At 45.2% G+C, this 72,089-nt stretch overlaps 1 protein-coding gene across 1 annotated transcript; it reads left to right on the plus strand.

The window, feature by feature from the left end:
• The first annotated feature begins 3,054 nt into the window (after positions 1-3,054).
• STYX (serine/threonine/tyrosine interacting protein) lies at positions 3,055-47,828 on the plus strand. The gene is made up of 10 exons (XM_077269714.1): positions 3,055-3,406; positions 12,764-12,796; positions 13,179-13,232; positions 13,440-13,537; positions 14,726-14,786; positions 27,965-28,001; positions 42,178-42,268; positions 44,652-44,724; positions 45,604-45,697; positions 47,141-47,828. Exons 1-10 carry the CDS (start codon positions 3,350-3,352, stop codon positions 47,212-47,214), a joined length of 672 nt encoding a protein of 223 aa, XP_077125829.1. The 5' UTR covers positions 3,055-3,349; the 3' UTR covers positions 47,215-47,828.
• The last annotated feature ends 24,261 nt before the right edge of the window (positions 47,829-72,089 follow it).

Here is a 72,089-nt window from a genome sequence, read left to right on the forward strand (position 1 = left end):
ACACCCCTAACCCTAATCCCAACCCTATTCCCAACCTTAAATGTAATCCTAACCCTAACTTTAGCCCCAACCCTAACCCTAACTTTAGCCCGAACCCTAAATGTAGCCTTAACCCTAGCCCCAACCCTAGCCCCAACCCTAACCCTAGCCCTAGCCCTAACCCTAACCCTAACCCTAATGGGAAAATGGAAATAAATACATTTTTTAAATTTTTTTAATTTTTCCCTAACTAAGCGGGTGATGAAGGGGGGTTTGATTTACTTTTATAGCGGGTTTTTTAGCGGATTTTTATGATTGGCAGCCATCACACACTGAAAGACACTTTTTATTGCAAAAAATATTTTTTGCGTTACCACATTTTGAGAGCTATAATTTTTCCATATTTGAGTCCACAGAGTCATGCGAGGTCTTGTTTTTTGCGGGACGAGTTGACGTTTTTATTGGTAACATGTTCGGGCACGGGAGATTTTTTGATCGCTTTTTATTCCGATTTTTGTGAGGCAGAATGACCAAAAAACAGCTATTCATGAATTTCTTTTGGGGGAGGCGTTTATACCGTTCCGCGTTTGGTAAAATTGATAAAGCAGTTTTATTCTTCGGGTCAGTACGATTACAGCGATACCTCATTTATATAATTTTTTTATGTTTTGGCGCTTTTATACGATAAAAGCTATTTTATAGAAAAAATAATTATTTTGGCATCGCTTTATTCTGAGGACTATAACTTTTTTATTTTTTATTTGATGATGGTGTATGGCGGCTCGTTTTTTGTGGGACAAGATGACGTTTTCAGCGGTACCATGCTTATTTATATCCGTCTTTTTGATCGCGTGTTATTCCACTTTTTGTTTGGCGGTATGAGAATAAAGCGTTTTTTGCCTCTTTTTTTTTTTTTTACGGTGTTCACTGAAGGGATTTAACTAGTGGGACAGTTTTATAGGTCGGGTCGCTACGGACGCGGCGATACTAAATATGTGTACTTTTATTGTTTGTTTTTTTATTTAGATAATGAAATGTATTTATAGGAACAATATATATATATATATATTTTTTTTTTTGAATTTTTTGGGGAATTTTTTTTTTTTTACACTATAACATTGCCCCAGGGGGGGCATGATGTTATAGTGTAAGATCGCCGATCTGACACTTGGCTGTGCACTGTGTCAGATCGGCGATCTGACGTGCACAGCTCCTGGAGGCTTCCCGGCGCCTGCTCTGAGCAGGCGCTGTGAAGCCACCTCCCTGCAGGACCCGGATGCCGCGGCCATCTTGGATCCGGGCCTGCTGCAGGGAGGAGGAGGTAAGAGACCCTCGGAGCGCGGCCGGGTGTCAGCTGCGATAGTCAGCTGACACCCGGCTGCGCTCCCCCCGTGAACGCGGCTGATAGCGCTGGACTTACTATCCCGTCGGTGGTCATACGGGCCCACCCCACCTCGACGGGATAGTACGTCCGATGTCAGAAAGGGGTTAAAGCCAGAAAGTTGCCATATGAAATTACTTTAGTTTTGTGCCATGTCTGTGACCTGCTTTTTTTCTACAAAATTAAACAACTGAATGAACACCGGTGATTCCATAGTTTTTGCCAGGGGTTGTATGTGCGCAGTGTGCGTATAATGTGCCGTCAGTGCTAGTTCAGTATAGATACTGCCATATTGCGACATATTGTGACATCAGACTTATGAATTCAGTGCAGATGGGGAAAGTCACAGCTGTAGAGGATGATGGGCCGTCTGTGAGCCATAAATACAGGGATCTGGGTCATGTACCGCACATAGTGTGAACGAGCCTTTATCATAGCGACCGCATGGAGATATCTGTGAACTTCAGCAGCTGAAATGAAGTAAATGAGGAAAAGTGGTTCATAGGTGGCCGTATAATGAGGGCAAGGTGCAGAAATAACACCCCAGACCCAAAATGTGCGCTGTGGTGGCAAAACTACAATTCTCAGCATCCAACAAAAGCTGTGAGCTGCAGGAAGTTGTAGTTCTGCCACAGATTACGCTACGTTCACATTTGCGTTGCGTCGGGCGCAGCCGTGGCGACGCATGCGTCATGCGCCCCTATATTTAACATGGGGGCGCATGGACATGCGTTGTCTAGCGTTTTGTGACGCATGCGTCATTTTTGGCGCAACTGTCAGGGCGCAGACAACGCTGCATGATGCGGTTTTTGGCGTAAAAAAAATGAACGCGTGCGTGACAAAACGCTGCGTTATGCATGCGTTGCCGACGCTGCGCACAACAACGCAAATGTGAACGTAGCTTTAGAGAGCATCTCCTAGGAGGATCAGGACAAATGGTGGGAGTTGTTTTCTTAGAGCAAGCTTTGTTCTCCAACCTGTGTCTTGACTTGGAAAACTACGACTCCGAGCCTCTCCTGACCCATCTAGGTGGCGTTTCCCCACTTCTTTGGGTATGTTCACACGCTGCGGGTCCGCAGCAGTTTCCCATGCGTTTACAGTACAATGTAAACCTATGGGAAACGCAATCCGCAGTGCATATGCTGCGGAAACGCAGCGGTTTACATTCCGCAGCATGTCAATTCTTTGTGCGGAATGCGCAGCGGTTTTACACTTGCTCCATAATAGAAAACTGTAGTGGAGTCAGCACAAAAACCGCGGTAAATCTGCAGGTAAAACGCAGTGCCTTTTACCTGCGGTTTTCACAAATCCGCTGCGGAAAAATCCGCAGACCTCAAGAATACGTGTGCACATACCCTTACTCTTGTCACTAAAGATAAGAGTGAGGACTCTGGAAGTTGTGGGGAGCTCTGACCAGAGCCTGGCAGCACCAGCTGGAGAGCCACAAGCTGAGGAGCATTGTCCTGTGTGGTTGGGGCATGCTGGGAGTTGTAGTTGGGCACCACCTTGGAGGTCACTGCCTCAGACGTGTGATGTGCCGCATTCTGTCACTAGTCAGCCAATGGCCTCACCACAATCTGTGACATCTGATCTACAGCCAGCCAGCGCTTATATCCTGACAGATGAACTACATGTCCCGTCATGCTTTGCCATACATTAGTGCGGATAATAGTGATGGGACTTGTAGTCCCCAAACGCCACCAATAACATAGCAGCGCCATAATACTAAGCCCGCCATCAGGCGGTAATGCTGCGCCAGTTACTAATCGATATGGAAGCGTTTAGTTGAAAAATGATAATAATGAAAAACGTATATAAAGGACGACAGAGACGCATGCGTGTGGCGTCATCAGGCTGCGCAGAGGGACGGGGAGCGCGCACAGATGAGGTGGTGACGGGGGCGAGCGGGGAGGTTGTGGAGAGCAGCATGGCTCGTGTGGTGACGGGACTGGCGACTCCTGGCCTCGTAGTGTAACAGCGGGACGTAGCATGGACGACGTGAAGCTGGAGTTCCCTTCCCTCCCGCCATGTAAGGAGGACGCGGAGGTGAGTGCGGCCCGAGCAGGGTCATGTGACCAGGAGGAAGCGGTGACACAATGTAGCATGTGTCAGTCACAGTGTGTGTATATAGCATTACACCTGCAGCACACTATGTACCGAGCGAGCATTGTAGCTGCTCTTTGCGACTGACTGAAAGCCGGCAGCTCCCTGGAGGATTCCAGTTTGTTCTCCTGGTAGCTGAGCTTTCTGTAATGCGCATGCACCGCATTGTAACCCTTTGCCTGCAGATCTGCCCTGCCGATTGTGTTTGGTGACAGCTCCGCTCCCCTTTATTCCGTGGCTCGCCCTTGGCTGCTATGTCTGCCCCTTCTCTTGCTGGGTGGTGTCCTGGCCTCCAGCAATCGCATATTAACATATGACTGTCAGGGATTCCTCAGAATCCTCAGTTTGCAGTGTTTCTTTCTTAGGTTTGTTTTCACAGGACTCCACAGCAATGAAGAAAAACACTGAATTCTGCTGTAAACTGACAATCTGCAGACTGTGCAAATCCACCGCATCAATATTAAGTCAATCCTTATACACTAAAAACAAGCAAAATGCAGTAGGATTATTAGTCTATTTACCCCAGAAAACTTGCTCTTCAAAGTTGTGACACTCTGCTGCTTTGCACTTTTTTTTTTTTTTTTTTTTTACCAGTCTTTGCTGTTTTTCTAAAGTTGTTCAAAGCATGGCTGAAGTGGTGGGGTGAATGCCAGCCCAACAGACTTTAATGTACAACAAGGTGAAGTATAGCAGAAACCTGCTCCAGAATAGATTTGACTGTGGCGCGGGATGTGAGTAACTGGCACCATTTGATTTGCGGTGCATTAGTCCATTTGTTAACGTTATAATTTTCTTCCAGGCTAATGTAGAAAAAGCCTGATTCGATCAATCTGCCACAATTAGTAAATGAGTGCTACCTGCTGTATTTTTCCTGCTGCCATAGGCCCCAGGAACTGTTATAAAATAGGGAGCCTTGCAGCGCTGAGGTCCTGGGTTCAAATCTTTACAAGGAGTTTGTATGTTCTCCCCGTGTTATCGTTAGTTTCCTCCGGGCACTCCGGTTTCCTCGCACACTCCAAAGACATACTGATAGGGAATTTAGATTGTGAGCCCCAATGGGGATGCAATGATGATTTATGTAAAGCGCTGTGGGATTAATGGCAAGGAAAATAAATACATGGAAATGTATTGATATGACACAGAGGCTGTAATATAAATGTATACTGCTAATAGGAATACCAGAATGTAGAACTGGATGTCTTCCCCTCTGTCACTATTCCATAATATCCGGGAAAGAAAGGAGAGGTTTGAGGATGATTTCAGCGCTTGCTGATCAATGATGAGACACATATCCCAGACTGTCAAATTCATAGTGGTTTATTCCACGCGTTTCAAAGTACAAAAGACTTCATCAGGAAAGACCACAAGTATCAGATATGATCTGGGATATACGTCTCATCATTGATCAGCAAGCACGGAAATCATCCACAGACCTCGCCTTACTTTCCTGGATATCGATAGTCTTGTCATTTACTGACATGTGGATCTGCTGCAGCTGATGTGTTTTATTACATGCTTTATAGATACTCCTAAAAGGTGAGTGTAATTTTGATTTTTATCACCTGCCATACCCCTTGGATAAGACCCTATGTTGCGCTGATCTCTCCTAGAGTTCTGTGACTATTCCATAGTACAAATTATTTACATTAAATGGAAATTGGACGGGATGAGGCAGGTGTAATGTCTGTGAAATTAACCCCCTTTTGGGTGTAATAATACACCTATGTCGGACACCCTCCCTTTGATGTGGGCTCCGGCGGTGAGCCTGCTTCTTTTCCTGCACATTTCAGCTGTTTTGAACAGCTGACATGTGCGGCTAACAGCTGCGGAAGGAATCTTGATCCTCCCGTGGCTGTTAACCTGTTAAATGCCACTGTCAACTCTGACAGCGGCAATTAACACACACTTCTGGCAAGCGTGCCGGAAATCCCATCCATCAGTGACCCCCGTCACGTGGTCGTGCGTTACCGATGGGTTGACATGACAACCAGAGGTCTCCAGCAGACCTCTATGGTTGTCACTGCCAGATTGCTATGGGTGCTGCCCGGTGGTCGGCGCTCATAGCAAGTAAGCAAATCTGCTACATACAGTCTATCTGATCATCGCCTGTATTTAGCAGAGCTGATCGTCCCATGGAGACTATTGAAGCATGACCAAAGTGGGGAAAAATGTTATTAACCCCTTCACCCCCGGAGCGGTTTTCGTTTTTTGCTCCCCTCCTTCCCAGAGCCATAACTTTTTTTTATTTTTCCATCAATATGGCCATGTGAGGGCTTAATTTTTGCGGGACGAGATGTACTTTTGAACGATATCATTGGTTTTACCATGCCGTGTAACAGAAAACGGGGGAAAAAAATTCCAAGTGCGATGAAATTGCAAAAAAAGTGCAATCTCACACTTCTTTTTTGTTTGGCTTTTTTGATAGGTTCACCAAATGCTAAACAAACTGACCTGCCATTATGATTCTCCAGGTCATTGAGTTCATAGACACCAAACATGTCTAGGTTCTCTTTTGTCTAAGTAATAAAAAAAAATTCCAAAGTTTGCTTAAAAAAAAAAAATTGCGCCACTTTCCAATACCTGTAGCGTCTCTATTTTTCGTGATCTGGGGTCGGTGAGGGCTTATTTTTTGCGTGCCGAGCTGGCGTTTTTAATGATACCATTTTGGTGCAGATACGTTCTTTTGATTGCCTGTTATTGCATTTTAATGCAATGTTGCGGCAACCAAAAAAACGTAATTTTGGCGTTTTGATTTTTTTTCTCGCTACGCCATTTAGCGATCAGTTTAATCCTTTGTTTTTATTGATAGGGCGATTCTGAACGCGGCGATACCAAATGTGTAGGTTTGATTTTATTTTATATTTTTTTATTTTGATTGGGGTGAAAGGGGGGTGATTTGAACATATATATATATATATATATATATATATATATATATATATATATATATATATATATATATATATATATATATATATATATATATATATATATATATATATATATATATATATATGCATGCACTACACGATCGCCTCTGCTACATAGAGGTGAAGCACAGATGACCTCTATGTAGCAGAAATGCAGCATTGCTTTGAACGCCGACCACAGGGTGGCGCTCAAAGCAATCGGCCATCAACAACTCAAGGAGACCTCTGGTTGTTATGGCAATGCACCGATGACCCCCGATCATGTGACGGGGGTCAGCGGTGCGAGCACTTCCGGCCGGGAGCGCTAGTTAAATGCCGCTGTCAGCGTTTGACAGCGGCATTTAACTAGTTAATGAGTGCGGGCGGATCGCGATTCCGCTCGCGCTCATTGCGCGCACATGTCAGCTGTACAAAACAGCTGACATGTCGTGGCTTTGAGGTGGGCTCACCGCCGGAGCCCACCTCAAAGCGCCGGTTCTGCCAGCTGACGTACTATTCCGTCAGCTGGCAGAAAGGGGTTAAAAAGAATTAAAAAACAAACGTTCAGTCACCCCCCCTTTCGCCCCAATCAAAATGAAAAAAAAAATCACATACACATATCGCTGCGTTCAGAATTGCCCGATCTACCAATATAAAACAAAAATTAACCCAATCGCTAAACGGCGTAACGGGAAAAAAAGTAAAAAACGCCAGGATTGTTTTTGTTTTTTGGGTCGCCGCTACATTGCATTTAAATGCAATAACATGCGTTCAAAAGATCGTATCTACATTAAAATGGTATCATTAAAAACAACAGCTCGGCACGCAAAAAAATAAGACCTCTCCCAACCCAAGATCACGAAAAATGGAGACGCTATGGGTATCAGCACAGGTTGGAAAATTTTTCTTTTTTTTTTTAACGAACTTTGGAATTTTTTCACCACTTGGATAAAAAAAAAAAAAAAACTGGGTACCTTCAGTTCAGCTTACCTGAAGAGATCCTGATGAAGATGGTCCAGGCCCGGCCAGTCCGATTCGGGCAGCGGGGAGGCCCCTGCCACGGCTGGTGCGGTGCCCTGAAGCCACCACGGCTGAGACCAAGGGGTCTTGCAGGGTGAGTGTGGGGGCTCGGCTGCCACACCTGTTTTCAGGTGCAGGGCTTCTGGATTTCTGGCCGGCACACGCGTGGAGATACGCCGAAGCGTGTCTCCGGCATGATGGAGAACCGCAGCAGCCTCCACAACGGCAGCAACCTAAGAGGCATGTTTCTGCAGGCGAGAGGAAGTTCCAGCAGCCATTCTACTCAGCACAGCAGAAAATCTGGCACGGTGGACAATTCTCCATCCTCAAAAAGCCCCTTAATGGATCTTATTCCTCCTCCAGAACCGATGCCCGCATAAGCGTCTGATTGGTGATTGGTCTTTGTGAAAGTTCACCTTGTAATTGGGGTTCCCTTCTCTTTCATAATTCAGGGAAGGAAGAGATTAGGAAAATCCAAGCACAGATGTTGCCCCATGTGTAACAGTTACCAGTCACCTGGGATAAGAGACTATGCCATTCCTGCATAGGATAGGTGTTATGTGAAAAAACCCCAGACTTCGCCTCCGAGCTAAGATCTTTGATCAAATTGGAGGTCGAAAGTGCCTTTTAGTCCCTCACACAGGCGATAAGGTCAAAGAGCAGAAAACCACCAAGTACCCCCAGTTGAGTCCTCTAGCTCTAAGGAAAAAGCCTCTGATATATCAGACTCTTCCTCGGACGATGGAATGGGTGGGGCGCCACTATTTTGCTCTAGAGGTGGTAAAAAAACGTAGTTAAGGCAGTATATCTATGTGGGTGATAGACCATCGACCCGAAAAAACAGTACAGGATGTAATGTTTGGGGGATTGGGCCAGAGGAAGCGCAGATCATTTCCCCTGAATGAAAACATACAGGCCCTGATAAAGAGTGGGAGAAACCTGAAGAATTCATCAGTTCAATCCCTGAAAAGGAAATACCCCTTCGAGGATACAGCATCAACATCAAAGCCCCAAAACTAGATGTCGCTGTTGCAAAGGCCTCTAAAAAAGAAAAAAAAAATAACCTTCCCTTTGAAGACATGGGGAACCTTGAAAGACCCACTAGATAAAAAGGCTGATGCTTTTCTTAAAGGGGCATGGGAAACATGGGGGGGGGGGGGTAATCTTAGGTCTGCTATAGTGGCTACCTGCACCTCTGGATCCTGATGATATGGGTGGATCAGCTTGAGAAACCGCTCCGGAATGGAGTACCCAGGAACAAAGTGTTAGAGTCCATCCCCTTGATACTGGGGACAGCAGCCTTTTTGACAGATTCTTCAGCTCACTGTCAGATTAGCATCCATGTCTGCAGCTCTCTCGAACGCAGCCCGCAGAGCATTTTGGCTCAAATGCTGGCCGGGAGACTTGCAGACCAAATTAAAATTATGGTCAATTCCCTGTGAAGGAGAGGTTTTTGTTTGGAGAGACGTTGGATGACGTCCTTCAGAAGTCAGGGGATAAGAAAAAAGGGTTCCCTAACCTGACCGCTCCCACTTTCAGATGGTCCTTTTGGAGTAGAAAATTCTTCTGGAGGAGGCCCCCGAGAGAGCACAGTAGATGGGATGAGGGGAAGAAGACAAGGGATTCCTCTTCTGAAGTTCCTCCCGTGATAGGAAGCCCTTGAAGTGACTGTCCCTGGTGGGGGGCAGACTGCCCTGTTTCCTTCCCTTTTTTTTTTTTTTCTTCCGGCCTGGGAAAAAATTTCAATTAGTCCCTGGATACTAAATCTGGTCAGGGCAGGCCTTCGGATAAACTTCCATTCACTCCCCAGAACTTTGTCGTGACTCCCCTATGATCCTCTCTGGAGGAACAGAAGGCCCTGGAGTGCAAGGTTTTGGACCTTGTAAGAAAAGCTGTTCTGCAGGAGGTCCCCCCTCGAGAAAGGAGGGAGGGATTCTACTCCCCATTGTTCCTGGTAAACAAACCATATGGGTCATACTAGACAACTATAAACTTGAGGGGGTTGAACGGTTATGTAAAAACAAATTCAAGATGGCGTCAATAAAGTCGACTGTCCAAAATACTGTTTCCAAATTGCTTCACGATTGTTCTGGATCTCAGCGACACGTACTACCATGTCCATATACAGACTCTCAAAGGTTCCTCAGAGTAGCGGTCTCCATAAAAGGAGAAATAAAGTGTTTCCAGTACAAGGCCCTTCCTTTCGGGTTATCAATAGCCCCTCGAGTATTTACCAAATTGGTGGCAGAGGCTATGGTGCACCTGAGAGAACAGGACATTTTGATAGTCCCTTATTTGTACGACTTTCTGGTAATAGGCGACTCTGCTCAACTTTGCAGAGAACAGCTTAGCCGAGTAATGACTACCTTATTAGACCTGGACTGGCTTCGAAGCCTAAAAAGTCAAGGCTCGAGCCAAAGACTACAAAAGTTTCTAGGACTTATATTGGACTCTTGGAAGCAAGAGTGCTGCCTTCCAGTAGAGAAAAGGGGGATGATTATAGACCAGGTATCAAGAGCCTCAGAGCCCATCCATGACTTTGAGGAAGGCCATGTCCCTGCTAGGTTCCCTTACGGCTTGTTTGCCAGCAGTTCAGTGGGCCCAGATACACACCAGGGACCTCCAGTAGGAGATTTTAAAGAACCAAGCCTCATTAAAAGGTCACTTAGAGTGACACATGACTGTCTTTGGCTACTATTCGTTCCCTAAGTTGTTGGGGAGATATGAGCAATCTGACCAAAGGGGTCCCTTGGGTAACAAAAGTGTTCCGATTAGTTACCATGGACGCAAACCCCACTGGATGGGGGGGCTCACCTTGGCGACAAGGTTACTCAGGGGATCTGGAAAGGCCAGGAGCTCGAGGAATACTCAAACCAAAAAGCTATTAGCAAGGAGTTATGCCCTGTTAGAATTCCTGGATACCCTGTAAGTTCATAATGTGTGAATATTTTCGGACAATCGGGTAGCTGTGGCCTATCCTAGCAATCAGGGAGGAACCAGGTCACTGGCCCTAATGAACATAACCTCCCAGATTTTCAGTTCCGCAGAAAGCGATCTCGTGTCCCTATCGACACTACGCATTCGGGGGGGTAGAGAATCACAGGGCAGACTTTTTGAGCCGCACTCAATTAAGACAGGACGAGTGGGCTCTGAACGAGTCTGTTTTCGAACACTCTGGAAATGTGGGGCCTCTTGGGCATGGATCTTTTTGCCAATATCAAGAACGAAAAGGTAGTCTCTCTTCTCCCTAGATCCCAGAGGGGACCGTCCGGCTCTAGATGCCTTTATGATCCCATGTAATCAGATCCTGGCCTATGCCTTTCCCTTGTTCGTTCTCATCCCAGCGGTCCTAAGGAAGATCAGGGAGGACAAGGTGAGAATAATACTGATGGCCCCCCTTTGGCCAAGAAGAACTTGGGTCTCCTGTCTGAGGATGATGTCCATCACCAGTCCTTGGGTTCTACCAGAATTACCAGACCTTCTTTCTCAGGGACCGGTGTTCTACCCTTAGGCAGCGAGCCTACATTTGACAGCATGGAATTTGAAAGGGCGCTGGTGAGGGATAGAGGGTTTTCACCAAATTTGGTCTCCACCCTGCTAAAGAGTAGTAAAATTGTCACCACGAGGTCTTATGGTAAAAACCTGGGGGAAATTCCTATCCACCTCAGGGGTGAGAATCTAGGATGGGATTCCAATTACAGCAATCCTGGAATTTCTGCGGGAGGGGTTGGTACGAGGCCTGGCGACCAGCACCTTAAAAGTCCAGGTGGCAGTCCTAGGGGCCCTATTTAATCAAGACAAGGGAGGCAATCCTTGGGTAGCGCAATTTTTATTAGAACCTCTGCAAGATCTAGGCCAATTGTAAGCCAGAAATTAGCGCCATGGGATCTAAATCTAGTCCTATCAGCCCTAACAAGTCTTCCATTTGAACCTCTGGATTCGGTCCCTCTCAAGGTCCTGTCACTTAAAACTGTCCTGCTTGTGGCTTTAAAATCAGCCCAGAGGGTAAGCGATATACAGGCCTTATCTGCGGACCCTCCCTTCACTAAAATCCTAGAGGATAGGGTTATTTTAAGACCTGACCGTGCTTACTTACCCAAGGTAGCATCTCGATTCCACAGATCCCAAGAGTTCCTGCCTGCCTGCCTGCCTGTCCTCAAGAGCCACCAACAGGTCATGTTTTCAGGATTTCCTTAGTATTGAAGAGGTGATAATTGCATCACCTGGACAATACTAAGGAAATCCTGAAAACATGACCTGTTGGTGGCTCTTGAGGACCGGAGTTGGGGAACACTGCCTTAGATGTTAGAAGATGTTTGGTTCAGTACCTAGAGTCCTCCCAGGGGTATCGGAAGGAAGGATCCCTGTATGCTTTCAGGGGCCTAGGAAGGGACTCAAGGCCTCCAAAATTACCTTGGTGAGATGGATGAAAGATGCAATAGTTTTGGCCCACTCATCTAGTGGGAATATCGCCCCGGAGAGCCTGAGAGCTCATTCTACAAGAGCGGTGGCAACCTCCTGGGCGGAAAGGTTGGAGGTATCAATAGAGCAGATCTGTAAGGCTGCCACTTGGTCATCACCTTCTACTTTTTTTCAGGCACTATCAGCTGGACCTAGCCTCTTTTTCTGACCTAACCTTCGGGAGAAGGTTTTTTTCAGGCTGTGGTTTTTTTCAGGCTGTGGTCCCTCCCTAAGTTGCAACTCTGTAAATTTTCTCCATGGTGCTGTCATGGGGGAAGGAGAAAGACAGACCTAGCTACTTACCGGTAACAAGATTTCTCAGAGCCCATGATAGCACCTGTTTATTCCCTCCCGTCACGTGTCGGTGAGCACGCTTTTACGGTTTGTGGTATGATTTATATATAGACACTGTCTTTTCTGATGAGCAGTATGATAGCTATATAATTGTCATTAACCTGGAGGTCCTCCTATGCTCTGTAAACCAACTGATGGGAGGGAGAGGTACCGCCCATTTATCTGTAGGTTTCCTCTCCCTGAAGGGCGGATCCCCTCTTTCCGTGGTGGTATGGGCTCTGAGAAATCCCGTTACCGGTAAGTAACTGTCTTTTTTTTGCAATTTCACTGCATTTGGAATTTTTTTCCCCATTTTTCAGTACACAATATGTTGAAACCAATGGTGTGGTTCAAAAGTACAACTTGTCCCGCAAAAAACAAGTCCTCACATGGCCATATTGACCGAAAAATAAAAGTTATGTCTCTGGGAAGGGGAGCAAAAAACAAAAACGCCAAAATGAAAATACCTCCGTCATGAAGGGGTTAAAAGTGTCGGGCAGCTGTCAATGTGCCGAATGCTGATAAATAAGTTAGTCCTTACCCAAATTCTATCATATCTGTATTCTTTTCCTTTCAGGACTGGAGTTACCCGATGAGAAGGGAGATGCAGGTACAGTAGATTTTAGTGTGTGTGTGTTTTTTTTTTTTTTTTTTTTTTAATTATCCAAGTTCGGACTGTCCGTAGATCTCCTGACCTGAACTCTATACCCTCACGTGTGACTGAAGCTGTGGGGTTCAGGTCTGGAGACCCTCAGCTATCCTGTACATATAATGGTCTGTACTCAGAACAGTAGAGTACTATGTGCGCAGCCTGTTGCAGTTTTACTTATAGCAAACTGGAAATCATGCCAGATGACTCGGCTCTGCTATATCTGCAGATCCTCCTTTTGTCTGGGGGGTGTGGGTTGGGGGTGTTCTTATTTGGTAGATGAGGTGGGATTTCCTTCTGTAACTTATTTATCTGCTTATTCCTTTTTTTTTTTTTTTTTTAGGAAATTTTACCTGGCTTGTTTTTGGGTCCATACTCGGCAGCAATGAAGAGCAAGGTATGTATTTCCAACGTGGACCTATATTCACTGTAATATTGGCAGCTTATTGCTGAAATTTTGGCCCTGTTAAAATTAATGATGAAAACACAACCCCTGGATAGGAGAGGCGCTGTTTTTCTGTTTTCATGGCTTGTTTGTTTGTTTTTTTATTTCTTTTTATCACATCCCATGTGAAGTCTTTAATCAGATGATCATTTATTGCAGCTCTCTATACTCCAGAAATCCGGCATAACACACATAATCTGCATAAGGCAAAGCATCGAAGCCAATTTCATCAAACCAAATTTTCAACACCTTTTCCGGTAAGTGCTGATTTCTTGAAGTGTTATCTGACTGTTAGGGATGTCATCTGGAAACTGTTAAACTTCTCCTTCCAAAATTGGGCACCCTCTGCACAAGACACAACCAAATATATTTGTTTCGCTCCATCTGATGTGTTACAGGGGGGCTCACATAAAGCTGGAGTTACACTAAACGACTTACCAACGATCACGACAAGCGATATGACCTGTCCGTGATCGTTGGTAAGTCGTTGTGTGGTCGCTGGGGAGCTGTCACACAGACCGCTCTCTCCAGCGACCAACGATCAGGGGAACGACTTCGGCATCGTTGAAACTGTCTTCAACGATGCCAAAGTCCCCCTGCAGCACCCGGGTAACCAGGGTAAACATCGGGTTACTAAGTGCAGGGCCGCGCTTAGTAACTCAATATTTACCCTGGTTACCATTGTAAAAGTAAAAAAAAAAAACACTACATACTCACATCCTGATGTCTGTCACATCCTGATGTCTGTCACGTCCCCGGCCGGCGTCCACAGGGTTAAAACTGCTTTCGGCAAGAGCGCTGCTAATGCACGCGCTGCTGCCGAGAGCTTCCCGGCACTGACTGTCAGCGCCGGCAGTAACAGCGGTGACGTCACCGCTGTGCTCTGCTTTACGGCCGGCTCTGATAGTCAGTGCAGGGAAGCTCTCGGCAGCAGCGCGTGCATTAGCAGTGCTCCTGCTGAAAACAGTGGACACCGGGGGACGTGACAGACATCAGAATGTGAGTATGTAGTGTTTTTTTTTTTTTTTTTTTTTAACTTTTACAATGGTAACCAGGGTAAATATCGGGTTTTTAAGCGCGGCCCTGCGCTTAGTAACCTGATATTTACCCTGGTTACAAGTGAACACAATGCTGGATCGGCGTCACACACGCCGATCCAGCGATGACAGCGGGTGATCAGCGACCAAAAAATGGTCCTGATCATTCCCCAACGATCTCCCAGCAGGGGCCTGATCGTTGGTCGCTGTCACACATAACGAGATCGTTAGCGGGATCGTTGCTACGTCACCAAAAGCGTGACGTTGCAACGATATCGTTAGCGATATCGTTGTGTGACTCAGCCTTTAGGCTCCAGATGGAGCATCAACTGGTACAAAACTGCATCATGGTCCTGTCCTCTTAGACTTGATTCTTGTGCCCTGACTTGTTTTAACCTTTGTTCGCAGTTATTTAGTCCTGGATATTGCAGATAATCCTATTGAAAACATCATTCGGTTTTTCCCTATGGTAAGTACTTCTGTCTGCACAGTCCACCTATTATCTTAGTTGTCGCGGCAAATACAATGCCTTTTATTATAGACATCGGCTTTTTTATGACTGGACTTTATCTATATGGACTTTAGACGTGTGTTCCGAGTTGCAGCCTGAAATCCAGTGATCTGTGTTTTTTTTTGTTTTTTTGTTGTTGACCACTTCCGGTTTAAATTCATATTTGAATGGAAAAATGGAGCCAACCTTGCTGGGTTCTCCCGTGCCAGGGTGGGGACCATATACTAGGACTGGTGTAATCGAGTGAAAATATCCAGAGGAAGGGGTCAGGAGGATGCGCCAAATCCTTCTAATGGAAGGGATCGGAGGAGGACGTGATCTATTGTTTTAATGTGTAGGCAGTGCACAATCAAGACAACTGCATCCGTGTACAACGGTGTCCAACTAAAAGTATCCGAACAGTTTGTCATTCCTTAGCACACGTGGGCTAGAACAGCAGAAAACCACCAGTTTCAGTACCTGTGCGGTCTAATGGAAATTGACTCCATAGAGGATAAAAAAGCATAAATTGTATCAAATTGCTGTTGTGAAAATTTTCATTCACTGCCTTAAAGGGAATCTGTCACCTCATTTACCTGCTATAAACTGAGGCCACTGCCTATAGGGGCTTATCTACAACATTCTGTAATGCTATAGATAAGCCAGCCCCCCCCCATTGTCACCTGAAAGATACGAAAAACAAGTTAGATTATACTCACCCAGCGGCGGTCTGGGTCCGGCGCTTCCCTTCTTCATGCGATGACGTCCTCTTCCTTGCTTCTGTCACGGCGCAGGCGTAATTCTCTACCCTGTTGAGGGCAGAGCAAAGTACTGCAGTGCGCAGGCGCCGGGAAAGGTTAGAGGCCCGGTGCCTGCGCACTGCAGTACTTTATGCTGCCCTGTTGAATTACGCAAAAGCCGCGACACGAAGCAAGGAGGAGGACGACCTCTTATAAAGATGGGAGGCGCCGGACCTGTGACTCCCATCAGACCTGAACTGGGACCACCACTGGTGAGTATAATCTAATTTGTTTTTCTCATCTTTCAGGTTACATCAGGGGCTTATCTACAGCATGCTGTAGATAAGCCCCTAATGGCGGTGGCTGCAGTTTATAGCGGCAAAATGAGGTGACAATGTCCTTTAAATTCAAGATCGCTTCCACAGTGATGCCAGGACATGAGTACCTAGAATTAACCATTTGATGGGCTTTGTTAACCCATTTCCAACACTTGCAGTATATGTACATCATGATCGGGAAGGACTTCCCAACCTATGCAGTACATGTATGTCATGGCAATCGCCCACTCGCAGGGTGCTTTGTGCCAGTGACCACCAGTGGGTGTCAGCTGACACCCGCACTGCTTCTGGCACTTTAACCCCTAAATGATGTAATTGGTGAAATTGCAGTATTTAGAAACCAGGCAGAGGGAAGAAAGCCCCTCTACTTTTGGATCGGAGATGTCATGAAGACATCTGGGTCACCAGGCACTAGGAAGTTAGTTAGATCATGCGCAGTGCGAAGAAATTAATCAAATTCTGTACTCCAAAATCCAAATGCCCCACTCCCTTCTGAGCACCACAGTGTAACTAATCCATATTTAGTGCTCACAGGTTTGTCATTTCTGTAGCAATGAGAGCTCGGCTAATTTGAGTGCATGAGCTGGACTGCAATGTACTGGTCACTGCAACGGCAGTTTGCAATTTTCACTGCGCAACATCAATTTTTTTGGAAAAAAATCATGGAGTCAATATTGACACCTGTGGATAAATTCCAAAAGGGCTAGAATTTCCAAAATGGGGTCACTTGAGGGAGGATTCTGCTCTTTTAGCACTCAGTTTGCAAAATCCATAGACAAAACCCCTATTACAGAAAATTCTGCTCTAGGATGCCTTCTGTATAACGGTACTGCCTAGCCATATGATGAGACTCGGGAGGGACAGAGCGCTATCTGCCAATAGTGCTCCTTTTGTCCTGAGTCTCACCGTATGGCTAAGCAGTACTGTACAGCCACATTTGGGTTATTTCTACATTCAGCAGAAATTGTGGGACAAATTTTGGTGCCATTTTTACCCATTTCTCAGTGTTAAAATATAAAATCTGATGGTGTTGATTCTTAAATCTACCCAACCGTTTACCAGGGAGTACCACTGGCGGTTGAACAAGTTCCTGAGTAAAGATCCAACAATTCGGAAAACTTTTATTGAACCATCTCGCTGACTTTTTCCATCTGAATGAGGGCTCAGTTTTTTCTCCTTCAGTTCCGTGGGAAGCCTACAAGGCTGTCATGAGGGGTTATTGTGTTAATTAATGTTCCAGATTAAAAAGATGTTAAATTTGAATTCAACAAATTAACTTCTCAATTGATTAAGGAGGAGCGTCGGTTAGCAGTCTCTCCCTCTGTGATAATCTTGAATATTATAGCGACTAGAAATAAACTAAATGATCTTTCAATGCGTAAAGTTGAAAAACTTCTTTATACGAAGCAAAAATAGTACGAGAATGGTAATAAAGCCCTTGCTCTCTTGGCTAGTTTACTGAGGGAGCCCTGAACTCTTATCTCCAGGCTCTGAGAGGAGTGGATGGCATGATCCACTATAATCCAACTGTATTTTCGGAATTAATTTATTTCTATAGCAAATTATATAATTTACAAGTTACTCCCCCTGTAAAGAAGACTGATAGAAATATATATTAGATGGAATATTTGACAGCTCTTCTGAATGCTAAAGTGGAGAATTTTGATTTCGTATGGGCCCCATGGGATTACTATTGGGCTCAGAGAAATATTTAGGTCATCTTTAATTCATTGGCCCTTCCTCTTCTCAGATGTTAAATTTTCCCCCTTCCTTCCCTTCCTTTTTGTGAGTGTCGTGTCCTTTTCCGTATGAGGATTTTCCCATGATGATTTTTTTTTTTTACTTTTCTATATATGCTTTTTGTTGTAACTTTCTAATTAAGGTATAATGGTGGATTCTTGGCATCGGGACTCGCTCGGGATTATGGGTGTTTGACCCATTTTATATTCGTTATATAAGCATCTTATTGTCCTAGTGAGCTCCTTCCTCTGTGTTCCCACACTGCCTTGTCATTGTAACGTTTCAATTTCATATGTCTTTGATTGTAACTGTCTGGATTTTTGTCCATTTGTTAACTTAAAAAACTTTAATAAAAATTTACAGTTTAAAAAAAAAAAAAAAACTCTTAATAAAATTTTGGGGATTAAAATATTTTTTTTCTTCATTGCCCAATGGTATAAATTCTGTGACCCACCAGTGGCGTCAATATGATCTTTGCACCCCTAGAGGAATTCATTGAGAGGTTCAGATTGTAAAATGGTGTCTCTTGTGGGGGGTTCTGCTGTAATGGCACCTCAGGTGCTCTGCCAATGTGATGTCACCCTCCAACCATTCCAGCAAAATGTGAACTCCAATATGGCGCCTCCTTCCTTCTGAGCTTTGCACTGTGCCTCGAGTAGTATTTCCCTACATATGGGGTACGGGTGTACTCAGGAGAAATTACACAACAAATTTTGGGGTACATTTTCTCCTGCTATACGTATGAAAACAAAAAAATTGGGTCTAAATTAACATTTTGGTGGGAAAAACTGATTTTACTTCACTGCTGAGTTATAAACTTAAAGGCAGATGGGGATTCAAGGTGCTCAATACACATCTAAATACATTGCTTCAAGGGCCTAGTTTCTAAAATTGTTACTTGTGGGTTTTTCCACTGTTTAGGCACATCAGTGCCATCAAAATGAGACATGACGCCGGCTTACTACTCCATCAAAGTCTGCGTTCAAAAAAGTCACTTATTTTCTTTGCCCTGCCGTGCGCCTAAACAGTATTACTGTGTTGCCTCGCTAGGAGGCGACACTATGCATAATCTGAAAAAGATTAACCGTGGTCCTCCTCTGCAGTATACACCCCTGGATGGCGTCAGCCTTCTCCAGTTTTTGCTTGGTGTCGCATAGGAGGCACACCTAAAATTTTTCTTTTCTTTACTCCGTTTTTCCGACGGGATTACAGATGAAGAAAAGAGGGTCTACTGCGAGACTCCCGGCATGGCTCCTTCCTCGGCCCCCTATCACTAGGTGCCCGGTTGAAGTGGAGATGGCTATCCCCCATGTCGCTCCTTCCCCAGTCCCTCGGGTGCTGGTTCGAAGTCGAGACCCCCCTCCTTCCCCAATTCCTTTTGGTTTCTGGGTTGAGGTCGAGGCGAGGATAAAGCCCCCTGATGGTCACACAGCACCCTCCCTAATCCTGAGACGCCTCAGGTAGGGCTGTACAGGCAGCACTCTGCAGCTCCCAGCAATGGGCCAGCACACTGCGCCTGCATCCAGGGACCCCAGCCTAGCTGCGGGCTCCTGTCGGGGCTGGGGGGAGTGCAGGCATGGCGCAATACACAGGGCTCCCTGCGCCTCTGTCTCTGCGGCAGCACCATTTCTATACTGCCCCAGGGGGACCCCACACCGGGCCCCCATCCGCTTATAGCCCCACCGCTATCCTGCCTTTAAATCCGGGGGAGTCCGGTTCAGATCCGACCCCCTTCTGGATTTTCACGCCGGCCTGGAGCCCTTCTGGGCATCAGGCATCTAATTTAGGCCCCGGCTTCGGCCTAGCTGAAGCTACCGCCTCCTCTCCGCCCCCCAGATAACAAATATGACTCTACAGTGTCATAGAGGGCGCGTTTTTACACAGTTCTGCCGCCTTTTTCCAGCTCTCCGCCCCCTCCCCCCCCCCCCCCCCCCCCTTCCTCTCCCTCTCAGCGGCCATTTTCTGCTGCAGATTAACCCTTCATCTCCCGGTCTGCAGGACCAGGCAGCCAGTCTCCAGGGGGCACAGGACTGTGGTTCTTCGGCGCTGGACCTAGGGGCACACTGGTGGGGTAATATCACAGCTGGGTTTTTTACTCAGCTGTGAATCCATATTCCCTATAAGGCTCCCCTATAGGCTTCTCTGCATCACTATAGGGTCCTCCTACATAGCTAGCCCTTCCTCTGTGCACTATGCCGGGCTCAAGGTCCAAGAGAACCAGGCAGAACTGCTATTATGCATTCTGCACAGCCTGCGGGACCGCTCTCCCCAGTGGCAGCATGTACCCGCATTGCCAGAACTGTATACAGACTAATGTGTCAGAGCCCCAAGAAGCCCCTGCCACTGCTTCGGTGTCGAATGCCACGCCGGAATGGGCTACTCAGATGTCGCAATCTATATGACGCAGTCTATAGATATCCTAACCTCCACATTGCTTCAGGCTCTGCAGGGTCATGCCTCGGCTATGACCGTTACCCAGCAAAGGGAAAGCTTGACTCAGGATCAAGATGACCCTGGCACATCCATGTCTAGGTCAAGACGCAAGCGGACTCAAAGATCAAGTTCATCTGCGTCATCCCATAGCACACGATCATCCCCCTCCAGGGAGAGACACTGTAGCTCCAGGTCATCTAGACAGTCCCATTCCAGGGACAGACAATGTAGATCTCCGCAATCCCCGACCAGAGAAGGCCTCCTCCCCAGCTCACCCATTAGGGGACGCCTCAGTGATACACAGGATTCGGAAGGCATCTGCGACTCTGACTCAGACAGGGAAATGGAGGGGTCCCTGATCCCAATCCCCCCCTAGCAATACAGGGCTAGTTGAAGACCTAATCTCTTCCATCCATCGGGTGCTGGACATTTCTGATCCGCCACCAGAGGCCCCAGAACATAAGATTTCCTTTGAAGGACCTCTGAAACCGCCTAAGGTTTTCTCTAACCACCCAGAGTTTTAAGGCGATCCTTAAAAAGCCGCTCACAGCCTGACAAAAAATTCGCTAAACGCAAATATCTGGAGGCGAGGTACCCCTTCCTGCAGAAGGACACCAAGGAATGGACAGATCCACCCGAAGTGGACCCCCCAGTCTCTAGGCTAGCAGCACAGACCCTCCTTTCACTGCCAGATAGCTCAACCCTCAGGGACACAGCAGACCGGAATGCATGGCTCGTTCAATTTTCGAGGCAGCAGGGGCATCCCTGGCTCCTGCGTTCGCCTCAGTTTGGGCTGCCAAGGCCATTCTGGCCTGGGAAAAAAAATTTACAAGCTCTCCAAGCATCCGCTCCTGAGCTGTCAGACCAAGCGGTTGAAATGGCAGTTGTAGCAGATTACATGCTTCATGCAGCTCTGGATTCAGCAAGGGGAGTAGCGGGGATAGCATGAAACGCCATCACAATTCGGCGTATCCTCTGGCTGCGGGAATGGAAAGCGGACGCAGCCTCAAAGTCCCTCACGCACCTCCCCCTACCTCAGTGGGAGACTTTTCGGTGAACAGTTGGACACGATGATATCCAACTCAGACCTAAACGCACTTACAAGAAGCGTAATCAAACTCTATTCCGATCCTTTTGGATCTTCTCGGGCTGGTCCATCTTGCGTCCAACACAAAATCGTAACCGTTCCCCACGCAGGGACAACTCACGATCGGCGCAAAGGTCGGACAAGACATGGCAGTCAAAAGCAGGCCAGCCTAAGCCCAGAGGAGGAAGATCTCAGACTTTCTTCTCATCATGACTCACAGACTCCGGAAGACACCACACCAGTAGGCGGCCAACTTGCTCTTTAATCAAATCTGGCTGCCTATTACAGAAGACAGGTGGGTCAGGGAACTAGTGTCTTCCGGATACAAAATAGACTTCACCTCCAACCCACCGGACCGATTCTTCCTCTGTTCCCCCAAAACCACCAGCCAAGGCTCGTGCCTACCACCAAGCGGTCTCCTCGCTTTTTCAAGCAGGAGTCATAGTACCGGTCCCCACGACCGACCGCTTCTGAGGGTTCTACTCCAATCTGTTCGTAGTTCCCAAGAAAGGCAGCGTACGGCCCATACTAGACCTAAAACAGCTCAACAAATATGTACGTGTCCGTCACTTCCACGTGGAGTCCCTTCGGTCCATCATTGCATCCATGGAGAAGGGAGAATATCTCGCCTCCATAGACATACAAGACGCATACCTGCATATACTTATTGCACCTACCCATCAGAGGTTTCTCAGGCTCGCAATAGGCCAGGACCACTACCAATTCGTGGCTCTCCCGTTTGGACTCGCCACGGCTCCCAGAGTGTTCACCAAAGTCATGACAGCCACCATGGATGTCCTGCACTCCAGAGGCATGGTCGTTCCATACCTGGACGAGCTACTCATCAAGGCTCCCACCTTCAAGGACTGCGAGCTCAGCGTCTCAATCACAACCGATACACTCAGTCGCATGGGCTGGTTAATAAACCTACAAAAGTCATCACCAACCCAGTCAGTCCCTGACCTTCCTTGGAATGCTATTCAACACCTCCAGGGGTCTAGTGCTCCTTCCCAAGGACAAGGCACTGGCTCTCCGCCTAGTAGTTCACACCCTCCTCCGCAAACCCCCTCGATCTCTCCGGTTTGCCTTGAGTTCTCGGCAAGATGGGGGCAGCAATAGAAGCGGTCCCATTTGCCCAGTTTCACCTCAGGCCTCTCCAACTAGCCATTCTCAAGTCCTGGGACAGGAATCCCTTTTCTCTCGACAAGGAGTTCCAGCTAATGTCGTCAACCAGGACGTCCCTGCACTGGTGGCTCAAGCCAACCTCGCTAACAAAGGGGAAATCCTTTCTCACAGGTCAATGGAAGGTTCTGACCACCGACGCGAGCCTGATGGGTTGGGGTGCAGCGCACCTACACCACAGGGCAAGTGGTCCCCAGTGGAAGCGACCATGCCCATCAACATCCTGGAAATTTGTGCCATCCTTCTGGCATTGAGGGCCTTCCATCACTGACTGGCAGCCTCACATCAGAATACAGTCAGACAATGCCGTGGCATATGTGAATCACCAAGGGGGACCCGCAGTACCCAGGCGATGCGAGAAGTGTCACACATCCTCCACTGGGCAGAGGACACGGTCATTTCTCTCGGTGGTCCACATTCCGGGTGTGGACAACTGGGAAGCAGACTTCCTCAGCCGACAAGAAATAGACTCGGGAGAGTGGTCTCTCCATCCCAAAATTTTTCGCCAGATCTGTCACCGCTGGGGGACCCCAGATGTGGACCTAATGGCATCCTACTTCAATGCCAAGGTCTCCAGCTTCATGGCCAGAACACACGATCTGCGGTCGCTCGGAGCAGACGCTCTGGTTCAGGACTGGACCCGGTTCCAGCTTCTGTACATTTTTCCACCTCTCCCCCTGATACCCAGGGTGGTGAGGGAGTTCCAACCATCCTAATCGCACCGGACTGGCCCAGACGTACATGGTACGCCGACATCGTACAACTTACAGCAGACGCCCCCTGGCGTCTCCCCGACCGCCCCGCTCTTCCATCACAAGGCCCGTTCTACCACTAGAACTCAGGGGCTCTCAATTTGACGGCGTGGCCCTTGAGACCTGGGTTCTAACCCAGGCAGGGCTCTCACCGGACGTCATTGGAACCATGATCAGGGCACGGAGGCCAGCCTCTAAGATTTATTACCGTACCTGGAAAGCTTTCTTTACTTGGGGCGAGTCTCGTGGCCAGACCCCATTCCCTTATTCCCTCCCCAAACTACTTGGTTTTCTTCAATCGGGTCTGGAGGCCAGGCTGTCCCTGGGCTCGCTTAAGAGTCAGGTGTCTGCCCTCTCAGTGCTTTTTCAAAGGCGCATTACTACCAAGCCGCAAGGACATTCCTTCAGGGGGTTTCCCGATTGGTTCCCCCCTACAGACGACCACTAGAAACGTGGGACCTCAACCTGGTCCTGACAGCATTGCGGGGACCACCCTTCGAACCTCTTAAGGAGGTCCCTCTCCGCCTTCTATCCCAGAAGGTGGTTTTCCTGGTGGCAATCACCTCGCTACGCAGGGTGTCTGAACTGACAGCACTCTCCTGCAGACGGCCCTTTCTGGCTTTTCACCAGGACAAGGTAGTCCTCAGTACGGTCCCATCCTTCCTTCCGAAGGTTGTGTCCACCTTCCACCTCAATGAGGAAATTTCTCTGCCTTCCCTTTGTACGGTCCTGGTTCATAGAGTGGAGAAGGCTCTGTATACGCTTGACCTTGTCAGGGTATTGCGTATATATGTCTAGGACTGCGTCCTTCCGGAGGTCTGATTCTCTTTTTCCTTCTTCCAGAAGGCGGCTGCAAGGGTCTGCCGGCTTCCAAAGCTACCCTTGCCAGGTGGATTATATCTACCATACAAGAGGCCTACCGCCTTAAGAATTCTCCTCTTCCAGCCGGTGTTACAGCACACTCTACACGGGCGGTTGGGGCCTCCTGGGCCATTCGGCACCAGGCTTCGGCACAACAGGTGTGTAAGACGGCCACTTGGACTAGCCTACACACGTTTACTAAACACTACAGAGTTCATACCCAGTCCTCAGCGGACGCAAGCCTGGGTAGACTGGTTCTGCCGGCGGCGGTGCCCCAAGTTTAGGAGCCTGTCTGCACAATATTTGTCCATTGCTTCCCACCCAGGGACTGCTTTGGGACGTCCCATGGTCTTGTGTCCCTGAATGAGACGACAGAGTAAAGGACATTTTTGTATACTCCCCGTAAAATCTTTCTCTTAGCCTCTAATTGGGGGACACAGCTCCCACCCTGTTGCCCTTTACGGGCCGTTGTTACTGTTGAGTTCTCATATTATTCCTTGAGCTCGTACATAGTGGCCTTCTGATAGGCATGTCTGTTATTCATGTTATGTTCCTCCTAATGCTTTTGCACAAAACTGGAGAAGGCTGACGCCGTCCAGGGGTGTATACTGCAGAGGAGCCACGGTTAATCTTTTTCAGATTATGCATAGTGTCGCCTCCTAGTGGACAGCAGCATAACACCCATGGTCCTGTGTCCCCCAATTAGAGGCTAAGAGAGATTTTACGGTGAGTACACAAATCTCCTTTACCCCCACATATCGGGTATCTGCGTACTCGGGAGAAATGGCACCATACAATTTGTTGTGCAATTTCTCCTGTTACCCTTGAGAAAATGCTAAATTTGGGGCTTTAAAACAAACATTTTTGTGGGGAATTAATTTTTTTTTTTTTTATCTTTACACGGCTCAATGTTATACATTTTTGTGAGGCACCTGAGGGTTCAATGCGCTCAATACACATCTACATCAGTACATTGAGGGGTCTCGTTTCCAAAATGGGGTCTCTTGTGGGCGGTTTCCACCGTTTAGGCACACCAGGGGCTCTCCTAGCACGACATGGAGTTGTCTAATTATACCAGCAGACTGTACATTCAAGAAGTCAAATGGTGCTCCTTCTCTTCCAAGCCCTACCGTGCACCCAATTAATGGGGTTCCCCACACATCGGGTATCAACATGCTCAGGAGAAATTGCACAACAAATATTGGGGTTCCATATTTATTTTTTTTTCCTTGCTACCCTTGTGAAAATAAAATAAAATTTTTGACAAGGTTACCGTATTTTTTGCTTTATAAGACGCACCCCCAAATTTGGTGAAGAAAAAGAGAAAAATAATTTTGTTAAATGGGGGTCTGACTTATAATGCCAGTGTCCGTCTTACAAATCATATATGTCCCTCATCCTGGTATCTATATATAACCCCCCCCCCCCCCCCCATCCTGGCACATTGGGGGGGGGGGGGGCCTGTGCTGCTTGCACACTGCCCCCATGTGCTGCTGGCACACTGCCCCATCTCATCCTGGATATGCCCTTCCCCCCCCCCGTCACTATAAGCCCCCCTCTCTCTATATGGCACGCACATGGGCCCCCCCCCCCAGTCACTACATGACCCCCTGCAGGCAGGCGCATGTTATAATAACAAACACTTAACTCGCCTTCCGATGATGGCTCCGTGCTCCCAGCTCCTCGGTTGCACTTTGTGCCCAGGTCACATGATCTGATGCCTGGGAAACAGTGATAACTTAACCCATAGAAAAAGATCAAGTCCACACGGAAGGGAGCACCACAACCATATGTGAAAAATACAAAATCTTTTATTAAGCTTTTACAAAAAATAATGTAACACATAAAAATACATCACACAGAAAAACGGATAAAAACATTAAAAGTGCAGCAACAGCACAAATCTTGTACACAAGTCATATCCTAATATGATGATGTAGGAAAAGAGTGACAACCCACATCCCCAACTACTCCAGCATGGTCATACAATACAATATAATGGCCTGTGGTATAACCATATACAATGTGCTTAGTATACAGAAACAATTAGTTATATGTACATGGTTCACAGATCAAAACACATGAGCAAATAAGTGTAGACCTGCTAGTATCACAGTACCATATAGCCCTATAGGTATCAATGGAAAACAATAGACCCCACAGGCAAATAAAGATCAGTGCCTAAACGGCCTTTACCCAATGCAGCCATGCTAAATGAAAAGACCACACAGTATAAGGTCCTGCCTGTCAAAAAATAATCAAATGCATACACCATGTGGGATCCAAATGTTGAGATCAGGCTGGGGCCATGTGTGTACCGATGGAAAAGAGGAGGGAAGGAGATGTGGGAAAAGAAACCCACGCGTATCGCCGCAAAAGTTGCAGCTTCCTCAGGGAGAGGTAGCATACTGTGTCGTATCGATCCAATATTTATGTAGAATAAATGAGCTAAATGATATACTAATAAAAGATTTTGTATTTTTTACATATGGTTGTGGTGCTCCCTTCCGTGTGGACTTGATCTTTTTCTATGGGTTAAGTTGTTATGTTTCCAAGTCCACGGTGAGCCCCAACAGTTGTATATTCATCGGTGCCCTCGCCCTCACGAATTTATACTGGGTACACAGTGATATCACTGTGCTGTGCCGATCACATGATCGGATGTCGGCACAGACACAGGAAGAGCCACGAGAGAACTGGGAGCACGGAGCCATCATCGGAAGGTGAGTTAAGTGTTTATTTTATCATGTGCCTGCCTGCTGAGGGGCATGTAGTGACTGGGGGGGGCTGTGTGTGTGCCTGCAGGGGGGGAATATTCGTGATGGGAGGAGGGGGAGTGCAGGCGCATGTAATATGCACTGCTACCCTGTCAACCAACTCGGGTGCGGCTTCAGCACCGAGGTGATGGTCAGCGATTGCAGTGAATATTACATGAGGCTAATGAGCGGGAGCACATGACTTCTTGCTGTCTCTGCAGCCAGCCCCCTGACACCACTCCAGAGCCGCCCCCCCGTCCTCCACAGCACACAGATTCGGATTGTAAGATGCACCCCCCACTTTCCCACCAAATTTGGGGGAACAAAAGTGCGTCTTATAATCCGAAAAATACGGTAAATGTTTGTTCTTTAATTCCATATTCCAAAAAATTCCTGTGAAGCACCTGAAGGACTTTAGAATGGTGTCACTTTTGGGTGTTTTCTATCCTATAGACCAGAGGTGTCAAACTGCATTTCTCGAGGGCCGCCAACAGGTCATGTTTTCAGGATTTCCTTGTATTGCACAGGTGATGATTTAATCACTTGCACAGAATGATTCCAGCACCTTGTGGAATGCTAAGGAAATCCTGAAAACATGACCTGTTGGCGGCCCTCGAGGAATGCAGTTTGACACCTCTGCTATAGACCCCTCAAACTGACTTCAAATGTGATGTGGTCCCAAAAAGTGTTTGAAAAACTAGAAATTGCTGGTCACTTTTAACCCTTAGCTCGCGCCCCCCCCCCCCCCCCAAAAAAAAAAAAAAAAATGAAAAAAATGAGGCTTCAAAAATTGTGCTGATGTAAAGTAGACATGTGGGGAAATGTTAAGTATTTTGTGTGATACTACTCTGATGTAGGGGCATAAGAATTTAAGTTGGAAATTTGGCAAAATTTAACATTTTGCAATTTTCAGTTTTCTGTTTTTTTTTTCACAAATAAATGTGAACTCATATTGAAGAATTTTACCACGATCGTGAAGTACAATATGTCACAAGAAAACAGTCTCAGAATCACCAGGATCCGTTGAAGCGTTCTGGAGTTATTGCCTCATAAAGTGACAGTGGTCAGAATTGTAAAATTTGGTCTGGTCATGAAGGTGAAAGCAGGCTCAGGAGTGAAGGGGTTAAACAATGTGGGGTCTTTTATCTATTTGATACTTTATTTTCACATCGATTGCCTGTACCGGTCATATTGTACTCCCCCCGAATTCCTCAGATATCTGAACTGCAGTAACTTTTTTTTTTTTTTTTTTTTTTATTCTCTTGCAGACTAAGGAATTCATAGATGGATGTTTACAGCCTGGAGGTAAGTGGTGCAGCCATAGCACCGGACTATGAAGAGTGCAATATTCATCTGGGTACGAAGACAGAAGGCAGCGATGCTAAATGGTGCACGCTCAGCGCTTCATAGCAAGAAGTTTGTGGCAGGGAATCGGGCACATGGAGTCACTTTTTCCCAGGGCCCACTAGTGGGATTAATTTTAAAGGACACCGTGCAAATCCTCTTTAAAAGTGTTGCCTCCTTTTTGGGAATGGTAACACTTGCAGAGTTGCTTACCTTTTACAAGCACTTTACTACTTAACTTACAGTCTCTGGAACAGTTGGGAATTGTAATCTAGTTTAGTCACTGCCTAAGTTGCAGGTAAGGAGCTTTTTCGCTGCTCCAAATGCTGGCTAGCTGCCCAAAAAAATTTTTTTATATATTTTTTTTTTTTTCCCTTATTTGACAACATTTTTCAAAACTTGGAGTGGAAGTAAAAATTCTTGAAAAACTGTACAAATGAACAGGAAAAGCCGGATTACTTACCGGTAATGCTCTTTTAATGAGTCCACGACAGCACCCCACGAGAGAGGGATCTGCCCATAGGAACAGGAAACCTACAGAATAAAAGGAGGCGGTCCCCTCTCCTCCTCAGTTTAGTTTTCAGAGTATAAAGGGAACTGCAAAGTTTTAGTATTAACTCATAATCAGCAATTACAATTGTCTTAAACTCTATACAACCATTATTTGTGAGCTTAAAAGAAGGAAATTGTGCAAAATTTGGGAGGGTAGTAAATGGGTGCTGTCGTGGACTCATTAAAAGAGCATTACCGGTAAGTAATTCGGCTTTTTACCCTTCGCCACGACAGCACCCCACATGAGAGATTTTCAGAGTCATTATCTGGGTGGGATTACTGTACTAAGAACAGCTCTACCAAAGGTCAGGTCAGAAGATGTAGATAGATAAAGTCTCTAATGGTTGTAAAAAGTAGAAGGTGTTGACCAGGTTGCGGCCTTACATATTAAATGGATTGGTACATCTGCTTGTTCCGCCCAGGAGGAAGCCATGGCTCGTGTTGAATGTGCTTTTATACATACTAGAGGAATCTCGCCTTTTGATGCATAGGCCAAGCAGATGGCTTCTCTGATCCACCGAGATATGGTAGCTTTTGTGGCCCTGAAAGGAGACAAACAGAGCCCTACTCTGCCTCCATGTCTGAGACCTTTCTATATAGGTCAGGATGGCTCTTCTGACATCTAAGGTGTGGAACTTATGATGTTCTGGAGTTACAGGGGAATCCAAAAAGGAAGGGAGAAAAATTTCCTGTGGATTTCCTGTGGTAGGTGGATGCCACCTTAGGGAGGTATGAGAGGTCTGGTTTTAAGACTATCCAATCTTGAAAAATTAGTAAGAAAGGTGGGTCTACTGATAGGGCCTGGATGTCGCTAACCCTTCTAGCTGAGGTTAGGGCTACCAATAGGGCTATTTTATGTTAGGACATTTAGAGGTATGGAATCTAGTGGCTCAAATGGGGAGCCGGTTAAGGCTTCCAGTACTAGATTTAAATCCCACGGAGGTAGACTGGGAATATGGACCGGGTTACTACATTCACAAGACTTTATAAATCTGGAGATCCACCTATTAGCTGCTATATTGCATCCATACCTGGCTCCTAATGCTGAGACCTGAACTCTTAAGGTGTTTACCGATAACCCTAATTCTCGGCCCTTTTGTAAGAACTCTAGAATAGATGTCACTGGAACTTGGTGAACAGTACTGTATAAAAGTTTAAAAATTTATTCTACCACCCTACTATATAGTAGGGTATGGATCTTTTTCTACTTAGTAAAAGGGTGTTTACTAGTTCCACTGAAAACCCCCTCGAACTTAATAGTTGCCTCTCAAATTCCACCCCGTCAAGTGAAGACCTTTCACTTGCGGGTGGAAAAAGGGGCCCTGGAACAGCAGCTCCTTGTTTGATGGAAGAATCCATGGGTCGCATAGACACATGGTCTGGAGACAAGAGAACCATGGTCTCCTTGGCCGAAAGGGTGCAATGAGGATTACTCTTGCTTGTTCCCTCCTGATTTTTCTGATCACTAGTGGAATCAGACGTCGGAGGAAAGGCATATGCCAATTTGAACTTCCAAGGGTGGTGAAGAGAGTCCAACATGTCTGGATGATCCATGAAGTTCAGGGAAGCGAACCTTTTTACTTGTCTGTCTCTTGTGGCAAACAGATCTATTTGTGGTATACCCCATGTTCTTGTTATCATTCTGAATATGGTTCTGTTTAAGGTCCATTCCCCTTGGTGTAACATGTTTCGGCTGAGGTAGTCTGCTTTGATGTTTTCTACACCTCTGATGTGCAGGGCTGTTAGGGATGCGAGATGAGTCTCTGCTAGCTGGAAGATGTCTGCTGCTATGGCCATCAGACTTCCTGACCGTGTACCACCTTGACGGTTCACATATGCCGCTGTGGTGGAATTGTCCAAGAAAACCCTTACATGTGCTCCTTGAATCTGTGGAAGAAAATAATTTAAGGCATATTCTACCGCTCAATTCTTTCCAATTGGAAGAACATGTTAATTGTGCCTGATCCCAGATATCTTGGGCCAGACTATCCTCCATATGTGCACCCCACCCCATAGGGCTGGCGTCGGTGATAATTATCTTAGAAGGGTCTATTATCCATGGTACACCCTTTGAAAGGTGCTCCATATCTAGCCACCAGGATAGGGATTCTGTGACATCTCTGGAAAGTAAACTAACTCTTTCCAGAGATGTCCTTCTTTTCCCTGAACCAACAATACTTCATACTGTAATTGACGGGTATGAAATTGAGCCCACGGTACAGCTGGAATACATGAGGATAATGATCCCAGTAAGGACATAACTTTCCTTAGTGTCATGTGTGGGTTTTTCATTGCCTCTGACACTTTTGATTGTACAGTCAATCTTTTTGACTGTGGGAGGAAGCATTTCTGACTTACAGAGTCTAGCTGGATTCCTAGAAATACTTGAACGGTTTCTGGATTCAGCCAGGACTTTTCAAAGTTGACGATCCAACCTAACTCCTGTAGGGACGAGATCGTATTAGATAATCGAATATTACATTGAGGTATAGAATTTCCTACTACTAGAAAATCATCTAGGTAGGGTATTATTAAAGTGTCCCGTTGGTGTTGTCGGGGTCGTAAACGACAATAAACTCTCATTGACCAGTCATTCCAAATTAAACTATAAGCATGTGGTACCGGGTAAGAATGAGTCAGACAGGTAGCTGGTTCAATCTCAGTGCATGCTCGTGGATCCACACACATGTGTGTAACGGTCACAGCAACTAACTTTATTCTTGAATACACAATACTATATTGAGTGCTAGGGGAAGGCGTGCATTAGGCGGGGTTTAAACTAGCATTCAGTCTTTCTGATTTGTTCTGACATCTTCTGGTGGATCCTCCTTTTCTTCACATTCCTTAAGTTTCGTTTCTGAAGAAATGAATCTTATGCCTTCGGACACTAAACTGAAACGAAACTGAACACTGGCGACCATCTTTAATACAATTACATTTACATTAGCTAGCAGATAGGAAAAACTTATTGTTTCACAGTATAAGATATATAAAAGTACAAAAGGTATATAAGAAAGTATATTTTCACCTTGACAATCCCCCCTAAACACTAAGTTTTTCCCTTAAAGAAAGATCCTTTGAGACTGTCCATGTGATGGGAAAAGGGGAGGTGGATTTCTTCATCCAGACACCTCAGAAACTCTCCCCTAGTGAGAGGCCTCCAGGCAGCTGAACCCTTCACTAACCTCACATGGAGTTCTCCCACTGTCCCTAAACTAAATCTCTTAGCATCATCTGAGAATGGGGGTTTTTGTCTACTCTCTTGAGAGGAATATACTTCGGGATCTCCCCTGGATCAGTACCATTGTACTCTGGTGGATCTATTTCTTGATTGAGGAAGGTGCCAGTCGGAGTTGCTTTGGCAATGACCTTTTTGTACAAGGGAATAACACAACAGAGGATTATCGATCCAATTACAAGGAGGGCAATCAGTACCAAACAAACTTATTGAAGGAATCCCTTGATCCCACCTAACCAACTGGAGAAGAAAGATGTGTCTGCTCCAGCATACATGACACGTCGTTTTATTGTCCTAATTTGTTCAACTTCTTTAGAAACCTTCAGGTCTTTCGGATCTACATTTCGCCATTCAGGTCTGGCTGTCTATATTTCATCTCGTAAGTCTTTAGCCATACCGTCAATGAATGTATTTACCAATACTCTAACATCAAGTGGGTTTATGGGACTGTACTCCATGTCTTCCCATTTCAGCTGTAACCGTCCAAAGTATAGCTCTACACTCTCTCCTTTGTCACATCTGTAAAAAATCTTAATTTGCGTCCTAGCACGTCACCTGTTTTTGTGCTCACTAACTACCTAGGCCTGCCTAGGTGCACTTATACGTCCATCATATGGTAATTATTTGTCTGTAGAATGAGAAAGGTTGGTTCTCAGGGTCAGCCAATTGTTTTTGCATAGCTAGCTAGTCAGAGGGCCTCCAGGGATAATACTCCTGTATCTGTCTTACCCTACCTGATGTGGTTGGTTCTCTGGTGGTGGGGAGTGACATGACATGCTGGTATACAGCTCCTTCCCAAAAGGATTACTGTCAGCCTACTCCTAAAAGTTAATGTCCCCACTATCCGCCAACCACAATCCTGTGTCAGCTTCTTATGTCACTACATGTGATCTTGTCTGGACAGGATTCAGTGTAATTCTCTTAGGTCGGGTTGCAGCACGGGTCATACAAGTGTTAGGGCCCAAATCCTCAACTATACCCTGGAAGGCATCACAGCTATAATTGACGAACCTTTGTTCACTGTAATATATATATTATTGATCCATTCAACATTTTTATTAATCTGCACCTATGGGATTATAGAAACAATGTCGGCATAAATCTGGTTCTGGGCTTTAAACTGGTCAGGCACCCCCCTTGGCACTCCAATGGCATCAATATATATCAGTGGATCTTCTTCATAACTCATGTGGAGCTGATCGAGACTTCTCCTCTTTCTGGTAGGTTCATCAGGTATCTTTGGATCCCAAGGTAAAATCTTGAACTGCATGGCTAGTTTAACAGGGGTGCATTGGCCTATCCAGGCATTAGGCAACCTAGGACGGAGCTTACCGTCTCCACATAACCAATAAATGTCGTACATATATTGTGTATGTTTGATTAGCAAGTCAATATCTAAGGAACTGTTCTCCTTGCAGAAACCTGTCTCGAAGATCCCTACTGGTGTACCTGTGGTGTCGTGGGAATTATAGCAGGTGTAATTGTCAGCTAATACGGTTACTTCTCCTGGGACCTTTAGTTTGGGTTTCTCATGAATTTAGTGGCACGTAATCTGGGCAATCAGTGGACTTCAAACCTTTCAACAGATTCATGACACAGGCAGTGGTGTCATCAGGAAAAAGCAATGCATGTGTGTATAGGTGTGTATTCGCAGCAGCACAAGCAATACATCCTACAGAGATATTCTGGACTCTTACATTGTATCTCACCCATTCTAACCACAGGTTTTTCCTTGGGGCTGTTTGTGTTTCTATGGAGAAAACCTCTTGCCAACTGAGACCTGGAATGGGTATCACTTCATTAACTACATTTTGCAAATGCTCACTTGGGCTTGCTTTAGCTGTACTGGTAACAGGGGCCTTGGTTGGTCTGAAACTAATATCCTGGAGCTGTATATGGCCTAAATTCCCATAATATCCACTATTAAATACTTAATTATAATGCCTTCCCAGTACAAATGTCTGCAGATCAGCAGATTGGGGTTTTCAAGATTCAGGAGGAGGGGGTGACAGTTTCTACCCCATTTACAGCCCCTAAGTGGTTGCAGAAGGGCTGTTAGATGCATTCTTTCACGAAGACTCCTACCGTCCCATCCTTGGGAACATGGCTTCACTAGGTTTATATCCCCAATCATCTCCCGTATTCCAGGCAGCATTTGTCTAATAATAACAGTTATTGTTGTCATTTCTGGTAACACATATATAAAACTGGATGATCCCCCTCTACCACCCGTCCAGTCTCAAGGCACTTGACTACATCACAGAAATCAAATCGCCAGATATTCACTGGGGCTGTCAGGTTTACCCAGAGAATAGTGGGGCCAGAATTCTTATTTACAATAGGGGCCGAAGAGGTAGGGGCGAGGATAGCCCCTGGTCCCAGGATCAAAAACAACAGCAACATTTCCCTTCAGTCACTACTGTGACTAAACACTGGTTCGGTCTCTTTTACAGTGTGAGGCGTGGATCCAGGTGCTCTTTCCTTCAAGTTTTACTGCAGTGGGGGTGACCAGGATCACCGTGTGGGGTCCTTCAAATCTTGTCTGGAGACAATCTCTGCACACAAACTTTTTCACATACACCAGGTCTCCTGGCACAAAGGGATGGTGTCCAGGAACCTTGTCTGGGTCTGGAAGAGAACTGAAGACAGTTAAATGCACTTTGGCAAGGTGTCCATGTAAGGCCTGCACATAGCTAGTCAAGTCCTGGTACTTGAGTTGCAACTGTTGTGGAAAGAAACATTCAAGATTGGGGCCCCTGCCAAACAGAATCTCATACAGTGACAGTCCTGTCTTCCTGTTTGGGGTATATCTTACTGAAAACAAAGCTAGAGGAAGGCATTCTGTCCATGGTTTACCAGTCTCTGTCATTGCCTTCTGGATTTTAAGCTTAAAAATTCCATTTAGTCTCTCCACTTTTCCACTGCTCTGCGGATGGAGTATGCAATACTTGACTTACCCCCAGTGCTGCCATTACCTCTGACATGATCTCTCCAGTAAAATGGGAGCCCCGATCGCTTTTGATGACTTCAGGAACTCCATACCTGCATATGATCTCAGCCATCAGTTTCTTCGCCGTTGTCTTAGCCGTAGCTTTGGCAACTGGGTAGGCTTCTGGCCAACCTGAAGATAAATCAATGCAGACCAACACATACTCATACGTCCCTACCCTGAGTAACTGAATTTAATCAATCTGCAGTCTCTGGAATTGGTTAAAGGGCCGGGGAGTGTGTTTGGATGGGGTTTTCACTGTCCTACCCTGATTATGTGTGGCACACATCATGCAGCTCTGTACCTGCCTTTCTGCGCAGGTGGAAAACTCGGGGGCAATCCATTGTTTCTGTAGGGTGTCACACATGGCCTTCTTCGGGTGGTGCACATTCTCGTGCAGAACCTGTGCCATCATTGGGTACAGTACCTGTGGTAGGCAGACCTTTTCACCCCTCCCCCATAGCCCAGTGACGGTATCAGAGCAAGCCCCTATCTTTTGCCACCTATTTTTCTCCTCCTTACTTGCCTGTTCTTGTAACCCGGCTAAGATGTCTTTCAACACAAGTGGAGATGGTGGGGTGTCTAGGTGATGTACATGAGAGGCTACAGGAGTGCTTGCTGCTTTCTTGGCAGCCTGGTCTGCCAGTGCGTTACCCTTTGTCCGTCCATCAGTGCCTTTGGTATGTGCCTTTACCTTTATAATGCCTGCTTGGGTGGGAAGCTGTAGTGCATTCATAAGTTGCTGGTCTGCCTCAGCATATTTAAAGGGGTGGCCATTTGCTGTCAGGAAAGCTCTGGCTCTCCAGATAGGCCCATAACCGTGTGCAATGCCAAAAGCATACCTGGAATCAGTGTAGATATTTACAGTCTTACCTTCGGCTAGTTTGCTCTGCTTCTTGTGCAGACATATGAGCTGGCATTGACTCTACCTTGATTACCTCATGTTCTGAGACCACAGCATATCTGGTACAGAAGCGTCCTTGGTCATCTTGGTGACGGGATCCATCTACAAAAAGCTCAAAATCAGCATTAGAATAGGCACACTAGAGACCAGCCGTTTCCTGAGACATCAATTCTAGACAATCATGTGGTTTGGAAACCTAATCTTGTTCCTCTGGATCCATTCTTAAAAGAAAAAAAGAGAGTGTCCTTGCTCATGTCACCTGTCACCTACTCCTCCCCCCTTTGGATCCAGGGGAACTAGGAGAAAAGTAGCGGGGTTTAGGACAGTGCACCCTTTCAAAGTCACATTAGTAGGCATGAGAATAGCACACTGAAATCCCAGCTGTCCAGCCATGGACATGTGGCTAGGTTGTGCCTGGTTAAAGATACTATGTACATCGTGTGGGGTGTGGACCATCAGTGGGTAATACAACACAGCCCGAACACAGAAGGGGCTTCCTCTTGCCACCGTATCCAGGCGGCCGCTGTAATAAGCAACAGATCTCTGTTTATCTCCATAAAGCTGAATCAGCACACCTGTAGCATGCCCTGCAGGTGAGCTCTGTCTGCAAGGCAGTCTGCAATACTGTACAGCAGTGCTCGGGTGTCTTGTAATCATATACGGGGCCTGCAGTGTGTAACACTATATCACAGGGCAAATTCCCTCTTTGAGTGGACATAGCGTCTTCTGGATGCAAGGGGCCATAAGTGGCAAGGTAGGCCTGACACTCTTGGGCTATGACTGGCCTTCCCTTTTTTGCTATCTGTTGGGCCAAACCACCTCTATGTGACAGGGTAGAATTAGCTGGGTTCACTATGGCTCCTACCTACCCTACTGAGAAAAGAACCTGGGATTCCTGAGGTGTGATGTAGTAGCGTAAATGACAGGGAACCAAACTTCAGATTCCTGGAAAGTCTGGCCTTGTAGGTGTGAAGGTTTCACGGGAAGAGGAGATGTAGGGGCCTTTCCGGGCTGGGGGGTCTGCTATCTACATCGATTAAAACAAGCTCTTGGTCTGAAAATTGACATGACGAAGCTGGGAGGGAGTTAGATTCCTATACAGGGTTAAAGGCGTATTGGAGTGTGAAGCTGGACTTGCATGTACGATAGGAGGGGGCAGAAACTGGAGTCTGTTACATGGAGATAAGAAACACTGATCTCGCAGCTGCAGCGATGGGGGCCAGTGAGCGAGCAAGAATTACTACGGCTAGTAATTTAACCCTTGCCTTTCCTGCTGGGCTAAATTCTTTTGAAAACTTTCTACCACTTTCAATGCATCATCCGGAGTGGAAATCTCAATATCGGGTCTACTACAAAAAGGTATGAATGGGCTTCCTGTTACAGTGAAAATCCCAGATCTTCAAACACCACCACAAGACGCCCACAGAACTTCTCGGCAATCCAGGATATATATATATTGGTGCCTTGGCTTTATTTCCTGAGAAAAGACCATATTATCTAACGGAGCCCCCCTGTTAATCTTCAATTTGCTATATATCAACCACTCAACTCGATACAGGTAATTACCAATCTTTCAATTACTTACAAGTTTGCCTCTAAGATTAGGCACAGATCTATTTCACTTTCAATTTCATACAGTACTTATTGCTTTAAATACAAATCTCTCCGTGTGTATTAAACCAAGGACAGAGAAAACTTTGGAATGCAATACATGGTTTCCCTGTCTGTAGCCCACAGCACCGAAGGGAAAAATTTCAAGCAGATCGCGCAGGGGCTCACTCACCCCCTCCCATCTAGTAACACGGAGATAAGAACTTTCACTGCATTCTTCAGCGCTGAAGGGAGAGCAAGAGCCCAACTCTATACCCCCCTTTCTCCAGCACGTAGCGCAGATCAGGAGAAAAGAGGAGAACTGACAAAAATCTCGCAGCGGTCCGCTCCGCCCCTCCCCTACACTACACAGCACTGACACAAAGCTCCGTATCTTCTACAAAGTCACAAATTGCAGCAGTTTTCAGACTTAATTTCTACAAAACTTTCCTATGATCCTCCGTGGTCTGGGCGGAGCCCCAAGGACGGTCCGTACGCACACACGGCAGGTTTCCACCCAGGTTGGATTCTGCACAACACAAACAGGACACACCTACGCTTCTGGAAAGCTCTTTCCCGTCTCCATTACAGGGCGCTGGCTGAGACTGCATTTTCATCATCAGTGGCACGGCGGCCATTTTACAATCTGTAAGATCACAGTTCAAAGGCATTTTATAACCAAATACGGGTTCTATATTGTCTGATCCTCGCTCTCCATCAACCTTTTTTCATCCTTTGTTCTTTAAGCCTCGCACAACTCGCAGATAAGCTTCTTGACTGGCTCTTGCCCTCCCGTGACTCTACTATTGTCTTGACTTCCACGGCATCCTCCTCTAACTTGTGGGGCACAGACTTCTTCCGCTTTAAGAGACGCAACATGACTCACAGAATACTGTGATTTTCTGCAGTAAAACCACTAGCAGCGATATCAACGCTGGTGTTCCACAATACGGAATCTCGCTCAACGTATTAGAAAAAGAGCCTCGCGCTCAATATTTTCTGTCCCTAACCTGAACACCAGCGATTAACAGACTATCCTGCTACGATATTCTAAACAGTCGGGAGGCGATCTCCTAGTGAGAGCCCTCCACAGAAATACAGGTGGTCCCTGCTCGGGACGTCTTAATTACCTAGCTGGTACAATATCACAGAGGCTGCGTCTCCTATCCCTTCCTCTAAGCCGCCCCACAATCTACAACTAGCTCAATCTTTCACTCCACTTCACTACTGGACAATAGTCACGGGTAGGGTGGTTGAACGGAGTACAATGACCGGTGGAGGAGGTGTGGTGTACAGAGGACGCACCGGATGCGACGTCTCTCAGTTGCTGGTTCAGAGCGTGGCACAGGATCGCGTTCGATCTCACCACTCGACCGGTCACCTCCCGGACCCAAGGAGACCACAGACAAACCAATAACGGCTGAGACAATATACAATGTATATGATCGCCACTTACCGTGTTCGGAGGGTGATCAGTCCTCGAGGTCAGCCACTACGGGTATCATCCACAGACATCCAGGCATGGGTCCAGAGGGTCTCGGATCGCTGGCCACGCCCCACGTTGGGCGCCAAATTGTCGGGGTCATAAACGACAAACTCTCATTCACCAGTCATTCCAAATTAAACTATAAGCATGTGGTACCGGGTAAGAATGAGTCAGACAGGTAGCTGGTTCAATCTCAGTGCATGCTCGTGGATCCACACACGTGTGTAACGGTCACAGCAACTAACTTTATTCTTGAATACACAATACTATATTGAGTGTTAGGGGAAGGCGTGCATTAGGCGGGGTTTAAACTAGCATTCAGTCTTTCTGATTTGTTCTGACATCTTCTGGTGGATCCTCCTTTTCTTCACATTCCTTAAGTTTCGTTTCTGAAGAAATGAATCTTATGCCTTCGGACACTAAACTGAAACGAAACTGAACACTGGCGACCATCTTTAATACAATTACATTTACATTAGCTAGCAGATAGGAAAAACTTATTGTTTCACAGTATAAGATATATAAAAGTACAAAAGGTATATAAGAAAGTATATTTTCACCTTGACAGTGTAGGTGAGCCATCACTTCTAATATCACTTTTGTGAAGATGCGGGGAGCCATCGAAAGCCCAAAGGGCATTGCTACGTATTGAAAGTGGCGAACCTGTCCCGCTAGGATGACTGCTACCCTTAGGTACTGCTGGTGTTCGGCATGTATGGGAAGATGATAGTAGGCATCTTTTAGGACTATCCCAGCCATGACACATCTAGGGAACAAAAGTTTAATGGTAGAACTAATGGATTCCATTTTAAAAGTATGATTACGCAAAAAAGAATTTAATTTTTTGAGATTTATGATGATTCTGAATGAACCATCTGGTTTATTGATAAAAAATAAAGGGGAATAGAACCTCTTTCCTTCCTGATCCTGGGGAACCTCTATCAAGACTCTTTTAGATAGAAGAGATAGGATCTCTGATTCCAGAGCCCTTTGTTGTTCCCGTCCTTTTGGAGATGTTACTGCAAAAGAATTCCAAGGGATTCGATCAAACTCCAATTTTAGACCGTATTGAATAATGTCCAGAATCCATTGGCTAGATGTTATTTGTTTCCATTTAGGAAAACAATTTTAACTTCATGGTCAGTGGTACTTGTTACGCTTCGTATTATAGGATCCGCTAAACAGAGCACCTTTTGGTTTTGGATCCTTTGTCTCCCAGCACTCCCTTTGAGTCTCAAACGGTTTGTTTCTGGTAAAGGGGCGTCTTTTGAAGGCTCTCCTGTAAGATGGAAGAGATTGATAAGGGAAGCCTTTCTTTCTCTCTCCCGCTTTATTTAGGAGCTCATCCAATGTTTTCCCAAAAAGGAACTCTCCCTGGCAAGGGATCGCACAAAGTTTTGCTTTTGCCTGTGCGTCCCCTTTCCAGTTTTTTAACCAGAGTGCTCGCCGGGCTGTTTACTAGGCCGGCTGATCTGGCTGCAAGGCATAGCAAATCCAGAGGCATCTGCCAGGAATGCTATCGCTTCTTTTATTTGAGAGAATCAATCTTGCCGAAAATCCCTCTAAGTTCTTCCTCTAATTTGTTCCTCCAGCTGTTCCATCCACACTAGTAGTGACCTTGCAGTGCAGGTACTAGATATAGTGGGCCTGAATGCTCCCGTGTTAGCTTCTCACGATCTTTTTAGTAAGGCTTCTGCTTTTCGGTCTAACTGGTCTGTTAGGACCCCCGAATCTTCAACTGGTAAGACCAATTGTTTAGAAGTAGAAGCCACTGCGGCATCAACCTTTGGCATCTTTGACCAGGAATTGAGTTCCTCATCGCTGAAGGGATAGCGTCTTAGAGGATGATGGTAGGAACCCCCCGTGTATTCTGCTTACCCCATTCTTTTTTAATTAGGTCTTTAATAGTGGGTATGACGGGAAAGGATCTATGTTTTTTCTGTCCTAACCCCGCAAACATGTCTTGAACTGGGTTTTTTGTTTTTTTTTTTTCCTTGTCTGAGCACCCCATCGTGCTTCTGTCAGATTTTACTAAGTTGTCTATACTGCTGTTAGGTAGACAAAGCCCCCCTTCATTCTTGGATGAACTCGGCTGGGATCCAGATTCGTCTGAGGATCTATGTACATCCTCTGATTCTGAGCTTGCTGGGGATCGGGACCTGCTTGGTTGGCGGGTACTGGTGCTACTTGTATGTGCCAAACCCTGCATTTCTTCCTGGATTATGGCTCTAACATCAGATGGAGTCATTATATTCTCTTGCCGTAAGGTTAGCATAATACATTCTGAGCACAACCTTTTAGTAAAAGAATCCGGAAAGGGCTGCGTACATAAGGCACATTCCTTGTGCTTGGACTTGTGTCCTTTTCTTAGTCTAGAGGAAGGGGATACAGGAGGAACATATATCCGCATATAGGAAGAGGCTTTTTTTAAAAAAAAACTCACCCAGTGAAGCTGACAGGTACCGCTTCTGGAGGTGGATTTTTTGGCAAGTGATCATTGTTTGGTGGTAGATCTCTTCTCTGGAGGCCAGCCACCACTCTTAGTGCTGCTCCTAGCGCTTCTCTCTTTACTGGGAGGACGCTGCTCTGCTGCAGGCAGGTGCGCTTCGTCGGCCGGTGAAGCCATACTCACACACCGGTCCGACGTCAGCGCCGCTTTTGAATCTGGTGCCGAATCTCCTGCCTCCCCGGACCTAACCCGGAAGTGCTCCGGCGACTTCCGGGTTAGACGCGCCGCTCTCACCATGCGGCGGCCGGAGATATTAAGCCGGCTGCTGCAGCGCGCGCGCCCTCATGGAGCCGGGTGGACCAGCGGTGACCGGACCCGGACCATGGATGGCTGACCAGACGAGAGGGGAGGCTTCAAGCAGGGGCTCCCCCGCCGCTGCTTCTGGAACCGCAGCCCCTGCCGTTCCCTCAGAACCGACGCAGGCAGGTGCATGGCCCAGGAATCCTCTTGGACTGCAGGTACTTCGGATTCCTATAGGAACGGGAAACCTAAACTGAGGAGGAGAGGGGACCGCCTCCTTTTATTCTGTAGGTTTCCTGTTACTATGGGCGGATCCCTCTCTCTCATGTGGGGTGCTGTCGTGGCGAAGGGTAAAAGAGAAGATTAAAAATGAACTAGAGGAGGAGGCTGCCTGCTTATTCAGACTGGCTTCCTTCTCTGTGAAATTGGCTCTATAAGTGGTCAGGCTTGTATCAGTCCCTCAGCTGTCCTATATTGCCTTAGACTATATATTAAGCTCTCCTTCATTCAATTGGGGTCTCTAGTCTCCTCTCACTGCTATAGTGGGGCAGTCGGGGGTCCCTGGGGCTCCTACTGCCTCCTGTCAGCCAGTCCAAGCTTGGCCTAATTGATACTTCTCTTCTGTGCAGGTAAAGTCCTTATTCATGGGAATGCAGGAATTTCCCGCAGCGCTGCCTTGGTTATTGCCTATATCATGGAAACTTTCGGAATAAAATACAGGTAATAAACGCAACTGAAAGGGTTAATCAGTTCTCTAAAATTGCTAACTTCTGCATAGATTTATTAATTGGAGCGGTGTAGCTCTCTATGCCGGGAACTCTGAGCCTAAAGTGATCTAATAATCCGCACAGAACATTTAGTCTGATAATTGGAGGTTTATTTTGCGTGCTAATTCTCAATACATTTTGTGGTTACCGTTAAGGTCCTAAAATAACAATTACCTTTCAGTCTGCAAACTTAATTCCTCTTTAGTCATTTCCATCCCAGTGTTGTCTAAAAATGTTCCTCCTGTGGACGTGTCCCCCCAAGTATTAGGGTGATGTGAGGTCTGGGTACCCAAGCAACCTTACACATAGCTTTAAAGTGCTGTTCAGCTTTTATCGGCACAGCTTCTATCCTCCACCTAATTCCTCTCCGAGTGCTTTATTTTTGTACCCTTGTTTCTCTGCCCTCCCTGAGACTGTTCATACTTTCCACTCCCTACTCTGATCTCTGTACAGCCCCTCTGATCTCTGTACAGCCCCGCCTGCTACGATCTATAACCCTGAGAGAGATTGCAATGTTTCTTTGCTCTCACTCTTTCTCTAATGGAATTTTTTTTTATTAGAAAGCACTTTGCTTAAGTCAAACACTCTGCAGTCGAAAATTAACAGGAGACTAAAAATAATTGCTTAACTTTTTGCATTTAGGAAGCAAATGAAGACCTGGACGAAATGACCTTTAAAATCTTATAAAAGTCCAAAATAGCGTCTACAGGTCCTTCTCAAAAAATTAGCATATAGTGTTAAATTTCATTATTTACCATAATGTAATGATTACAATTAAACTTTCATATATTATAGATTCATTATCCACCAACTGAAATTTGTCAGGTCTTTTATTGTTTTAATACTGATGATTTTGGCATACAACTCCTGATAACCCAAAAAACCTGTCTCAATAAATTAGCATATTTCACCCGACCAATCAAATAAAAGTGTTTTTTAATACCAAACAAAAAAACCATCAAATAATAATGTTCAGTTATGCACTCAATACTTGGTCGGGAATCCTTTGGCAGAAATGACTGCTTCAATGCGGCGTGGCATGGAGGCAATCAGCCTGTGACACTGCTGAGATGTTATGGAGGCCCAGGATGCTTCAATAGCGGCCTTAAGCTCATCCAGAGTGTTGGGTCTTGCGTCTCAACTTTCTCTTCACAATATCCCACAGATGCTCTATGGGGTTCAGGTCAGGAGAGTTGGCAGGCCAATTGAGCACAGTAATACCATGGTCAGTAAACCATTTACCAGTGGTTTTGGCACTGTGAGCAGGTGCCAGGTCGTGCTGAAAAATGAAATCTTCATCTCCATAAAGCATTTCAGCCGATGGAAGCATGAAGTGCTCCAAAATCTCCTGATAGCTAGCTGCATTGACCCTGCCCTTGATGAAACACAGTGGACCAACACCAGCAGCTGACATGGCACCCCACACCATCACTGACTGTGGGTACTTGACACTGGACTTCAGGCATTTTGGCATTTCCTTCTCCCCAGTCTTCCTCCAGACTCTGGCACCTTGATTTCCGAATGACATGCAAAATTTGCTTTCATCAGAAAAAAGTACTTGGGACCTCTTAGCAACAGTCCAGTGCTGCTTCTCTGTAGCCCAGGTCAGGCGCTTCTGCCGCTGTTTATGGTTCAAAAGTGGCTTTACCTGGGGAATGCGGCACCTGTAGCCCATTTCCTGCACACGCCTGTGCACGGTGGCTCTGGATGTTTCCACACCAGACTCAGTCCACAATCTTCCTCAGGGTCCGGTCACCTCTTCTCGTTGTACAGCGTTTTCTGCCACATTGTTTCCTTCCAACAGACTTACCATTGAGGTGCCTTGATACAGCACTCTGGGAACAGCCTATTTGTTGAGAAATTTCTTTCTGGGTCTTACCCTCTTGCTTGAGGGTGTCAATGATGGCCTTCTTGACATACATCTGTCAGGTCGCTAGTCTTACCCATGATGGGGGTTTTGAGTAATGAACCAGGCAGGGAGTTTTTAAAAGCCTCAGGTATCTTTTGCATGTGTTTAGAGTTAATTAGTTGATTCAGAAGATTAGGGTAATAGGTCGTTTAGAGAACCTTTTCTTGATATGCTAATTTATTGAGACAGGTTTTTGGGGTTATCAGGAGTTGTAGGCCAAAATCATCAGTATTAAAACAATAAAAGACCTGACAAATTTCAGTTGGTGGATAATGAATCTATAATATATGAAAGTTTAATTGTAATCATTACATTATGGTAAATAATGAAATTTAACACTATATGCTAATTTTTTGAGAAGGACCTGTAATGTTGGCAATAGTTGTGGCATGGTGCGCTCACTGACTTGTCACCATTTTACTCCTAGGAATGCCTTCACCTACGTCCAAGAAAGAAGGTTCTGCATTAACCCCAATGCTGGATTTGTTCATCAACTTCAGGTATTGAGATTAGATATAATTTTCCTAATTGGGTGACTGGGGTTAGTGATCCTTGCTGCGCAGGTCTGCCATCATAGTAATGTAATAGGGCGACCACTAAAGAGGGGGCACCTGGCATGTCGGAAACTGCCCTTTATCAGACTGATGATTTTAGAAGATGACTTACAAGCCTTATTGGGAGATCTGGGTGCACAGAGTGGGATCCCAAAACCCTCTGAAAATTTGCCATCCTGCTGTCTGCATTAACCCATCGCTGCCACATCAGATCCCACGCTTTCACAGATGGTGGTGGGATCCCACTCTGCATGGTCAATTCCATAACTTGGAAGTTTAAACCATACTTTTCCCTAGAAAGTCCGATTCTTCAGGGGTGTTGGTGACAATGGAACACTTCTGACTATATATTTAGACAAATCGCCGATCTGAAGCTTTAACCTAAAGAGCAGCCCCCCGACTGGTGATGGCCATAGATTTACTTTATCGGCCCTGCGACTGTTGCCTCTACATGCTAATGTGTTCCCGTAGGAGTTCTTGGTGGTCAGTTTGGTATTGCATCTTGTGAACTGACATGTATACAGATATAACCGGCGGCCGGTGATCACTGCTGCCATAAGTTTCTTTATGCTGTGATCTAATGATGAAATGAGATTGAGGTGTAGAATGGCCTCAACGTGTGAATATTGCTTTATAGCCCAGTTCATGAGGTATACCTTATGTGTGGTGTGTCCAGCTATGAACAATATTCTTCATTAGTGCTGATGCGGTTATCACACAGTGCACACTGATGCATTTCTTCATTTTCATGCTGTTTTTGTTGCTCCATACATTAATCTTACTTGTAGCTGCCATTTAGCCTACTCTAATCCTTTCCTTCTGCAGGAATATGAAGCCATCTATCTAGCAAAACTAACCATCAAAATGATGTCTCCTCTGCAGTTGGGGAGGACGTTCTCGTTACAGTCCGGTGCTGCAGGTAAGAGTCATTGTATACCGAGCAGAAGATGATGTTGAAGATCTGAACTCGAGCCCCCTTCCATGATACTTGTAGCAAATCAGTGACAGACCTAGGTTTCTTTTAATCTTTTAAAGGGAAACTGTCAGCAGGTTCAGTGGATAGCACATGAAGACCTCCCCCCCCCCCCCCCCCTCAGGCCGCCCCAGAGCATGAGCAGATCATTAACTCAAAACTACAAATAAAGATTCCACAACAACCACAAGACAGATTTCATCACCAGGTATCAGTGTTATCAGTATAACGGCGCTGACCTCACACTGTCATTACTGAGCATAATCCTGCTGAGGGGCACCTTAACTCCTTCTCGACCTTGACTTTGGACTTATAGGTTTGTCCAAGGTCTTGTCTCTGCCTTTGCAGACTCCTGCGCTGAGCCCGCATCTTTCCCTGCACATAACAGCTGATCAGCTGCTAAAAGCCACTGCATTTAACACGCTGGCCAGAAACGTGTCACAAGATCCGCCAGTCGGTGCTCCTTTTGCGTGATAGCAGGGCGCCAATGGGTTGTCATGACAACTGGAGGTCTGCAGAAGACCCCCATGCCTGTCGCTGTGAATCTCCCATGAATGTAGGCCCATGGCCGGCTTTCATAGATCATGATTTTTGCTACCCATAGCAGGGCTGAATCATTGCTATGTATGGCACATGCAATTGGATTATTGCAGCTTCAAGTCTCCTAAAGGGACTATTGAAACAAGTAAAAAAATAAATAAATAAAACACGTTCAAATCACCCTCCCATCACCCAATTCAAAATAAAACCATTAAAACTACTCACAATTGGAATCACTGCATTAAGAAATGTTCGATCTATTAAAATGTACAGTAAATTAATCAGATCGGTAAATGGTGTAACAAGAGAAAAATCAAAGCTCCAAAGTTACATCTTATTGGCCTCTGCAACATTACAATGAAATGCGATAAAACATTGTATCTACCCCCCAAACGGTATCAATAAAAACATCAGCTCAGTGCCCATAAATAAGCCCTCACTGAGCCCCAGATCACAAAAAATGAAGATGCTACAGATCTCAGAAAATGGCGACATGAGCTACATTTTATTTATTTTATTCATTTTTTTTTTTTACTTTTGAATTTTGGTTTTCACCACTTAAATAAAAAAAAAAGAACCTAGACATGTTTGGTATCTACGAACTTTTAGTGACCCGAAGAATCATAATGGCAGGTCAGTTTTAGCATTTAGTGAACATGGTAAATAAAATGCTGAAGTCCACACCCACTAAATAGACTAAATTTATATACAGGGATGAGCTTTATATATGAGGAACAGAGGCACAGAAACATACGGTAGTCATGGTTTTACCGCCTGAGTACTTATACCCTGCAGTGGTCATAAGCATAGCGGCCCCAGCTTTACTTCTTGCTTTTCTTCTGCTTTTAGGTAGCCTGAAGCGAACGCTCGAAGAGGAAGATGAGTTTGGGAGTATGCACACATCTGCAGCTCCCGATGGCTGAGGTCCAGCCTGACCCACAGGAGCCGGAGTAACTGCACGGCTCATCACCTTATGTCCGGGTGCTGCTATTGAACTTTCTAAACCATCACTGAACTTTCCATGGATGAGTGGATTTCACTGATTGTTTTACTGCTTTTTACACAGCTGTTTTACTGAGGAAAAAAAACATTATTTTCATGTGCAAAGAGGTATTACTGCAATAAGGCACTTTTTTCATACTTGAAGTTTTTTCTTTTTTTTTTCTATAATCTAAAGTAATTTCATGCAATGCAACCGATGGGAGGGAGACTTGTTTCTACCTAAAAAATTATTTAATTTATAAGAGAAGAAAAGCTTTAGTATTGGAACGTTTGCTAAACTTTTGTGTTTTGTAAATACATTTTATAGGTTTAGAAATTCTGGAAATTTTTAACAAATCACATTCTCTACACCCCGGAGCATTTGGGGCAGATTGTACACTGTTGATATAACCTTCTAAAATTCAGTCTTTTTATGCAATTTATATTGTGGCTTTGGCCTGAGGGGGTTAAAAAAATAAATGGAGGAACCAGCTCAGTTCCTGTTTAACAGATTGTTCTGATGTTTTTCAATAAACATGTAAATTTACTATGGAAATACTGAGTCCTGTGATGTGTGACCTGAAAAAGTGCAATGGAGGCATCATTCATAAGTAGACAAATATCATCCTGATGGGTGGCTGATAACTGGGAACAATAGATTTCTGAAGAAAGTCACTTTTGAAAACTGAGATTTGGCAATTTTCTTTTTTTTTTTTTTCTGCCTCTGTTTGCAGTGACTTTTCTAGTCTGTGTTGTAAAATAACTCCCATCATACCTGCGCAGCCAAAGATTAGAGACCACTCTACGAGCTATGTACATCTGGAGGTAAAATGTGGTGTTGGGAGTATACAATGCCTTTTTAGCGCAGTCTTACCAAACTATATGCATCTCATAGTGCAGAGGAAGCTCCCACTGATCGAGGGGAATGCTGACACCTTGTCCTTCCCGATCACAGCCGTTTTTGCACCTGCCTGACACTTATCAGTCTGATCAGTCCAGAAGAGTGCACTGCCAGGAGCTGCAGATCTTTAGCTGAAGGAGACCTGTGGTGATGTGTATACTGGACCTGAGTCATCAAAGCTTTTACCAGAATTCTGGCATGAAAGATTTGACAAGTTCCTAAATTTTAAGCGTGACTTGTACCCTGCAAAACTTTAGGGCAGGTATGTAAAAAAAAAAAAAAAAAAAAACCTGGAAAGGAACTTTTTCCACAATAAGTGTACTACTCTTTTTTTCATGGGAAATGAATATTTAAATCCCCTCAAGACTTGGTGTGACTGCCCTTTGTCTTTATTCCACGTACTTGTACTCAGACATGTGGTGATTTCTCCACAGAGTTCCTTAGAAATCTGAGAGCTAATCACGTATCTGCTGTGTAAGGCTTGTGGAGATCCTTCTGTCTCACAGATTATTTATCATTTATGCTTTACTTATAGATCGCCATCATATTCCACAGCGCTTTACAGACATCATAATCACTGCCCCATTGAGCTCACAATCAACAAACCTCATCACTATGTCTTTGGGAGGACACCATGGAAAGCGAGGCCATGCCCATGTATAACTCGTACATACCCTCCGGTCCCAGATCTGAAACCATCGAATCCCCCCCAGTGCACACTACGTATGCTGGGTGATTCAAAGTCTTCACTCACACAGTGACTCCTGCCTTATTGGTTTTGAGTGGACAACCCTTTTAATTACCTGCCTGTTCCTCAGCAAAGAGGACACCAAGAAATGGTTAACCTGGAGGACCATAACTTGGTGCAGCAGATGAGACACATCTAGCCTACCTTCAAAATTGAAAGATTGTAGTAAGAAATCCAGGTATAAGGTGCTCCCAGAATGGAAAGGAGTGATAAATTGGGGTATTAACAAAGTAGCTGAGATGTAAAAGATTGTTTTAATTTTGCTTTTAAAATAAATAAAATCTTTCAGCTGCTATCAGCCTTCCTTGCGTTGTTTTAATTTTGTTTAACCCCTTCATGACGTGTATGCATCATGGGTTGTGTTCCTGCGCTGAGCCTGCATGGTTTCCGGCACATGTCAACTAACAGCCACGTGTGGAATTGCGATCCACACATGGCTGTTGGCAAGCTGACAGCGGCATTTAACATGATTGTGCCGGAAGTGCGTGACTAAACTTGTCCATTGCCCCTGTCACATGATCGCGGGGCGCTGATGGGTTGACATCACAATCTGGGGTCTGCAGGAGACCACTGTGGTCATTGCTGCTCTGCTATGAGCTTCACCCCGTGGCTGGCGTTCATAGCAGATGCTTTATTTAGTCTCCCATGACAGCACCACCAGAGAGGTGATCCGCCCTTCAGGGACAGGAAACCTACAGACCTAAAAGGGCAACACCTCTCTCCCGCATCAGTTGGTTTCCAGTTCCTGACTGGTGAACCTCTTCAGACATACCTTTGGAAGAGTGAAGATGTACCCAGGTCAGCTCAGGCAGCGGGGGTCCGCTGCTTCGGCCTGTCTGGTGTGCTGGAAGTGCCACACGGCAGGGGAACTGCAGGTGTAGGCATCAGCAGAGGAAGGGGCCTCTGGGAAGGCGTGTGCTTGAGGATGCTCCATCGCTGCAGGTGCAAGGTATGTGCTGCAGGGGGTCCATCTTGTGGGACTGCGCCAGGCTCGCGGCAGTGCTTTTGATCCCGGGTCTGGTCCAACTGTGCTATCCTTTGTGGTGTGCCACGTCCTGCTGGATGCATTCTCCTCCTGCACTGGCCTTGCTTCGGTCTCTCTAGCGTCCGGTACGGAGAAGTTGGGGCATCTGGCGTACTCTGATGTCGCGGCCTAGGTGTGACACGGTCATGAGGCATGCACAGTTGGTGCCACGGGCTCCCCTTGATGCGGCCGGATATGCACCTGTGATGTGCCGTGTGTCGCCAGGAAAGATGGCGGCCCGCGGTGGGAAGTGGAGTAGCGTGGGGGTGCGGAGCATGGGAGTGGCGGTGAGGCTGTGGTTGCATGAATGGACCGGCTGGCGGTCACTGTTCGTGGACCTGGGGGTGTGGTCACAGAGGGGGGCGCACAGCAGCCTATAGGATGGCGCCGGGCGGACCATCTGGAAATCCTGCTGGCCCTGGTCAGGGGCGGTACCAGAAAAGGGGAGTGGCAAGGGCTACAAAAGGAGGCTGGGACAAAGGCCAGGTGCTTCTAGGCCCATATTCCAAGTATGGAGTCACCTGAGCAGCAGATGCGACAGCAGTCACCAGACCAGCAGCACCAGATAGAGAAGCCCCACATAAAGGTCACCCGACATTGATCACAAAGTGTGACAGCTTGTGGTCGTAGCGGTGGCGCAAAAGAAAAGAGCACTGGACGAGTCTCGAACCCATAAGGACGATCCTTCGGCTGAGAGAGGCCCCCTGAGGATTACGGTACCATTGAGTTACACGTCACTGGTAAGTGATCTTCGTGAAAGTTCACTTGGTGATGTAGCTCTCCCCTTGTCTCTCCATATTTTATTAGGGGAAGAAGTGTACCTCTAAGGCCAAACCCAGGGATTGTGCTGTTTACGGGGTTCCGCTACCTGACTATGTGAAGAAATTATGCCAGCTTTGCATCCAGCAGATGGTGGTGTTGGAGACTCCAAGCTTTACCTCCACTTTGAGGGAAATGGTTAGAGCAGAGGTCAGGGGTTCAGTAAGATCCCTTTCCCAGGAGATGCCAGACCCAGCTCTCCGGTGTCAAGGTCTGAGAGTGACTCTGGAGAGATCATTTCCAATTCATCCTCATCATCAGAGCCCCGGACAGGCCTTTCCTGCCTTCCGCTTGAGCAAGTGGACCTGGAGCGCCCCCACTGCCGCAGGGCTGAGGGGTACCCGGTACCGGGCCTCTGAGTCTCTGTTCTGGGGTTGTCACGGTGGCTAGACCCGGTCCGTGACCCTGCTGAGGGGTGTCCAGTGAAAGGTGGTGGTAAATGGTGGTGATATTGCGGTGCAGTGTAGGTCGTAGTAAATAACGAGGACACCAGGTTGCAGTCTCTTTACCTCTTTACTGAAGGTTTTAGAATCCTCAGTCCAGAGCGCTGTCAACAGGGCTGTCAGAGACCGGCCGGTCCAAAGGCACATCAGGAGTTCTCTTTACAGGTGGGAATCAGTGTCTACCTTCTAGCGCTGTGTGTTGTAGTCCTTCCCTGCTGAGCTCCCGGGATAGTCCTCACAACTGAGTCTGTCTGTCTCTGATGTTCGTTCTCTCCGTCCCCCAGATGATATGGTAGGACGCACCCGTATGACGGGGTAGGCCTGGAGTTCTTCCGGGACCCTAGAGTCGCCCCTCTCCCACAGCTGCCTCTGTTGTCTGCTTAGGTGATTTGTGTGAGACAGCCAACCTATAATTGGCTGTCCGGCCGTGGTTTGCAGTAGTACTTAGAGTCTCTTACTTGCTCGGCGTTCCGGCCACCGACTGTTTGCGCCTCAGAAGGATGTTGCCTCGGTCTAACAGCACGACTTCTTCTGGTCCTAATGCCTCTTTTCTGTATTCCCGTGGTTCACTGGTTAGTTCTGCTCTTAGGAGTCTGCCAGGATCCCATCCCTGACAGGTCCTCTCTCTAGCTCTTCCCAGTTACTTCTCTCACTGTCTTCCTGTCCAACCCCCAGTTTTACCAGAGTGTGAGGAGTGGCCTACTAGATAGAACCACCCCCCCCTGGTGGCCGGAGTGTGTAGTGTGAGTGTTACCTGGTCAGAGAAACTCCTTTAGTGCAATCAGACGTAACATCACTCCCCTTAGTGGCAGAGCGACATTACTGCAACGACCAGGACTCTGGGGCGCTGCAGACCGGCTGCTGAAAGCGGTTAATAGCACAATGGGTATCGTAGAGCCCCGGCCGGAAAATATCCATGCAGGCCGTAATATTCAGTGGTCTGGATAGGAAGGTTTGTAGGTCCTTTCCTCTTAATGATGAAATCCATGCACTGATTGCCCATGAGTGGAAGAAGCCTGAAAGAAAGGGGTTTCTGCCTACAGCTTTTAAGAGGAGGTACCTGTTTGAGGAATCAGCCTCGTCCTCATGGGTTAAGGCCCCGAAGCTGGACACAGCAATTGCTAAAGCCTCCAGGAAAACTTCACTACCGTTTGAGGACATGGGTAGTTTAAAAGACCCATTGGACAGAAAGGCAAAGGTTTTTCTGAAGGGCGCCTGGGAAACATCGGAAGGCTCCCTTGGACCAGCAGTAGCAGCTACCTGCACTGCTAGGTCATTAATGGACTGGTTAGACCGGTTGGAGGAGCAGCTAAAGGAGAAAGCTTTGAGAGACATTATCCTGTCTTCCCTTCCCATGATTCAGGGAACGGTGGCCTTTCTATCAGACGCTTCAGCGGACTTGGTTAGGCTAGCAGCAAGAACTGCGGCCCTTTCCAATGCTGCACGCAGAGACCTATGGCTAAAATGCTGACATGGGGATATTCAAGCCAGGTCTGAATTATGCAGTATCCCCTGTGAAGGAGGACCTCTGTTTGGGCCTGTAATGTATTGGATGAACTCTTGAAGAATGTAGGAGACAGCAAGAAAAGGTTTTATAGCCTGGTGGGGTGGTTCATACAGGCGTGACTCCGGTAGGTGGTGGTCCAGCCGTAAGAGGTCATCTAGGGATAAAGCTAGATGGGACAGTAAAAAGATCGCAGGAAACCGCCTCAATGACTGTCAGCCCAGGTGAGGGGGGCTCTTGGCTTTCTACCCTGCCTGGTCAGAGATTTTGGACAGTGCATGGATACAGGGTGTCATCAGCATAGGTCTTAAGTTTGAGTTCCTGAAATTGCCTCAAGACAACTTTAAGTTGACTACCACTCGTTCTTCAGCAGAACAGGCACTGGAATCTGAGCTCCTACGGCAGAAAGCGGTCTAATAAATAATGAATAATCCATCCTTGTCCCTTAGAGGGGCAATGTCATTCCTAGGCTCACTTACATCCTGCATTCTGGCAGTGTGCTGGGGCCAGTTTCATACTAGGGCCCTGCAGTGGGAGGTGTTACTTAATCAGCGTCGGCTAGAACAGGGGTGTCAAACTGCATTCCTCAAGGGCTGCAAACAGGTCATGTTTTCAGGATTTCCTTGTATTGCACAGGTGATCATTTAATCACCTGCACAGAATGATTTCAGCACCTTGTGCAATGAGAAGGAAATCTTGAAAACACGCATGGTTTGAGGCCCTCGAGGAATGCAGTTTGACACCCCTGGGCTAGAAGGAGACCTCGAGAAGAAATGTTGTCCCCCTTTACCATAAACTCCCTACGTTGGTGGTTAAAAGTATCAAATCTCTCTATAGGGATTCCCTGGGTAAACCATATCTCCCGAATTACTACAGGGGTTGGGGGGTGCATATGGGGGAGGTGTGGGTCCAGGGGGTTTGGTCACCTTTGGAGCAGGAGGCATCATCTAAACTGAAGGAGCTGTTGGCCGTGGAACGGACACTAAGAAAGCGCCTTATATCCCTGCAGGGTCGGCATGTCAGTGTTCTCAATCAAGTAACTGTGGCCTATATCAACCACCACGGGGGAACTCGATCTGGGTCTTTGATGGAGGTGACGGATTACATTTTTCAGATGGCCAAAACTCCTCTCCTGTCATTAACATACCTGCACATAAAAGGAAAAGAGAGCGTCCTAGCCGACTTTTAAGCCACTACGAGCTCAGGCAGGTGTAATGGGCATGAAAAAGACTCTTTGATCAGATTGTACAGATGTGGGAGTCCCCGGACATAGACTTGTTCGCCAACAGGGGGAACAGGAAAGTGCAGTGGTTTTGTTCCTTAAACCCCATGGAAGACCCATACACTGTGGATGCCCTCCTAATCCCATGGGACTTCAGGCTGGCATATGCCTTTCCCCCGATAGCCCTGATTCCGTTAGTTCTAAGGAAGATACGAGAAGACAGGGCATCCATAATTCTGGTAGCCATTGTTTCCCTGGCTAATAAAGATGCCTGTCATCGACCCATGGGTTCTCCCGTACCTCCTAGATCTCCTGTAACAGGATCTGACCTTCCATCTGATGGCGTGGAGTTTGAGAGGGCACTGCTGAGGGAGAAAGGGTTTTCTCGAGGCTTGGTAGATACTTTGCTAAAAAGTAGGAAAGCATCCACAACTAGGATTTACGCCAGAACTTGGAGAAAGTTCCTGTCAGTCTCAGGTGGAAATTAGGGGGGAAAGTCAAAATAAGCCAGGTGTTGGAGTTCCTACAGAGGGGCTTGGAAATGGGTCTGGCCATGAGCATTCTTGGAGTCCAAGTGTCGGCGTTAGCAGCCATGTATAATTCGGATCTAGCAAGCAATTACTGGGTATCCAGATTTTAGAGCAGGGGATAGATCTAGGCCCATCCTTAAGCAGAGCTTGGGACTTGAACTTGGTGCTAACGGCTTTGACAGAGGCCCCTTTTTAATCTATTGAGGTAGCCCCGATAAAGGTTTTATCTCTAAAGTCTGCCCTTTTAGTTGCACTAACGTCGGCTCGGAGAGTTAGCGATATGCAGGCCCTGTCTAGGCAACCTCCGTATACCCAGTTTAGGGATGATCTGGTTTTAAAACAACCCTATGCCCTGTATCTGCCAAAAGTCATTTCCAGATTCCACAGGCTGCAGGAGATAGTCCTGCCTTCCTTTTGTGCTAATCCTACCACTCAAAGAAAAGAGGCTCCACTCTTTAGATGTTAGGAAGTGCCGCCTTGTATCTCAGTAACCGACCCATGGAAGAAGGAAAGCTCCTTTTTACTCTTCGCCACGACAGCACCCCACTGGAGAGAGGGATCCGCCCCGCAGGAACAGGAAACCTACAGAAAATAAAAGGGGGCGGTCCGCCTCTCCTCCTCAGTTTAGGTTTCCTGTTCCTGCGGGAACGACAGGACTTCTACAGGGAAACATACCTGGGCTAAGCATGCCGCCTGTGCAGTATCCTTGAGAACGGCAGGGGCTGCAGCCTAGAAGCAGCGTCGGGGGAGTTTCGCTAGATGGCTCCCTCCTTGTCTGGGAATCGTGCAGACGGCCGGGTCCGGGAAGAGCCGCCCGGCATCATCTGCAGCATGCGGGCGGCAGTACGGGAGGAAGCCTTGGCCGGAGTCGGGTAAGAAGACGGCAGCGTTCCCATTGCGGTCCGGTGTTAATCCCGGACCGCTGTAAGTTAGACTACCCCGGAAGTGAAGAGGTAAACTTCCGTGGTGTCCAGGCCGGATCTGTGGCGGGGGAGGAAGCGCCGACTCGCGCATGCGCACTGCGCACATACAGGGCGCACTATTTTAAATCACTGAACGAGGGTAATTCGGCGATGCAAGATGTCATCCCCAGGTGCCATGGATCCCACAGCAGGAGATCCAATACCCCCCGCTAAAGATCACGCCGGCTAGAGGATCCTCTGAGACCGCTCATAAAAGCGACGGATCCGGTACTAATTGCTTCACTGGGTGAGTTTTTAACTCTGCCTATTAAGCTGACGTTGTCTCCCTCCTCTCTCTCTTTTCTCCTTCTCTCGCTACGTCTTATTATGACCAGGCTAAAAAACGACAAAAAAGGAAATATAAGGAATGTGCCTTGTGTAGCCAGCCCCTTCCAGACTCATACCCCAAAAAACTTTGTAAAGACTGTTTCAAGGAAACGACACAGGGAGCGGCAGTGTCCATTACGGACTTACGTGCCATTATTAGGGAGGAACTAAAAACTATGACCCAGGATAAACCGCATAAAAGTAAATCTAATATATCAACACCTGTGTCAGATTCTGAAAGTGACCAAGCTGTACTTTCAGAAGCCTCCCTATCATCATCACCATCATCGTCTTCATCAGAGATTGAGGGACGCTCATGTTTTCCCTTAGACAGTGTGGACAATTGTAAAATCCAATAATAATATATATAATCACTTACATATGGATAATTACATGAAATCAAATAAAGAACCAAGGGTATAGGGAAAGTGTATGATACAGTTTCTGAAGGTCTTGTCATTGACCATCTGTCCTCTGCATGTCAAAAGCTAGAGGGTGTTTGTGAAGCCCAACCTATATTTGGATGTCTAGCGTTATTTCTAGCCGGTAAACAAGTGTAACTAGCAACCTAACATGAGGTAATGCATAGGATCATCTACTTTTATGGTATAGACCATTGGCATGGAACTGGGTTACCTTATATGGATATTATGTAGGAGAAAATAGAAACCCATGAAAGTCTATGGGACGGATTTGTATATAAACCGTCTCTTCTCAGCATATGTTAGAGTCCTCATACCTTGAGACTCTCTACATGGACGAACACATCATCATGTCACAAGACCATATGTAAGATCAATGCTTGCTTTCATTTTCTTTTAAATCTAATACTTAAGATTTGTGTGCAATGAACTTATAATTTACTTTTTCTTCATTTTTGTAATTACTCTTTTTGAATGGACATTAAATGAGTTCTGTTTTATCCAAACAATTCTATTTTTGCTTTTCTTCCCAATCCTCACTAAGATACATTTTTTCTAACATTTTGGCGAGCCTTAGCCAGATCTGATTTTTGTCTTTTCTGTGAGGAATTTCAGCCTTTTCAGGGGGGAGGTTGCTAAAACACCTGTTTTGAGTTGTTAAAAGGCACAGAAATTCTACTATATTGTGTTACAAAAGTCAGACTGAACCTACACACAGAAGTGAGGATACAAGCTGCAAGTCCCATATACGGAGCTCTGAAGGATCCATAAAGACAGAGGATCTTCCATTGACTATTGGACCAATCCAGGAGGAAAAGAATTTCCATAGGTAAGAGAAATGGAGTTTATCCATGAATACTCTAAGAAGAGTAATATACAGTTTCAGTTTGTTCATAGCCATACAAATGCACAATTATGGTCTAGTTTGTATAGTCAATGTGAAGCAGAGAATCTTTAAAATTGATAAGAAGTTTTTTTTTGTAAAAAAGTTGCAAAGGAAGCTTCAGAATGTAATGCACATGGTCCGAGTGTACAATAATTTAGTTTTTGATAAAACTGAAACACAGACACAAATATGTACTATTACACAAGACATTGATCATACTGACATACAAGGTGTCACACAAGAAGCTGATGGAGATTACTTTGACTGTCCAAATTGTTTGATATTGTCTGAACATATTGAACAATTGGAAGATCAAATTGATACCAGAACAGAATTATTGTCCAAATTGAGACAAGATATTAAAAAAACTTCTGTTGTTACACGATCAAAAGACCAAGAAGACAATGCTTCTGCATCATTTATACCTGACACACAAGAATTAGATGAATCAGTAGATTTACATGCAGAAGAATTGCAACGGAAAAAATTCCATGACAGAGCTGCACGCATTAATCTAAAAATACACGATCAGTTAATGAAAATTGCAAAAGACATTTCAAAATTCAATGACAAGATGGATGCCTTTTACAATGCAGACATTTTTTAATCAAACACAGACAAATACAATCTTAATGATGAACAGAAAAACAAGATTTTCAAAGTATGGTTACCCTCACATATGGGAAGAAGGTTACAGACCACACCCAGATTAAATGAGAACCATGAATTGACACATAGTACAAGAGAAGACAGACTTAGGCAATTAAATTCTTACATCACAGGAGAGGCCACTCCGAATGCTGAAATTTTGGAACAATTAAAAAACTAATATTAATGAGGATCCATTTGTATTTTTGGTAAAATTTGAGCAGGCCTATAGAATGGTGATGGAAATTGGGCCTAATCAGGAACCAACATCCATGATCAGATTTTTTGTGAAAAAGTTCAAATATTTGGATCCTGCCTCAGAACAAATGGCTAGTACTCAGCCATCATTGCAAGAAGCAACAGTTTTTATCGACAGAGTAAGGAGATCCATGAAGCAAAATCAGGTGAAGGCTAAAATAGCAGTAATTCATGAAAAAGAGGATAGTCAGCTGAAACCTAGACCCACAGTAACATTCAAGAGCAGAGATTACGTAGAACAAAGAGGTAAAAATACTACACAAAGAAACAATATCCATTGTTATTTCTGTGGTATACCTGGACACTTAAAGTGGCAATGCAGAAAATTCTTGAGAGCAGAATCAGAGACAGGTACACAAGGGACAGGTAATCTTGGAAGGGAAAATGGTCTCATGCCAAAATTATCCACCAGACCTTCTGCACCTCCATTACAGTCTAATGCCCCCACTCACACTGACAACAGACAAACGCAGTCTCCATATGCACCATTAACCAGACAGATCCGAGAGATGACAGTTAAGGAGACTGAGTCCAGAAATAGAATGCCGAGTGCTCTCAAAAAGGACACTGGACTTCTCCCATCTCCTTCATCCTTCTGACAATCACAGACAATTCCAACACCTCATCCACTGGAATTTGTGACTCAAGTTACATTAGATGAATGTGGAAGACCATTTGTCAAGGTAAATCTAGCAGGACAGAATGTTGTATTTCTCATTGATACAGGAGCTCAGTTAAGCGTCACAAATCTTGATCTGAAGCTACAACCAGATTCACCAGTTTGTACAATTGTTGGTTTTAGTGGAAAAGGTGGAACTAGAGCAACCTTAGTTACTGATGTGATATTGGAAATACCTAGTTCTTTCAAAACAGGAATTGACATTTGGTATTGTCGTGACTCTGAAAATATACTTGGCACGGATTTTATGCAGAAATTTGGATGGGTTGTTGATCTAGGAAATCAGGTGATCTGGAAGGATTCTAATGGTTGTAAACCTGTAGTCATTGATCCTAGTGATTATAGCCATGTTGGAAGTATTTGCTTAAATGATGTTGTGTCAACAGATCATCTGTGGCCTGAAACTGGTGGTGATGAGGTATTGACAGAAATTGTACAGCTTTTTCCTTCTCTTTGGGCTCAGTTCAGGAATGAAGTAGGGACCATGAAAGATGTAATTGTAAATGTCGAGGGGCGTGATCCCCCACCTCAGCGTCAGTATAAATTGCCTCCAGAATCAATTGAGTCTATGTCAAAGATCATACAGGAATTGTTAAAACAAGGTGTCATCCGAAAGGCTAATTCTGTAAGTAACAATCCTTTGTGGTGTGTTTTGAAATCTGATGGTTCTTATCGGATGATATTGGATCTGCGGATGTTTAATAAACATACTCCCAATGTAGCACCCATTGTTGCAGATACTCATGACATGATGGCAAGGTTGAATGCAAAGGCAAAATACTTTTCTGTACTAGACATCAGTAATGGTTTTTTCAGTATACCTCTTGAAAAGAGTTGTCAGTACAAGCTTGCTTTTACTTTCTTGGATGAGCAATACCTGTTTTGCAGGTTACCTCAGGGAGCTCATTTGTCACCGAGCATCTTTCATCAGGCATTGGCAAAGGTATTGTCTAAATTTTCAAGGCCGGACTGTATTTTACAGTATGTGGATGATATTTTGCTATCCACAGAAGATAAGGAATCACATGTTTCACTTCTGAAAGAGTTGTTTGAGCTGCTGCATGATGCAGGGTTGAAATTGAACACAAAAAAGGTCAAATTGCTGCAGACTGAGGTCAGATTCTTAGGGGTATTGTTGAGCCCAGGTAAAAGACAACCATTGCAGGAACGGATCGATGCAATTGCTTCTTTGCCAGTTCCAACATCACACAAGGCAGTACGACATTTCTTGGGTCTTATAAATTTTTCAAGGGAGTTCATTGAGAATTTTGCAGACAAAGCCAGGCCTTTGTATGATCTTTTAAAATTTGAAAATAGTGAGTATTTTGGTCCTTGGGGTGATGAACAACAAACCTCATTTGAACAATTGAAAATGAATTTACAAACTGCACCTGCTTTGTCCACAGTAGATCCTACGGCTCCATTTGCTTTGCAAGTGCACACATCAGAGACTTCTGTGTCTGCTGTGCTGCTACAGTTGCAAGGAGAAGAGTGGAGAATTTTGGGCTATTTTTCTAAGCTTCTCTCACCTGTTGAAAGAGGGTTTGAGACATGTGCAAGACACCTGGTAGGTGTGTACTTTGCAGTCAAAGCAACTGAACACATTGTTGGGTTCAACAAAATTACTTTGCAAACTCCTCATTCTACACTAAAACTTCTCTTTGAGAATAATATCCCAGGTGTGTCACATCAGAGATTTGCTCATTGGTTATTGTCATTGTCTCCCAAACAAATTGAGGTAGATTACAAAGCCAAATATGTTCTTCCTCAGTTGATGCAATATGAAGGACAAACTCATGATTGTTTGCAGTCTTTTCAGGATCCATGTCCATCGCTTTTCAGACGGAAGGCAGAGGCAACAGATGAACCAATTTTTGTTGATGGTTCCAGATTTTATGCAGATGGACATTACTATGCAGGATATTCCATTTTTTATCCTAAAAGAGAACAGGTAGTAAAACACAAATTACCAAGTCATTTTTCAGCTCAAAGGGCAGAGCTAGAAGCAGTGAAAATGGTGCTACAGCTGAACGAAGCTGATGATCAGTGTCCCATTGTAATCTACAGTGATAGCTCCTATGTTGTTAGATCACTGACAGATTATTTGCCAGTTTGGGAAAAAAGAGGCTATGTAGATTCTTCAAATAAGACTCTTGTACATAGTGACACACTGAAAACAATTTTCAAAATAGCATCAAAAACCCCTAATGGTTTTGCTATTGTCAAAGTACCAGCCCATAAAAAAACTGATGATGAATTATCTGTAGGAAATGCTACTGCAGATAGGTTAGCCAAAGAGGCAGCCCTGACAGGAGAAGAAGTGTTTCAACCAGAGACTATTGAGCTTTTAGCAGTTCAAAGAACGGACACGCATATCCCTTCTTTTGCGGAAGAACAGGAGAAAGACACATCTCTTGTTGCTTCCCGGGTTGATCCAAAACCTCCCTTTGTTTGTGAAAACGGGGTTTTGTGTCATGACTTAAACGGGGAGTTGCGTCCTGTTGTACCAAAACATCTACAGGCTGAGTTCACAAAATATAATCATGAAAGTTTGGGTCATTTGGGCCAACAGAAATTGTTAGACATTCTCAGAGAGAAATTTTACTGGGAAAAGATGGAAGAGACAGTACAAAGTATTGTCCAATCATGTCTCATTTGTGCCCAAATTAATCCAAGACCAAAAGGACAGAAACCGCCACTACTCCGAACCGCACCTGCAGATGGTCCATGGTCTACACTACAGATCGACTACATTGGTCCGTTACCATCAGGTAAAAATGGTCTCAGGTATGCATTGGTTGTGGTAGATGTTTTTTCCAAATGGGTTGAAATTTTACCTGTCAGAAAAGATGATGCTTTATCTACAGCTAGAGCATTAGTTAATCATGTATTTTGTACTTGGGGGATCCCAAGAATGATCTCCTCTGATAGAGGAAGTCACTTTACAGGAAAAATCATGCAAGCCGTTTGTACTATTCTAGGGGTACAACAACAGTTCCATGTACCTTACCATCCACAGTCTGCTGGTATTGTGGAAAGGATGAATAGGACAATAAAATCCAGAATTGCCAAGATGTTATTGGACAAAGGCAATACTTGGGTTGATGCCGTACCTTTTGTATTGTTGAGTGTGAGAGGAACAACTTCTTCCACAACTCAGTTCACTCCTTTTGAACTAATGACAGGAAGAAAAATGCCATTGATTTTTCCACATGAACCATTTTTGTCCACATCTCAAAAAGATGTTGTTGCAAGGTCCAAATGGTTGCAATTGTTGCAGGAAAATTTGAAAACAATTCTTCCTCATGCTGCATCAAGAATGCAGAGAATGGAGCCACCATATGAGTCTAAATTCAAAAAAGGGGCTCAGGTGATGATCAAAACTTTCAGGAAGAATGGACCTTGGGAAAGTAACTGGGAAGGTCCCTTTGATATCATTGAAACCATGGGACAAGTTATGATTCTTGTGCAACGAGCATCAAACGTGGTTAAAAATACCCGCAGGCAACAAAGAGTGTGGGTACATGTTGATCAATGCAAATTGTATATTGCAAAATAATGATACTGCATTTCTTTTAGGAAGAAATGAATTCCAATAAGAGCTGGAATACGGAACACCATGACCTTGATGGAAGGGATTCAACACCAATCCTTCGAGAAAAGACGACAGTTCCCAGGAAAAGTTACTATCTGATGGGAATCGCATTTCTGCTGCTATGTACTATTTCAACTGTGATCTACGCAGAAGACATCTTACATCGTGAAACAGACACTAGTGAAGTGAATGAACCTTTCAGAAGAACTCTACATTCGAGGAAACCAAGAGGATCAAGTTTACAAAACCTTAAAGATGAAGACATACCGGACAATTCAGTAGATATTACTGGAAACATCTGCATGGGTTATGGGGTGAAATGCTGTATTGAGCTACACTTCATACACGACACTGACATAATATTACATGCTACTACAGGACTTAATCCAGATTGAATATTCCACCAATCTGAAAATGATTGCACAAGCATTACAAAGTGGAATTACTCCTTTAGGACTAATGAGAAATTTGCCTACAGAATATAATTTTGCATTAAATCATACAGATTTGTGGGTAAATAAGTGGTTAGGATGTGACCAGGATATTTGTGTAGGAACATCACTGATATCAGTGTCGGGAAGAGAAGAAACCCTAGTTCCTATAACTGTTCTGGGAATTCCTGTTAGTCACACACAATTGCTATATTATCAATTACAGTACACAGATTTTGCATTTGACGGAACAAACACTGAACAATTAGACATTTCTTCATGTTTAAATTTTGTTTCTAAGCTAATGTGTTTACCTGGACAGGATAAAGTCATTTATCATTCATGTTTCAATAATCATACCTCATGTCATGCCAGAGTTGAGAATGTACACACGATCCATGACTTGGTGACACCAGTAAGCGCTAATAAGATTTGTTTCCAAGTTATGTCAGAGAAAGAAGTTGTTTCTGCATACTTTTCATCTTGTGTACATGCTGAAAATCTGACAATAGGTTTATATTGTATTGAGGGAAATGTGAAAACTCTCTCAAAGAAGGAAGGAAGTATTAATATTACGTTAATAGGCTCAAGAAACCTAAAAATCCTTCCAATACAGTTCAATTTGTCCCAAATAAATAATTTTCCTTGGAATATGTGGACAAATGAGATAAAGAAAGACAAGGGTTTGTTAAATTTGTTAACAAAACAATTAAAAGAAGCTGAAATTGTATTCAGACATGAGCAAGGTAATTTAAATGATATTGAACATGAATGGACAAGTATGTCAGGCTCATCTTGGTGGAAAAATTTAGGAAAATCAGTAACTAGTTGGTCACAGTCTTCAACGAAGATGGCAGTAGGAAATGTATTATCTAATCCGATTGTTATTATATTTATTATAGTTTTGCTGTGTATAATATATCAAATAGTTATTATGTGTAAAATTAAGAACATTTATAAAAAGATAAAGACAAATGAAAAAGGAAGATGACATTTTAAGAGAAATGCTGAAAAGAAAAATATAATTCTCTAATCTAATTTTAGTTTTCAAAACTCAGGTGACATTCGAGACAGATGTTAATACAAGGTTTTCAGAATAAAGAATGAATGTGATACGAATGGTGAGAGAAAGATTTTAGGGTTAATTATGATATTCTCAAATCATAATCAGGGGGGAATGTAAAATCCAATAATAATATATATAATCACTTACATATGGATAATTACATGAAATCAAATAAAGAACCAAGGGTATAGGGAAAGTGTATGATACAGTTTCTGAAGGTCTTGTCATTGACCATCTGTCCTCTGCATGTCAAAAGCTAGAGGGTGTTTGTGAAGCCCAACCTATATTTGGATGTCTAGCGTTATTTCTAGCCGGTAAACAAGTGTAACTAGCAACCTAACATGAGGTAATGCATAGGATCATCTACTTTTATGGTATAGACCATTGGCATGGAACTGGGTTACCTTATATGGATATTATGTAGGAGAAAATAGAAACCCATGAAAGTCTATGGGACGGATTTGTATATAAACCGTCTCTTCTCAGCATATGTTAGAGTCCTCATACCTTGAGACTCTCTACATGGACGAACACATCATCATGTCACAAGACCATATGTAAGATCAATGCTTGCTTTCATTTTCTTTTAAATCTAATACTTAAGATTTGTGTGCAATGAACTTATAATTTACTTTTTCTTCATTTTTGTAATTACTCTTTTTGAATGGACATTAAATGAGTTCTGTTTTTCCAAACAATTCTATTTTTGCTTTTCTTCCCAATCCTCACTAAGATACATTTTTTCTAACAACAATTTGGTAAAATCCATCAGGAATACCATGGGGTGTGAGGAGACAAAGGGTGCGCAAACCACGCAAGACATAATGTTTGCGGGTTTAGCAGAGAGAAAGAGGAGATGTTTTCCAGTCATACCAGCAGTGAAAGCATTAATTAAAAGAGAATGGGAGAAACAGGATCAGAGAAGTTTTCTACCCTCTGCGTCAAAACGAAAATATCCGTTCAGTGACGAACTTCTTACATGGACCAAAATCCCTAAGGTCGACGCAGCCGTAGCCTCTACTTCTAAGCAGTCCACTCTACCTGTGGAGGATGCGGGACTACGTGTCGATCCTTTGGATCGTAATGCTGAGTCATCCCTTAAGCGAACTTGGGAAGCGACTACAGGAATATTCAAACCTGCAGTAGCCAGCACTTGCGCTGCCAGGTCAATGCTCATTTGGATTGACCAGTTAGACCAGCAGATTGAGAATAAAGTTTCAAGAGAAAAACTGCGGGCGGCCATCCCCTTAATACGAGGGGCGGCAGCTTTTATGGCGGACGCATCCGCCGACTCTCTCCTTTTGGCAGCAAGATCTGCAGGACTCGTAAATAATGCAAGACGAGCGCTATGGATGAAAAGCTGGAAAGGGGATGCGCAGTCAAAATCTAAAATATGCGCAATCCCATGTGAGGGATGGTAAGACCTTAGACGAAATATTCAAAAAGGCTAAAGACAGGAAAAAAGCTTTTCCTGACTCCTATTCCCTTTTACAGGAGAGCCCTTTAAGAGGAGACCGTTTGGCAAAAGAAGGCAAACGGATAGGTCTACAACATGGACCGCTAAAGAGGATAAACAGAGAGGTACCATGTTCAGAAGACATGACCCCCCCAAGAGAGAACAAATACTGATGATATACCAGTAGGGGGTAGATTGAAATTTTTCACCACCCAGTGGGAAAAGATAACATCTAGTTCGTGGGTTTTAAATATCGTCCGAGATAGAATTAAGTAACAATTCTCTCGCTTTCCCCACAAATTATATATTCTAACATCCCTCAGCTCGCCTTCACAACAACAGGCACTAGAGCTTGAAATTCAAACCTTGTTATCAAAACGGGTTTTAGTCCAGGTTCCTGAAGGACAGGAAAAAAGGGGATTCTACTCTCCCTTATTTCTGATTTCCAAACCCGATGGTTCTTTCAGGACAATCATAAACCTTAAAAAACTCAATTCATTCATTGAAAACCATACATTCAAAATGGAATCCATTAGATCCACTATAAAACTCCTTTTTCCAAACTGTGTGATGGGGGGCATTGATCTAAAAGATGCTTATTACCATCTCCCTATTCATAACCGATACCAGAAATTCTTCAGAGTAGCAGTAACGATCAACGGCAAGGTTTGTCATTTCCAGTATGCAGCCATGCCCTTCGGCCTTTCTACAGCGCCAAGGATCTTCACCAAAGTAATGCTAGAGGTGATGGCCTATCTTCGCCAGAAAGAAACATTAATTGTGCCCTACCTGGATGACTTTTTGGTCACGGGAAATTCAATTACTCAATGTGCTGACCGCTTGGCTCACGCAATTTCCTCTCTACAGGACCTAGGCTGGATCATCAATACCAACAAATCCAGACTTACTCCACTTTCCCGTCAAGCGTTCTTGGGGTTCCATCTAGACTCCATAACCCAAAAGTGCCTTCTCCCTCAGGTAAAAATATTACTCATCAAACACAAGGTCACAGCTGCAATAAATAGTCCACGTTTATCCCTAAGACAAGCTATGTCATTGCTGGGATCCCTTATTTCTTGTATACCTGCAGTGAGATGGGCCCAATATCATACCCGAACACTGCAACACCAGATCCTACAAGAGGCAAGACGGTTACTTGGTCGCCTAAATGCAAAAATAATCTTGTCCCAGGAGGTTTTAGCTTCCTTAACGTGGTGGCTAGATTCAGACCATTTGATGAGTGGTGTTCCATGGGTAATAACACCATCTCATACTATAACCACTGACGCCAGTCCTCACGGATGGGGTGCTCATATGGTGAATGATTTTTGCCAAGGGTTATGGGACATGGAAGAACGCTACAACTCATCTAACCTCAAAGAGCTAAATGCAGTAAAATACGCCTTATACAATTTTCTCCCACAGCTTCGGGGAAAAGACGTCAGAATCCTTTCCGACAACACCACCACAGTGGCGTATCTAAACAGGCAAGGAGGCACTCGATCAGAGACTCTGATGTCTTCTGCTGGAGAAATCTTGGATCTAGCAGAGAGTCACCTGACATCCCTTACTGCGCTTCACATAAGAGGGGAAAGCAACCAGCAGGCAGACTTCTTAAGTCGACACACCTTGAGACAAGGGGAGTGGTGCCTAAATCATCACATCTTTCAAGATATAGTATCCCTATGGGGTCGGCCTCAAATAGATCTCTTTGCCACAAGAAAAAACAAAAAAGTCCGGAGATTTGCCTCATCTCCAGCGGATTATCCGGACATTCTGGATGCTCTCCAAGCCCCTTGGCGCTTCAGTCTGGCATACGCCTTTCCTCCGATGATATTACTACCACAGGTCATACGCAAAATCAGAGAAGGAGCGAGGGTTATACTGATTGCTCCATTCTGGCCCAAGAGACCATGGTTCTCGTGGCTGCAAACCATGTCGGTCTCAGAACCTTGGGTCCTCCCCTCGACACCCAACCTTCTCTTCCAGGGACCGTTTTTCCACCCTCAGGTGGACACTCTCCATCTGACGGCCTGGAATTTGAGAGGCAGATGCTAAAATTAAGAGGGTTCTCGGAGGGACTGGTTGACACACTCCTCCAAAGTAGGAAACAGTCCACCACAAAAATTTATACAAGGGTATGGAAGAAATTCCTACAATTCCATACATCTCCCAACACATCAGAAATTCCGATACAATCTATCCTGGAATTTCTTCAAAAAGGGAGAGAACTAGGTTTAACTGTAAACACTTTAAAGGTTCATGTTTCAGCACTAGGAGCCCTCTATGGCCATAACATAGCGGGAAATAGATGGGTATCCCGATTTATCAAAGCCTGCGAAAGAATAAATCCAGTTAACATACCTAGAATTCCACCCTGGGATCTAAATTTAGTTTTACAAGCCCTAACAGACTCTCCATTCGAACCAATAGACTCAATACCCATTAAATGCCTATCACTAAAAACGGCCCTCTTGGTAGCACTGACTTCGGCTAGGAGAATCAGTGACATCCAAGCTCTCTCTATAGATCCACCTTTCCTGTTAACTTTTCAGGATAAGTTGATTCTTAAACCAGACCCTTCCTACCTTCCCAAAGTAGCAAAGAAATTCCATAGGTCACAAGAAATAATCTTGCCCACTTTCTTCAGTAATCCCTCCACTCCTGACGAACAGAAGTACCACACTCTAGATGTTAAAAAAAAAAAGGTACATTGAAAGGACCAGCAGCTGGCGACAGTGTAGGGCTCTGTTTATATCCTTCCAGGGTCACAAGAAGGGTCATGGAGTAACGAAAAGCACCTTATCCCGGTGGATCAGATAGTCTATCAGACTGGCTTATTCCGCGAGGAAAGAAAACCCTCCGGAAGGCATAACAGTGCACTCTACCAGAGCTATGGCATCCTCCTGGGCAGAAAGAGAAGAGGTCCCAATTGAAACTATATGTAAGGCGGCAACTTGGTCAAATCCTTCTACTTTCTATAACCACTATAGGCTTGACCTATCGTCAACTTCTGACCTAGACTTTGGCAGGACTGTCCTCAGCACGGTGGTTTCCCCTAGGTGATGGTCTCTGAAAGATCTCCAGTGGGGTGCTGTCGTGGCGAAGAGTAAAAAGCCAGATTACTCACCGGTAATGCTCTTTTAGTGAGTCCACGACAGCACCCTCTTACATCCCTCCCTAGATTAATATACTATGTACTATTGAGTAAAATTCTTTTAATCATATATGAGCAAATAAGTTTGAAAATGAAATAAATAATATTTGCCTAATACTGGCGGTCCTCCGGGTACTCTGAAATCAAAACTGAGGAGGAGAGGCGGACCGCCCCCTTTTATTTTCTGTAGGTTTCCTGTTCCTGCGGGGCGGATCCCTCTCTCCAGTGGGGTGCTGTCGTGGACTCACTACAAGAGCATTACCGGTGAGTAATCCGGCTTATTTGTGTCCTTTAAGGGGGTTAGGAAAGGGCTTAGAATCTCTAAAAGTACCTTAGCTAGGTGGATTAGGGAGGAAATTTCCTTGGCATACACAGCGAGTGGCACTGCTGTTACGAAGGGTTTAAAGGCGCACTCCACCCGAGACGTGGCAGCATCCTGGGCGGAAAGGTCCGAGGTGTTGATTGAGGACATATGTAAGGTGGCTATGTGGTTCTCTCCATCCACGTTCTTCATACATTATAGACTGGATTTGGGTGGCTCTTCTGATCTCATATTTGGGAGAAGGGTGCTTGAAGCAGTAGTCCCTCCCTAGTTTCTTTACATCTCTGTACTTCTCTCATGGTGCTGTCATGGGAGACCGAATAAAAGCTTAACTACTTACCAGTAGTGGTGTTTTTCGGATACCATAACAGCACCCTTATATTCCCTCCCTTCACGTGTGGGTGAGCACTAATTGGGGCTTGAAGTTTCTACACGTGTGAAAGTTGTATTAGTTTAAAGATGTTGTATATATTTTGCTACTAACCTGGGAGGTCCTCTCATGCTCTGTAATCCAAATGATGCAGGAGAGAGGTGCCGCCCTGTTATGTCTGTAGGTTTCCTGTTCCTGAAGGGTGGATCCCCTCTCTCGTGGTGCTGTCATGGTATCCGAAAAGCACCGCTACCGGTAAGTAGCTAAGCATTTTTGCCACATATAGCAGGGCTTCAGCTCGATGTGTAGCAGAGGCGATCGATTTAACAAATAATCCCTGTGTACACATATATGCTATATCTAAATGTAGACAATGAAAAAACCTAAGCTCCAAACAAGGGAGATGAAGTAACTTGTAAAAAGTGCATGTGTGACATTACCTCCGTAATTGTTGAGAAAAATGTGATGTCTTTCATCCACCAGTGACCCTCCTCGCCCCGACGCGCGCTTCGCATTCGCTTCTTCCTTGGAGCTTAGGTTTTTTCATTGTCTACATTAAGATATAGCATATCTTATCTTAGATGATTTTTTTTTTTTTTTTTTTTTTTTTTTAATTTTCAATAAAAAATAATTTTAATAGTGATTGTTCGCTTCATTTAAGTGACGGTTTACTTTACCGCCCCTTTTTTTTTTTTGTTGTTGTAAGCCTGTAATAGTGACTTGTAAGCTACTATTCCATATAACATAGTGTGCTCTTATCTTTGATGGCTAGTGATGTTTGCTGATATGCTAATTATGCATTGTATTATGGATCCAGTTTGTTGACTCCAAAAGCAGAGAGGAAAAAACTATGCAAACAGAGTAAATCAAGTAATGCTACTTGATCTCATCACCATTCTTCCCCTTATCTTGATGCTGGATTGAAGGACACTTGTTAAAGCCAACCTGTCACTATTTCTGCTGAAAAGAGTTATGGCCACCACCTTTCAGGGCCTAGCTACAGCATTCTATAATGCTGTAGATAACCCCCTGATCTGAGCTGCAAGAGAAGAAAAATAAGTTTTATTATTCTCACCTGCGGGGTGGTCCGGTCCGATGAGTGTCACATGTCTTCGTCCAGCGCCTCCCATCTTCTTGTGATGCCTCCCTCCTGCTTGCTTCATGGCTCCGAGCTCGAGATGGCATCGAGCTCCTCTGCAGGCGTACTTCTCTACCCTGCTGATGGCAGAGCAAAGTACTGCAATGTGCAGTTGCCTCAAAAGGTTAAAGAGCCTCGGATCGGGGGCTTATCTACGGCATTATAGAATGCTGTAGCTAAGTCCTGAAAGGCGATGGCCGTAACTGATATCGGCCAAACCAGGTGACAGTTTCCCTTTAAATCTAAAAGTAGGTTACATGCCTCTGTATAAAGAGACTCCGAGGCAGAGAGACTGGGAGGGACAGCCAGGGATTCTGCCAAGACATCCATACATCCAAAGGACCAGAGACAGGACAGCAGCCAATATCATGGCCCCATCATGAGGGACACAGATCTATCATTCTACAGAAAACATAGGGGACCTTGGCTCCGGTTGGAAGAATACAGATTTGCTCCATTGTCCTTCGCTGAACCATTGATATATTTAGAGAAAGCCAGGATTGGGACCCACTGGTCGCCTGGCTCCATAGAGATGTTTGGAGAAGCCAGGTTGTGATCCTCAGATCAACTGGCCTTGTGCCAAAATGGACTCATCTTCCTAAGCTTGTCGTTGTCTCCGCTCTGTGTGTGTGCCACAGGTGGGGTAGTGACCCTGGAAGCTCTGAAGCAACATCTGCCATTATCCCGGCGAGTCAGTGGAAGGGTGAGACTCTGTAATGTGCACCATCTTGGGTTTTTTTTTGCTGGGACTGTCTGTTATCTGCCTGTTTTGGTTTCAATAAAGCATAGCCAGAATGTTTTACCCTCACCCTGTGTTGTCTGAGTAGCATTATGCCCACGTTAAAGGGAGAGCGGGCATTCGGCAGGATGATCCCTTGTCCATGCGGTTTCAGCTAGCTGACTGGGGCGCCCACTGACCCCCATGTCTCCATATTCAGTATGTACAATAGGGGGCGGGTCAGTGAGTGATCAGTGATCTGTCATAAGCCATACAAATGAATATCTAGGCAGAGCACCACAAAGCCCCTACTGCAGACCACCCCAGCCCTGCCCACAGGCCACTCATAGGCCTGCCCCGAAGCATGAGCATATCATTAACGCAAAACTACAAATAAAGATTAACCAACAACCACAAGGCGGATTTCATCACCAGGTATCAGTGTAATCAGTATAACGGTGCCGACCTGAGACTGTAATTACTGAGCCCAATCCTGATGGCAGGTTCCCTTTAAGATTTGTATTAAAGCCAAAGTGAATGAACCCTCCAAAATATATATCCATTGTCACGGATCCCTTCTCCGTGGTGTAACTAATTCGTCACGTGTCCGCTCTCAGCACGTGACTTAGATTCACCCTTGCAAGCACAACCCATCTCCCCTCTCTCAGTCCAGCATTCAACCGCTGTCCTATGCTGTAATGGGAGCACAAATCACACACCGACCCAGGCCACACACCCGCTCATACACGCTGCCACCACTCACCGAATACACGGGCGATGAGTCCCGGAAATATTAATACTAATAATGTCTACCACTCATAAGGCTCACACACCTCAGGCTATGGATTCTTTTAGAACATTCAAGGTTCAACTTGTTAAAGTGTTATACTTTAATACAAAAAGGTTCAGTGCTTCCAGTAAGAAAAGGTATAAAAATATGATAATAAAAAGACATACAACTATGCAAAACAGTATAAAATAACAGGAGAAAATTTACAGAAATAATCTAACTGGTAGTTTGCTTTCTGCTCCCTGAGGGGGGTGGTGAATGGAGTTGGTGGAACACATCAGCGTGGGCTGCCCTCACATGTGAACACGATTCTCTGAATACAGGTCTATTTTATAACTTTGGTCTGGAGGTCCGGTTTCTTGACCAGCCCCTCAAGTTAATATCATAACTGCTTGTTTTTT

The sequence above is a fragment of the Ranitomeya variabilis genome, chromosome 1, assembly GCF_051348905.1.
Source record: "Ranitomeya variabilis isolate aRanVar5 chromosome 1, aRanVar5.hap1, whole genome shotgun sequence".
NCBI classification, from domain to species: domain Eukaryota; kingdom Metazoa; phylum Chordata; class Amphibia; order Anura; family Dendrobatidae; genus Ranitomeya; species Ranitomeya variabilis.

Excerpts from the sequence above, each read along its gene's own strand:
- STYX (XM_077269714.1), top strand. The coding sequence starts at position 3,350 with ATGGACGACGTGAAGCTGGAGTTCCCTTCCCTCCCGCCATGTAAGGAG. Across the intron at positions 13,233-13,439 it reads CGGCAGCAATGAAGAGCAAG|CTCTCTATACTCCAGAAATC; the intron begins GTATGTATTTCC and ends CATTTATTGCAG. Across the intron at positions 44,725-45,603 it reads GATTTGTTCATCAACTTCAG|GAATATGAAGCCATCTATCT; the intron begins GTATTGAGATTA and ends TTCCTTCTGCAG.